We start from the raw sequence: 72,089 nt of genomic DNA on the forward strand, positions 1-72,089 counted from the left end.
TCAACTAGTTCAAATCTCATATATATACCTAATTAATATCTAGCTAATTCATCTAAAATTAACATTAATATTTAACATCTTTTCCATATAATTCATCTAACATTAACATTCTAACACATTCTTATCTACGTAATTCATCTAACATTAATCTAAACAACAGAAAACAGAAAATAAGTAAAAAAAATATATGTGTGTGTGTCTCTGTGTGTGTGTGTGTGTGTGTGTGTGTACGAGCGGGGGGCGGCGTACGGGGCGGCGCGAGACGGCGACGCGACGGGGGCGGCGCGACGACGGGCGGCGCGAGACGGCGACGACGGGCGGCGGGGGCGGCGAGGGCGGCGCGCGATGGGCGACGGCGCGGCGGCAGCGACGATGTCGCGCGAAGCAGTTGAAGAAGAAGTGGTGGTCGATGAAACTGAATTTTTTGTAAGTGCCATATATATAGGAGGGGCCTTTAGTGCCGGTTGGTGGCTCCAACCGGTACTAAAGGCCAATTTTCGCCAGGTCAAGCGGCGGGAAACGGCCCCCTTTAGTACCAGTTGGAGCCACCAACCGGTACTAAAGGCCCACGCATTAATACCGGTTGGAGCCACCAACCGGTACTGATGGTTGTGCGCTGCCACCGGCGGTGCACAATGTTTAGTCTCACCTCGCCGAGCGAAGGGCAGCCGCACTGGTTTATAGACCCAGTCGCGGCTGCTCATTCGAACTTCTCTATATAGCAGGCTTCAGGGCCTAACTATGGCGCGCTGCCCTGTGAGCCTGCTGGCCCTTCTGGGCCTGAATTTGCACACCCTAGGTCTGGCAGGCCCACTAGGCAGCACCCAACAATTTTTTATATAGTTTTTTATATAGTTTTTGTCTTTTCTGTTTTATTTATTTTCTTCTATTTATTTCGGAGTAGTTTTTTTTGCTGTATTTAGTTTCTTTGTGAATATTTTTGCTTTCTCGTCCGAAACCCTGATACTCCGAAAGAGATTATCCAGTTTGTACACGAAGTGCGTCCAGTTTTCGCCGTGACCCTCTCTACTCTTTTGCACATGCTATGCGGGTGAAATGATGATACCATGCCAAGTTCCAACATTTTCAGAGTTCATTTTGTAGTGATTTTCAATTTTACGGTCATTTAGCTCTCTAAATAAATCGGTAAATGACTGAAAAACAGCAAATGATGTCAGAACGTGCTGGAAATTGATGACGTCGCTTTGAATGCTGCATACTGAACGCAAAAATAGTTTGGAGTTCAAATAAGTTTTAAAAACATTGAAGTGCCCGTGTAACAGATGAGTTCTCGTCCGAAACCCTGATACTCCGAAAGAGATTGTCCAGTTTGTACACGAAGTGCGTCCAGATTTCGCCGTGACCCTCTCTACTCCTTTGCACATGCTATGCGGGTGAAATGATGATACCATGCCAAGTTCCAACATTTTCAGAGTTCATTTTGTAGTGATTTTCAATTTCACGGTCATTTAGCTCTCTAAACAAATCGGTAAATGACTGAAAAACAGCAAATGATGTCAAAACGTGCTGGAAATTGATGACGTCGCTTTGAATGCTGCATACTGAACGCAAAAATAGTCTGGAGTTCAAATAAGTTTAAAAAACATTGAAGTGCCCGTGTAACAGATGATTTCTCGTCCGAAACCCTGATACTCCGAAAGAGATTGTCCAGTTTGTACACGAAGTGCGTCCAGATTTCGCCGTGACCCTCTCTACTCTTTTGCACATGCTATGCGGGTGAAATGATGATACCATGCCAAGTTTCAACATTTTCAGAGTTCATTTTGTAGTGATTTTCAATTTCACGGTCATTTAGCTCTCTAAACAAATCGGTAAATGACTGAAAAACAGCAAATGATGTCAGAACGTGCTGGAAATTGATGACGTCGCTTTGAATGCTGCATACTGAACGCAAAAATAGTCTGGAGTTCAAATAAGTTTAAAAAACATTGAAGTGCCCGTGTAACAGATGAGTTCTCGTTCGAAACCCTGATACTCCGAAAGAGATTGTCCAGTTTGTACATGAAGTGCGTCCAGTTTTCGCCGTGACCCTCTCTACTCTTTTCCACATGCTATGCGGGTGAAATGTGTTGGAAATATGCCCTAGAGGCAATAATAAATGGTTATTATTATATTTCTTTGTTCATGATAATCGTCTATTATTCATGCTATAATTGTATTGTCCGGAAATCGTAATACATGTGTGAATGCATAGACCACAACGTGTCCCTAGTAAGCCTCTAGTTGACTAGCTCGTTGATCAACAGATAGTCATGGTTTCCTGACTATGGACATTGGATGTCATTGATAACGGGATCACATCATTAGGAGAATGATGTGATGGACAAGACCCAATCCTAAGCATAGCATAAAAGATCGTGTAGTTTCGTTTGCTAGAGCTTTTCCAATGTCAAGTATCTTTTCCTTAGACCATGAGATCGTGCAACTCCCGGATACGGTAGGAGTGCTTTGGGTGTGCCAAACGTCACAACGTAACTGGGTGACTATAAAGGTGCACTACGAGTATCTCCGAAAGTGTCTGTTCGGTTGGCACGGATCGAGACTGGGATTTGTCACTCCGTGTGACGGAGAGGTATCTCTGGGCCCACTCGGTAATGCATCATCATAATGAGCTCTATGTGACTAAGGCGTTAGTCACGGGATCATGCATTGCGGTACGAGTAAAGAGACTTGCCGGTAACGAGATTGAACAAGGTATTGGGATACCAACGATCGAATCTCGGGCAAGTAACATACCGATTGACAAAGGGAATTGCATACGGGATTGATTGAATCCTCGACACCGTGGTTCATCCGATGAGATCATCGTGGAACATGTGGGAGCCAACATGGGTATCCAGATCCCGCTGTTGGTTATTGACCGGAGAGGCGTCTCGGTCATGTCTGCATGTCTCCCGAACCCGTAGGGTCTACACACGTAAGGTTCGGTGACGCTAGGGTTGTAGAGATATGTGTATGCGGAAACCCGAAAGTTGTTCGGAGTCCCGGATGAGATACCGGATGTCACGAGAGGTTCCGGAATGGTCCGGAGGTGAAGAATTATATATAGGAAGTCAAGTTTCGGCCACCAGGAAAGTTTCGGGGGTTACCGGTATTGTACCGGGACCACCGGAAGGGTCCCGGGGGTCCACCGGGTGGGGCCACCTATCCCGGAGGGCCCCGTGGGCTGAAGTGGGAAGGGAACCAGCCCCTAGTGGGCTGGGCGCCCCCCATGGGCCTCCCCCCATGCGCCTAGGGTTGGGAACCCTAGGGTGGGGGGCTTCCCACTTGCCTTGGGGGGCAAGGCAACCCCTTCCCCCCTTTGGCCGCCGCCCCCCCTTGAGATCCCATCTCCAGGGCCGGCGCCCCCCCCAGGGGGCCTATATAAAGGGGGGGAGGGAGGGCAAGAACAGACAGCCTTGGGCGCCTTCCTCCTCCCCTGCTACACCTCTCCGTCTCGCAGAAGCTCGGCGAAGCCCTGCCGAGACCCGCTACATCCACCACCACGCCGTCGTGCTGCTGGATCTCCATCAACCTCTCCTTCCCCCTTGCTGGATCAAGAAGGAGGAGACGTCGCTGCACCGTACGTGTGTTGAACGCGGAGGTGCCGTCCGTTCGGCACTCGGTCATCGGTGATTTGGATCACGGCGAGTACGACTCCGTCATCCACGTTCATTGGAACGCTTCCGCTCGCGATCTACAAGGGTATGTAGATGCACTCCCTTCCCCTCGTAGCTAGTATACTCCATAGATGCATCTTGGTGAGCGTAGGAAAATTTTAAATTATGCTACGATTCCCAACAGTGGCATCATGAGCCAGGCCTATGCGTAGTTACTATGCACGAGTAGAACACAAAGCAGCTGTGGGCGTTGAGTTTGCTAATTCTTCTTGCCGCTACTAGTCTTGTCTTGTTTCGGCGGCATTGTAGGATGAAGCGGCCCGGACCGACCTTACACGTACGCTTACGTGAGACAGGTTCCACCGACTGACATGCACTAGTTGCATAAGGTGGCTAGCGGGTGTCTGTCTCTCCTACTTTAGTCGGAACGGACTCGATGAAAAGGGTCCTTATGAAGGGTAAATAGAAATTGGCAAATCACGTTGTGGTCATACGTAGGTAAGAAACGTTCTTGATAGAAACCTACAAACCACGTAAAAACTTGCAACAACAACTAGAGGACGTCTAACTTGTTTTTGCAGCAAGTGCTATGTGATGTGATATGGCCAGAAGATGTGATGAATGATATATGTGATGTATGAGATTGATCATATTCTTGTAATAGGAATCACGACTTGCATGTCGATGAGTATGACAACCGGCAGGAGCCATAGGAGTTGTCTTTATTATTTTGTATGACCTGCGTGTCATTGAATAACGCCATGTAAATTACTTTACTTTGTTGCTAAACGCGTTAGCCATAGAAGTAGAAGTAATCGTTGGCGTGACGACTTCATGAAGACACAATGATGGAGATCATGATGATGGAGATCATGGTGTCATGCCGGTGACGAAGATGATCATGGTGCCCCGAAGATGGAGATCAAAGGAGCATAATGATATTGGCCATATCATGTCACTATTTGATTGCATGTGATGTTTATCATGTTTTTGCATCTTATTTGCTTAGAACGACGGTAGTAAGTAAGATGATCCCTTTTAATAATTTCAAGAAAGTGTTCACCCTAACTGTGCACCGTTGCGAATGTTCGTTGTTTCGAAGCACCACGTGATGATCGGGTGTGATAGATTCTAACGTTCGCATACAACGGGTGTTGACGAGCCTAGCATGTACAGACATGGCCTCGGAACACGTGCAATACACTTAGGTTAACTTGACGAGCCTAGCATGTACAGACATGGCCTCGGAACACGGAGGACCGAAAGGTCGAGCATGAGTCGTATAGAAGATACGATCAACATGGAGATGTTCACCGATCTTGACTAGTCCGTCTCACGTGATGATCGGACACGGCCTAGTTAACTCGGATCATGTATCACTTAGATGACTAGAGGGATGTCTATCTGAGTGGGAGTTCATTAAATAATTTGATTAGATGAACTTAATTATCATGAACTTAGTCTAAAATCTTTACACTATGTATTGTAGATCAAATGGCCAACGTTGTCCTCAATTTCAACGCGTTCCTAGAGAAAACCAAGCTGAAAGATGATGGCAGCAACTATACGGACTGGGTCCGGAACCTGAGGATCATCCTCATAGTAGCCAAGAAAGATTATGTCTTAGAAGCACCGCTAGGTGAAGCACCAATCCCTGAGAACCAAGACGTTATGAACGCTTGGCAATCACGTGCTGATGATTACTCCCTCGTTCAGTGCGGCATGCTTTACAGCTTAGAACCGGGTCTCCAAAAGCGTTTTGAGAAACATGGAGCATATGAGATGTTCGAGGAGCTGAAATTGGTTTTCCAAGCTCATGCCCGGGTCGAGAGATATGATGTCTCCGACAATTTCTTCAGCTGTAAAATGGAGGAGAACAGTTCTGTTAGTGAGCACATACTCAGAATGTCTGGGTTGCATAACCGCTTGTCTCAGCTGGGAGTCAATCTCCCGGATGACGCGGTCATTGACAGAATCCTCCAGTCGCTTCCACCAAGCTACAAGAGCTTTGTGATGAACTTCAATATGCAGGGGATGGAAAAGACCATTCCTGAGGTATATTCAATGCTGAAATCAGCTGAGGTAGAGATCAGAAAAGAACATCAAGTGTTGATGGTGAATAAAACAACTAAGTTCAAGAAGGGCAAGGGTAAGAAGAACTTCAAGAAGGACGGCAAGGGAGTTGCCGGGCCCGGTAAACCAGTTACTGGGAAGAAGTCAAAGAATGGACCCCAAGCCCGAGACTGAGTGCTTTTATTGCAAGGGAAGTGGTCACTAGAAGCGGAACTGCCCCAAATACTTAGCGGACAAGAAGAAGGCCGGCAACACCAAAGGTATATGTGATATACATGTAATTGATGTGTACCTTACCAGTACTCGTAGTAGCTCCTGGGTATTTGATACCGGTGCGGTTGCTCATATTTGTAACTCAAAACAGGAACTACGGAATAAACGGAGACTGGCAAAGGACGAGGTGACGATGCGCGTCGGGAATGGTTCCAAGGTCGATGTGATCGCCGTCGGCACGCTACATCTGCATCTACCCACGGGATTAGTTTTAAACCTCAATAATTGTTATTTAGTGCCAGCTTTGAGCATGAACATTGTATCTGGATCTCGTTTAATTCGAGATGGCTACTCATTTAAATCCGAGAATAATGGTTGTTCTATTTATTTGAGAAATATGTTTTATGGTCATGCCCCGCTGGTCAATGGTTTATTTTTGATGAATCTCGAACGTGATGTTACACATGTTCATAGTGTGAATACCAAAAGATGTAAAGTTGATAACGATAGTCCCACATACTTGTGGCACTGCCGCCTTGGTCACATTGGTGTCAAGCGCATGAAGAAGCTCCATGCAGATGGACTTTTGGAGTCTCTTGATTATGAATCATTTGACACGTGCGAACCATGCCTCATGGGTAAGATGACCAAGACTCCGTTCTCCGGAACAATGGAGCGAGCAACCAACTTATTGGAAATCATACATACCGATGTGTGTGGTCCAATGAGTGTTGAGGCTCGTGGAGGATATCGTTATGTTCTCACTCTCACTGATGATTTAAGTAGATATGGGTATGTCTACCTAATGAAACACAAGTCTGAAACCTTTGAAAAGTTCAAGGAATTTCAGAGTGAAGTTGAGAATCAACGTGACAGGAAAATAAAATTCTTACGATCAGATCGTGGTGGAGAATATTTAAGTCACGAATTTGGTACACACTTAAGGAAATGTGGAATAGTTTCACAACTCACGCCGCCTGGAACACCTCAGAGAAATGGTGTGTCCGAACGTCGTAATCGCACTCTATTGGATATGGTGCGATCTATGATGTCTCTTACCGATTTACAGCTCTCATTTTGGGGCTATGCTTTAGAGACTGCCGCGTTCACTTTAAATAGGGCTCCGTCGAAATCCGTTGAGACGACACCGTATGAATTATGGTTTGGGAAGAAACCTAAGCTGTCGTTTCTAAAAGTTTGGGGATGCGATGCTTATGTCAAGAAACTTCAACCTGAAAAGCTCGAACCCAACTCAGAGAAATGCGTCTTCATAGGATACCCTAAGGAAACCATTGGGTATACCTTCTACCTCAGATCCGAAGGCAGGATCTTCGTTGCCAAGAACGTGTCCTTTCTGGAGAAGGAGTTTCTCTCGAAAGAATTGAGTGGGAGGAAAGTGGAACTTGATGAAGTGATAGTCACCCCTTCCGAACCGGAAAGTAGCGCAGCACGGGAAAATGTTCCTGTGGTGCCTACACCGACTGGGGAGGAAGTTAATGATGATGATCATGAAGCTTCGAATCAAGTTACTGAACTTCGTAGGTCCACAAGGACACGTTCCGCACCAGAGTGGTACGGCAACCCTGTCCTGGAAATCATGTTGTTAGACAACGGTGAACCTTCGAACTATGAAGAAGCGATGGCGGGCCCGAATTCCGACAAATGGCTAGAAGCCATGAAATCCGAGATAGAATCCATGTATGAAAACAAAGTATGGACTTTGACTGACTTGCCCGATGAGCGGCGAGCCATAGAAAACAAATGGATCTTTAAGAAGAAGACGGACGCAGATGGTAATGTGACCATCTATAAGGCTCGACTTGTCGCTAAGGGTTATCGACAAGTTCAAGGGGTTGACTACGATGAGACTTTCTCACCCGTAGCGAAGCTAAAGTCAGTCCGAATCATGTTAGCAATTGCCGCATACTATGATTATGAGATATGGCAGATGGACGTCAAAACGGCATTCCTTAACGGCTTCCTTAAGGAAGAGTTGTATATGATGCAGCCGGAAGGTTTTGTCGATCCTAAGAATGCTAACAAAGTATGCAAGCTCCAGCGCTCAATCTATGGGCTGGTGCAAGCATCTCGGAGTTGGAACATTCGCTTTGATGAGATGATCAAAGCGTTTGGGTTTACACAGACTTATGGAGAAGCCTGTGTTTACAAGAAAGTGAGTGGGAGCTCTGTAGCATTTCTCATATTATATGTGGATGACATACTATTGATGGGAAATTATGTAGAATTCTTGGAAAGTATAAAGTCCTATTTGAATAAGTGTTTTTCAATGAAGGACCTTGGAGAAGCTGCTTATATATTAGGCATCAAGATCTATAGAGATAGATCAAGACACCTCATTAGTCTTTCACAAAGTACATACCTTGACAAGATATTGAAGAAGTTCAATATGGATCAGTCCAAGAAGGGGTTCTTGCCTGTATTGCAAGGTGTGCAATTGAGCACGGCTCAATGCCCGACCACGGCAGAAGATATAGAAAAGATGAGTGTCATCCCCTATGCCTCGGCCATAGGGTCTATTATGTATGCCATGCTATGTACCAGACCTGATGTAAACCTTGCCGTAAGTTTGGTAGGAAAGTACCAAAGTAATCCCGGCATGGAACACTAGACAGCGGTCAAGAATATCCTGAAGTACCTGAAAAGGACTAAGGATATGTTTCTCGTTTATGGAGGTGACGAAGAGCTCGTCGTAAAGGGTTACGTCGACGCTAGCTTCGACACAGATCTGGATGACTCTAAGTCTCAAACCGGATACGTGTATATTTTGAATGGAGGAGCAGTAAGCTGGTGCAGTTGCAAGCAAAGCGTCGTGGCGGGATCTACATGTGAAGCGGAGTACATGGCAGCCTCGGAGGCAGCACAGGAAGCAGTCTGGATGAAGGAGTTCATTACCGACCTAGGGGTGATTCCCAATGCGTCGGGCCTGATGACTCTCTTCTGTGACAACACTGGAGCTATTGCCCTTGCGAAGGAGCCCAGGTTTCACAGGAAGACCAGGCATATCAAGTGTCGCTTCAACTCCATTCGTGAAAGTGTTCAAAATGGAGACATAGATATTTGTAAAGTACATACGGACCTGAATGTAGCAGATCCGTTGACTAAACCTCTCCCTAGGGCAAAACATGATCAACACGAGGACGCAATGGGTGTTCGATTCATCACAATGTAACTAGATTATTGACTCTAGTGCAAGTGGGAGACTGTTGGAAATATGCCCTAGAGGCAATAATAAATGGTTATTATTATATTTCTTTGTTCATGATAATCGTCTATTATTCATGCTATAATTGTATTGTCCGGAAATCGTAATACATGTGTGAATGCATAGACCACAACGTGTCCCTAGTAAGCCTCTAGTTGACTAGCTCGTTGATCAACAGATAGTCATGGTTTCCCGACTATGGACATTGGATGTCATTGATAACGGGATCACATCATTAGGAGAATGATGTGATGGACAAGACCCAATCCTAAGCATAGCATAAAAGATCGTGTAGTTTCGTTTGCTAGAGCTTTTCCAATGTCAAGTATCTTTTCCTTAGACCATGAGATCGTGCAACTCCCGGATACCGTAGGAGTGCTTTGGGTGTGCCAAACGTCACAACGTAACTGGGTGACTATAAAGGTGCACTACGGGTATCTCTGAAAGTGTCTGTTCGGTTGGCACGGATCGAGACTGGGCTTTGTCACTCCGTGTGACGGAGAGGTATCTCTGGGCCCACTCGGTAATGCATCATCATAATGAGCTCTATGTGACTAAGGCGTTAGTCACGGGATCATGCATTGCGGTACGAGTAAAGAGACTTGCCGGTAACGAGATTGAACAAGGTATTGGGATACCGACGATCGAATCTCGGGCAAGTAACATACCGATTGACAAAGGGAATTGCATACGGGATTGATTGAATCCTCGACACCGTGGTTCATCCGATGAGATCATCGTGGAACATGTGGGAGCCAACATGGGTATCCAGATCCCGCTGTTGGTTATTGACCGGAGAGGCGTCTCGGTCATGTCTGCATGTCTCCCGAACCCGTAGGGTCTACACACTTAAGGTTCAGTGACGCTAGGGTTGTAGAGATATGTGTATGCGGAAACCCGAAAGTTGTTCGGAGTCCCGGATGAGATCCCGGACGTCACGAGAGGTTCCGGAATGGTCTGGAGGTGAAGAATTATATATAGGAAGTCAAGTTTCGGCCACCGGGAAAGTTTCGGGGGTTACCGGTATTGTACCGGGACCACCGGAAGGGTCCCGGGGGTCCACCGGGTGGGGCCACCTATCCCGGAGGGCCCCGTGGGCTGAAGTGGGAAGGGAACCAGCCCCTAGTGGGCTGGGCGCCCCCCATGGGCCTCCCCCCATGCGCCTAGGGTTGGGAACCCTAGGGTGGGGGGCTTCCCACTTGCCTTGGGGGGCAAGGCAACCCCTTCCCCCCTTTGGCCGCCGCCCCCCCTTGAGATCCCATCTCCAGGGCCGGCGCCCCCCCCAGGGGGCCTATATAAAGGGGGGGAGGGAGGGCAAGAACAGACAGCCTTGGGCGCCTCCCTCCTCCCCTGCTACACCTCTCCGTCTCGCAGAAGCTCGGCGATGCCCTGCCGAGACCCGCTACATCCACCACCACACCGTCGTGCTGCTGGATCTCCATCAACCTCTCCTTCCCCCTTGCTGGATCAAGAAGGAGGAGACGTCGCTGCACCGTACGTGTGTTGAACGCGGAGGTGCCGTTCGTTCGGCACTCGGTCATCGGTGATTTGGATCACGGCGAGTACGACTCCGTCATCCACGTTCATTGGAACGCTTCCGCTCGCGATCTACAAGGGTATGTAGATGCACTCCCTTCCCCTCGTAGCTAGTATACTCCATAGATGCATCTTGGTGAGCGTAGGAAAATTTTAAATTATGCTACGATTCCCAACAAAATGATGATACCATGCCAAGTTCCAACATTTTCAGAGTTCATTTTGTAGTGATTTTCAATTTCACGGTCATTTAGCTCTCTAAACAAATCGGTAAATGACTGAAAAACAACAAATGATGTCAGAACATGCTGGAAATTGATGATGTCGCTTTGAATGCTGCATACTGAACGCAAAAATAGTCTGGAGTTCAAATAAGTTTAAAAACATTGAAGTGGCCGTGTAACAGATGAGTTCTCGTCCGAAACTCTAACACTCCGAAAGAGATTGTCCAGTTTGTACACAAAGTGCGTCCAGTTTTAAAGTGAGTGGAGAGAGTGAGGGGCGGCCGGCGGGGGAGGACCGGCACGGGGGATTGAGGGGGAGACCGAGTGAGTGGAGAGAGTGAGGGCGTAAACATTGTCAAAATATACATAAAAAATACATTAATTATCAATGATCTTTTTGTGTACAATCTGAATTGTCAATATGAGTCCTCAACGGTTTAGAAACCGGTGAAGACTCATATTGCGACCACAAATTCTACACATAGAGTTCAATGACGACCAAGTGCTTGTGATAGTTTGAGAAGTAACATATTTAAGGTGGTAAAAATCTTGCTAGGGGAGCGAGGTGAGACTAAAAACAGCCTCTGCCACAACATCTTTACTACCGGTTCATGCCACGAACCGGTACTAAAGGGGCTAGTCGGGCCCCAGTCCCTTTAGTACCAGTTTGTGGCATGAACCGGTACTAAAGGTTCGCACTGAACCGGTACTAAAGATCTCCTCCCGCCTAGCCGTTTGAACCGGCACTAATGGACACATTAGTGCCGGCTCAAATGCAAACCGGGACTAATATGTCTCACATTTGACCCTTTTTCTACTAGTGCATGGCGGCGGCAGGAGGAGGAAGCGGAAGGGTGGAGAAGAGAAGAGATCAGTCTTCTTTCACTCCTTGACTTGTATCTTTCTGCCTTTCTCCCCTCCTCTTTCCCTCTTGCAACAATAAAATGACCGATATGCCCCTGATTTACTGTAACATGTTGGTTCTCCCTTCTCTCCCGGCGAGCAATGCCATATAGGCAGCGTCCCCAATCCTCTCGGTGAGGCCGTTAGTCCCCTCTCCCTTTGCTTGCACTTCGGCGGCAAGAGGATACTCGCTCTCTGCTTCGGCATTGTAGGCTTGTAGTTAGGGTTTGAGACGACGTGTCAATAGGCATTGTTTTACGTGGGAGCAATGACGTCGTGAAGAAATAAGTATCCCCTTGGACGGTAAATGTAGGGATAAGCCCCCCCCCCCCCCGGCGCTGCGACGACGCCTTTCTCCGCCAAGGTTGAATCATTGTGCCAGAATTGAGAGGCACATGGCATTGTAGGCTTGTAGTTAGGGTTTGAGCGACCTATTATTAGGCAATGTTTTACATGGCAGCGACGGCACTGTGAAGAAATAAGTCTTCCCTTGGGCGGTAAATGTAGGGTTATCAAAAATCGTGGTGGAGTTTGTGAAGATTGCTTCAGAAGCATGATCAACGGTTTTGTCTTGTCGACGGACGGCGGTGTTGGCGGGCGGGAGACGTTAGTTGTGGTTGATCTGGGCAAGCGACTAGTGGAAAGGCGGATCCAACGCCTTTCTCCGGCAAGGTTGAACTGGTGTGTATAATCTATAGAATTGAAGGCACATGGACAAATATCCATTCGACGTGCCACAGAAACAAGGGATCCCATATTCACGGTGATCATCTTTGTAGACTCACAAAGTGTATGGGCAACGGTGCATCCTGACTCCATGGGATCTTCAATGAACGCTTTGCCATGCCGGGATTATGCGTGGTTTATCTCTCAAAGACGATTTCATTTTTTTTAGCAACTTCTTACATCATCCTAGCTAGTACTACTAACTGTGTATGCTTTCTCTTTCGCCTCTCAATGATTTTATTTTCCATTACACACATCCTTTTTTTTAATAACACTGAGCCAGTCCATTCATACCGAGCAAGAAGAGACCTTGCAACCACTCATGCTGAGTCAGTCAGAACCCCGCAAAAAAAAACGAGTCAATTGGCGAGTGAGACTGACTCGTGGGGCCCAATTTGGACACGAGCAGAAGATACCCTATCAGTAGCAGTGACAGGAGAACACTGACTAGACAACAGCATTCACAGGCCCAAGAAGTTTGCTAGCGAGGTTCAGGTTCAGAGCACAAGGGCTCAGGGATCTACATCAGCTGATTGCCCACGGGACGGGGTCGACGACGAAATGCAGCTCCATATATATACCTCTCCATGTCCGGATCAAACTTAGATGCCCATAACTGAACTGAACTTGCCCAAAAGTAAAGAAAGTTTTCCGAGCACTTATTAACTTTTGCTAATATTTATTATTGTCTTGTTCTCGATGAAAAAGAAAGTTCCCCTTCATTCAAAAAAGAATGTACCAAGTCCCAAATTTCTATGGATGCAAGTGCAGAAATCTTACATCCTTGTAAGCCGTGCTCTCCTTGAATAATTTGAAGTCGTCAGCTGTTAAAAACAAGAGAAAGGTAGCAGTAATCAGCCCTGGTGATTGGTGAAGATGTCCATCATTTTTCTTTCTTTCTTTTTTGCAGTCCATCATTTATCTTTGCTCTACAATCTAAATTGTTTAGGATTCTCAAATGGAACAGAAACAAAATGTACTGAAAACTTACTCGATGGAAAAACGGATAACGACAGCATGACTGTACATACTGTCCACACGATCCTGGCAACAACCTGATTTGAAACATATCATCAGGACAAACTATGCAGAGGAATGCTTGTGCAATTTATAAGTTGTCAAGCAGATCAAGATAGAAGGTGTGATCAAGTGCAATATGACGACAGAAGCACAAGAAACCCGTTTTGTCGTACCTCAGGTTGCGCGCACTGTAATGGATGATCAACTTCTGAAGATGAGATAATGCATCCTCCACTGCCTTGTGGGACCTTGCAACACCCACTCATCAATTAGTCAGTGAGTGATACACTGCCCTGTGGGTCCCAATTTGGACACGAGCAGAAGACAACCCCAGCAGTGTCAGGAGAAGAACACATGCTACTACAAGCAGCAGCATTCACAGGCTGAAGATGTATACTGAGGTGGCACACACAGCACATTAACACAATAACTCAACATCAGCTACGGCTCAGGATATATTTTTTAGATGTGGCAAAGTTCGATTTCAGCTTCAGGTTCAGAGCACGACCGCTCAGGATCTATCTGCATCAGCTGGTTGCCCACGGCCACCGGGTTGGCGACAAACGAAATTCACCTCCACACATCTCTCCACGACCGGATGCACATGTGCATCGATTTCACAAGGAAAAGTAAAGAGTTTGTAATGAGAGCTGCATCATGAACATGGTTAGGCACTCGCGACACAATCCAGTTTCAGAGTTTCAGTTAGAGCATCTCTTGCTGTCCGCTAGAGCAGTGTGTAGAGTTTCAGTTTCAGAGTTGGACTTGGCGCCTCATCTAAGCAGTAAGTAAAAGTAACAGACAGATACCAGGTTTCAGAGCAACTATTTACTGAGCTGAAGGTATGGATGGTCTAATTTCAGAGCAACTGTTTTTAGAGTCCCAGGAAAGTAACCACAACAGGTTGTAGGGTATGAATGATCCAGTAATTTATTCAACTTGAAGAAGCGAAGCCGTTTTAGTGAAGATGTCCATCATCTATCTTTGCTCTACAATCTACATGCTCTAGGGATTCTGAAATGGAACAGAAACAAAACGTAGTGTGCGATGGAAAACGGACTATGGCAGCGTGACTGTACATATTGTCCCTGCGATCCAAACAACAACCTGATTTGAAATATACAACATTAGGATTGCTTCTTTCAGTTCAGACCAAGATAGAGGGTGCAGTCAACTGCAGTGGAGATTCAGAGTTATATCAGCAATATGACCCGCAGAAGCAAAAGAAACCCGTTTTCGTCATACCTGAGATTGCCTGTACTGTAATGTAACTCCAGGCATCTCTCTGCGGCCAGACAAAACTTCGATGCTCAAATCTGCATCGATTTCACAAGTCAAACACAATGAAATTATATTCAGATGGAACTTGATTCGGCATTCGCGACACAATCGGGCATAGTGCTTGCTGTGCATTATTCTTGCTGTCAGCTAGAGCATATGGGCAGAGTATTTCAGATTTTAGCCTAGCTTGAGTTTCAGGTTTTGCAATGCAGTAGGTAAAGGTAACCAAGATGAGAGATCCCAGTTTCCAGAGCAATTATTTACTAAACTGACGGCATGACTGAATGATTCAGTTTCAGAGGACCGTCTGGCACGAGATCTTTGCTTGGCGACTCCCGCGACTCCCCCCGCGTCGCTCTCCCGAGGGCGACTCGGGGGCGACCTAGGGTTCCCTCGCGCCGCCACCTCCCCCTTCCCCTCCTCGCCGCTGCCGGAGGCGGTCGCCGGGGCCCCCGCGCGGCTGCCTGTGAGGGCGGCGGCGAGGCCTCTGGCCGCTCCCTTTCGGTGGTGAGGGCCCGGATCTGAGGCGGCGGCCTCGCTGGTGAGGACGGCGCTCCTCCGGCGGCGGGGAGTGCTCGTCGGTGAGGTTGGCCGGGTCCCCTCGGCTGCGCGGGCAGCGAGGTTCCGGTGGGCGCTGGTCGTGGCGCGGGGAGGCCCCGGGCTCCCCTCGTCAGATCTGAGGCGTTCTGGTCCGCTCGTGACGCATGACCTCCGGCCGGCCTGGATCTCCGGCGTGCACGCGCCTGCTGATGCTGTGGCTGGTTCGGAGGTGGCGGCAGGGTGCTTGGCCGGGGGAAACCCTTGGCCGCCGGTGGCGGTCACAGCGTCGATGGCGTCCCAGACGCCATTCCCTCCTTGGTGGCGGCGCCGAGGCTCAACTTCCCCCTGCCTCCCCCTTCCCCTGCGCCTGGGTGAAAACCCTAGCTCCGGTGGCTAAGCGGCGGCGGCGCCACAGCGTCGTCACCTTCTTGAAGGCGCCGAGCCGCCGACTTGGGCATGGGGATGCTGGGCGTGCATGGCGAGCTTGTCTGGTTCCTGGTGGCGGCCCATCTGATCTACGGCGTCGCAGCTCCGGGCAGGTGATTCTGTCTCGTGGCTGCGGTGCTCCTCTTCCGGCCGTGTCTCCGATGGGGACCTCGCCCTTCCTTACCTTGTACCTGCCGTGGTGGAGCGGTACTTCATCTCACACATTGATGGCGGCGAAGATCGGCGGCATGGCGCTGTGGAGGCTCCGCGTCCGATGCGCGGAGATGGACTCGCGCGGGAGGAGTTAGCTGTCTGGCGTCATGGTGACGTCGATGGCAGAGTGGCCAGACAAGGTAGAAGCCTCAATATAATCTGAAAACGGAACTATGGAAGATGGCTGCGACGACACACGAGTGCGTCTGACCGGATTGTGCCCCAGACCCGGTATGTGGTTCGGCTGGGGCTTCCGGCTTTTGATGTTAGGTTTAGGTGAGTGGTTTGGGTAGTGGCCCAGCTAGCATCCTTCATTATATGGATAGGAGTAGCGGCATATGTTGCCAAGATGCACTAGTAGAAAAAGGGCCTTTTGTCCCGGTTTATAAGGGCCTTTAGTCCTGGTTCTGGAACCGGGACTAAAGGGTTGTTACTAAAGCCTCCCCCTTTAGTCCCGGTTCCACGTGGCCGCAGCCTGGAGCTCCACCAACACCAACCGGGACTAAAGGAAATTTTATGATTTTTTTTTCAAATTTTTTTTCTGAATTTTTTTGATTTTCAAATTTCTGAATTATTTTAACCTCTAATCTCTAATCACCACCCCTCATCACTGCTCAATTTAACCTCTAATCCCTAACCCTCATCATTCCAAATCATCTAACTTCCCGGACGGTCACCCATCCTCTCACTACTCCAGCTTGAGCACGCTTAACTTCCGGGTTCTATTCTCCCTCGTTTCCAAGTCTGCACTTGTTGTTTTCCTCACAATAGTAAGATGTCAATTCTATTAACCCTCAGGAATTTAGCTTGAGCATGAAGTCACACATTTCACTGTTTGAGTTTGAAACTATTGTTTTAAAAAACAATAATTATTTAGTAACACTAATATTTCTTGAATAAGTAGTTTGACCATAGTTTGACTAGATTTGACCAGAATTCGAAAAAACTGAAATAATTATTTAGTAACACTAATATTTCTTGAATAATTAGTTTGACCATTGTTTGACCACAGTTTGACCAGATTTGACCAAAATTCAAAAAAACTGAAATAATTATTTAGTAACACTAATATTTCTTGAATAAGTAGTTTGACCATAGTTTGACCGCAGTTTGACCAGATTTGACCAAAATTCAAAAAAGCTGAAATAATTATTTAGTAACACTAATATTCTTGAATAATTAGTTTGACCATTGTTTGACCACAGTTTGACCAGATTTTACCAAAATTCAAAAAAACTAAAATAATTATTTAGTAACACTAATATTCTTGAATAATTATTTAGTAACACTAATACTTCTTGAATAAGTAGTTTGACCATAGTTTGACCAGATTTAACAAAAATTTAAAAAAAAACTGAAATTTGAGCATAACTTTTTTTCCTTTTAGAATTTGAGGATTCTAAAATTTTGCAAACAGGCCGTAGGCCGTCAACATTTTGATATATTATACGTTTTTTTCTGACATCGTATGCAAAAGTTATAGACGTTTTACATTTTCCCTACACTTTTTGCAAAACATGTCCAAATTTAAGTTTTTAAATTTTCCTAACTAGGGTAGAGTTTGAAAATGAGACCTTTAATACCGGTTCGTGCCATGAACCGGTACTAATGCCTCAAACTCCATTAGTACCGGTTGGTGGCTCGAACCGGGACTAAAGGTCTAACCTTTAGTACCGGTTGGTGCCACGAACCGGTACTAATGGGCATCGCACCCTTTAGTCCCGGTTTGTGGCACCAACCGGGACTAAAGGGCTCAGGTGAACCGGGACTAATGCCTTAGCCGCACGAACCGGGACCAATGCTGAACCGGGACTAATGTGAATATTGCCCTGTGACCAAAGCCCTGTTTTCTACTAGTGATGGTGGATTCAGGTATATTGTTTGTAATACTTTGTAAGGTCCTCGAGAATAATCAATAAAGTGGCCGTATGCATCTCCCAGATGCAGAGGCCGGGGGTCATCCTCCTTTTCTAAAAAAAAAGAAAGTAACCACAGCAAGTTCTAGTGTATCGAACTAAGGATGATCTAGTAATTTACTGTACTCTTGTTGGTCTCTTAGTATTATCTGATCCTTGATAAAAACAAAAATTCTCCATCAAAATCCATCCAAAACAGAATTTACCAACACCGAAATTTCTATGGATACAAGTGCAGAAACCTTACATCCTTGTACGCTGCACACTCCTTGAATCATTTGAATTCGTCAACTGTAGAAAACAAGAAAAGGTAGTAATCAGCCTTGGTGATTGCTGAAGATCTTTCTCCATACTTCTAGCTTTGCTCTACATCTGGATGGTATAGGGATTCTGAAAAGCAACAGAAACAAATGTAGTGAAAACTTACTCAATGGAAAACGGATAAACAGCATCGTGACTGTGCATATTGTCCATATGATCCAGACAACAACCTGATTCGAAATATAACATCACGATTTGCTTTTCAGATTATAAGTTGTCAAGCAGATCAAGGTAGAAAGTGCAGTCATGTGCACTGCAAATTCATTGTCATATTGGCAATGTGACAGCAGAAGCAAAAGAAATCCGTTTTCGTCATACCTAAGGTTGCCTGCACTGTAATGGATGGTCAGCTTCTGAAGATGAGATAATGCATCCTGCACTGCAAGTTAAAATCCGGATGCAGTCTACAAGAAGGATATCAACAACATAAACTCGACTCGTTAAAATCCTGTTGGGGAAACTTATTTATTTATCTGACATTTTTAGGCCGAGTTGCACAAAAAGGAAGATGTTTCCAGTAGTAATAAAGTACTGCTTTCTACACCAAACTCCAGAGACGAACAAGCAAGTACATTCAGAAACAAAGCAGTGTCTCACTGCAAGTTGGCACAAGCAGATCAGCTTAAACCAAGCAACACTACACTACAAGCTCCATGCATTTTATCAAAGTTCCAAACAGGGTAACAACAAGATTATATACCAAACAACAGATTTCGCTGCTAAACTCTTGGAATAATTAAAAAAACAGTAGCATTAATCACAACTCGCAAGTGTTGTAGATTTGCAAGGCCAAATTAGACTGAAGAACAACGCTGTCGGCTGTCATGCTGGATTCAGATATAACGATGAGAGTTCAAGAGAAATAGTGATAAAACAAACTAGACAGCGACAGTAAAACAGAAGGACCCACCATTTGCCATAAATTCGAGACAAACCTGCAAGTTGATACCTGTTACAAATTTAGTGGCGATGACCATTCATTCAACAAAGAACGTGATTAAATATACCTTTCTAAGAACATGTTCCCCACCACATCAGGTGTACAAATTACTCCCTGCCTGTACAAAAGTAGGCTCTGGAAGATTTGAAGGGGGCTGCAATAGTGCTTTTCCAAATAAAGATGAACAGGCCATAAATTAGTTAGCAACAATAGATCATGCAGCTAAATGTTAATGTGATCTTTCTCCCCAATAAACATCCTCCACATCAACTCAATGTTTAAACACAAATCGGTTACAGTTCCTAGATATAAGCATTAAACGATAGCATAGGTACTACAGCGATTAGGCTACATGTTCGCCATAGCCGACTTGACGGAATTCAAGATCCTAAAGTAGTCATAGAACAAAGATGAGTGCTCGCCCTCCAAGCCATCACGATGGTGTCGGTTGCTTCCGGCAAGATTGTTACATGGGCTGCCCCCAATCACCAAGTCGAAGCCGCCAAATCTATGAACATATGATGCAATTTCATCATCCTTGAGGGATTTCACATCATCAATCTCAATCAATGTTCCTGTCTGGGTCTGATCCCACCAACTCCTCAAAATCTTCCTATTAGCTTTGCATATCTCAATAGAAACTACTGCCCTCATGTGGATCCCAAGCTTGTGCAAGGCAACCTCTCCTCCTCCGATACCGGTGAACAAGGACAGCACAGTAATACCATTGGGAAACATGTCCCTCAGCACTGACAAGTGGTAAGCGACCGTGTCGACTTGGAATGAGTTGCCGAGAGACTTGTATCTCTGTGTCTTGCCGAAGCCTCTTGTGTGGTCCTTTGGGAAACCAAGAAGATACTCCATCTCATGAGGTTCCAATGGAGCAGCTTTGTCTTTGCCAACCCAAACAAGGTTCCATTTTGAGCACTGATGCCTGACATATTTCTGTACACTTTGAGGTGGTGGATTGCCTGAGCTTGAAAGTTTCTGCTGGATCCGTTCTGTCACCGGTGCACTTGCCGTACATGTTTGCAAGCAATTGAAGTGCGTTCTCTGGTCCCAGGATGGCCACCACTTCTTGTCATGAGGGAATGCCTCAAAAATTGTCTTTGGAGGCAGAGGGAGAAGCGGTGATCTGTTCTCGGTTGGCAAATTGTGGATATATCCCCTTTTCCTGGCAGCTGCACACAGATGAAGAGAATCCACAAACTCAGGCTGGATGTCAAACAGAAATCTTGTAATTTTTGCCCATACACCTTTCGGAGCTCTGGCCACATTTTCATAGTAGAAATAAGGTGGTCCGGTAGCCAGTTCAGGAAGCACTCGGGTCATTGATGGTCCCCTATAACCAGGAAGGTTAAACCCAACCATCGGATTTGGGAGAGGCATTGATTCCTCATCGCTGCCATCCGAGGAAGGTCGTTTGCCTTGTGCTCCACCTCCATATCGCTTCCTCTTTTTCTTGCTCTCTTCAATCAATCTTGCCCTCTTTTTCCCTCCAAAGGAATCGAAGCATCTAGCTGTAACCTGCCAATGTACACAGATTCCAGTGTCCTTCATCAAATTAAAAGAGCGAAAGCATTTTCCTGTTCGAATGTGCATCAAACCACAAGATACCTGATGGTCAGATAAGTTTCTAGAGTGACAAACTTCTGTAACCTGTGATGCACTAATCGAGTCGACCAATACAGAGAGATCAGCATCCACACCTAGGAAAAATTCAAACAGAAGTACATAGCATAAGGTGGTGCCTTTTCCATGAAGAAAGAATGACGGTCAAACAGAGGCATACCGCATATCGTAATGGCCATGTTTGCTTCATCTTCAGAAAAGCCCATGTCTCGCAATGAGTTGATCTTCTCGTCCTTGTCTGACATCTCTCGTAGAAACTCCTGCACAAAGGTACGACAAAAGCCGAGATTAGATGTCAGCTCTAACAGGTAGATGTTGCTTTCCTGAGGTTGGTCTTGGACGGCAGTTTGATGCAACTAATTAATGTGGTAAGTGATGTTCTTTTCCAGCATTATAATCATTTTCAAATAATTTGCTTGTAGAAAAATAAATCCACAAATCGTAAGACTTGTTACTGACTTTCAAATGCATACGAACTGAAGAGAAAACAAGTGGTGTCTAACAGAAATTAATTTTCTGATTCATGAAATTCACAAAGAAGCAGGACAATAATACACTCAGTTTCTACTGTTTTCCAGTTTGTTTGATTACTCTGCGGGAGGTATTGTCTAACGTTATTAAACTCACTCCTTATATTACTCTCTTATAGGAAAAAAAAAACTTTAACATGGTGAAAATTCTATGTAGAAAAATCAAGTGCTCAAACTTCACAATGCAATACTACACTGATGAAAGCTCAAAACAGTAGGAATTCTTTGCTGCTGAACTGGAGATAAGAAATCATTTACCTCATAACCAGAATCATCAGAGCTTGACTCTCTACCACCAGTATCATCATCGCCATCCCAGTTCTCAAAATCAAGATCATCATCATCTTCAACAATAGGGAGGTTGCAGCCAGAAGTAGAGTGATTGCCCAGTGCATCATCATCATCACCTAGTGCCTGCATTTCACATCTCAATCGGAATAAATGATCCTTGCCATGAATCAACAGCACTACAGAATAAATTCAGTAATAAAGCACATGGATAAATAGTCAAATACCTTATACGTGAGGAGTAGCTCGAGCAGCGCATCTGCATCACCATGTCCTGAAATCAGAAGGTGTTAAAAAAAGGTAGAAACACAAACAGGATAAATAAAATGGAACTGATTACTTCTATATTACCAATCTCCTTGCTACTCCTCACGACCATCTCCTTTGGGAAGCCCATTGCCACATATCCCTCGATCAAAGAAGTAGGCGGCGGTTCCCCGTTGATCCACCCATTGGAACTCTTTAGGCAGTTACATGAACAAATATCACACCATTACCATAATTATAACAAATCATGGATAGCTCTTGCGCTGAAATACGAAATTTATGTCTGACTTACGAGTGTGGATGGGCCAGGAGCATCGAAGTTCCTCATAGCCGGAGCAGATGAGGCCTCAGCCTCACCATCACTGTCCCACTCAAACTTATCACTGCCATCACTATCACTGGTCCAGTCCTGTGACATGAGTTAGCACAACTGGATTAATATTGAAAGCAAACCACCAGAAAAGCAATTATAGAGAATAAATTGATGTGAGAGAATCATAATTTTGTTATGCCACAAGTCCACAACAACCACAAGATATCACAATTGAAATCTCCGCCATGAAATCAGTACAACTACATTTGACTCTAGAGTTTAGAATGCATCAAAAGGGAAGAAAAGAAAAGGTTTTTTTTATTGAACAAACTCCCTCGACCACTGTCACAAGAAGAAATTAATGCCTGGAGAATATACATCAGTGCAGTTAGAAACAGTTTGATTTGTAGTTTCAGATAGTGGGATTGTGGGAAGGATAGTTCGCTGGGCAGTATGACACGACATGCATAGTATTTACAAATCATGATGGAGTAAACTAAAGTGATCAAGTAGCTAATTCTAAAAAGGTGAGCAGATTGACCAGGGTTGACCATTATCATGCCTAGAGTAAGATTAACTAAACAAGCACTACTGCAGTGCCATTTGATGATGCTTTCACCAAATGGATAAACAACGGTGTTTGCAGTCCAAATGAACCATGCAGATGCATGAGCTGAAGCTCCGGACAAGTAAGAGTTTTCTTCATTTTACCATATATATAGGTGGATCACGGTAACATAAACTAAAACAACACAATCCCGGCATTAAAGAGTGTCAACCTGGTAATGCTATGGTTGACTACAAGAGTGTCAATGCGTCAACATGAACATCATATGAAACAAGAGATCATGCGACAGTAGTAATTCAGAACGCGAAATCAGCAGTCTCATTCAACTCTAGGGTCCAGAATGCATAAAAGAAATCAAAAGAACATATATTAGAGCAAATGGGCTGTAAAAAAGATTCAGATGAGAGCTCCCAACAAAGAAGGTGTTTAGCTTGTGGTGCTATCTCTGCTATAAAGACCTGTATTTTGGACAAACTACTAGAAGCAATGGCGGATCAGATACAGGAACAATGTGAGAAAATGAAGACAAATACTAACAGATGGAGGTGTTTAGCTTGTGGTGCTCTCTCTGCTATACGGACCTGTAATCTTGACAAACTAGTACAAGCAACGGTGGATCGGATACATGAACAATGTGGGAAAATGCAGATAAGGACTAACAACAGATGGAGGAGTTCACCAAGCGATGCAAGATGGAGTCTGGTCTCCTATATGGTGGATCCTATCCTAGTGTCTGGAACGCATCAAGGAACTTGTTTTCTTTGGACCGAACAAACAACAAAACAGCCCATATGCAAAACAGAGTCGCGGACAGAGATACAAGTCATCAAGAATAGCAAACGCAAGGGCTCTCATAAACTAAAACAGCAGGACCCCGGCCGGTATTAGACAGTATCCACCTGTTGATGCTGCTGCCTGATCAAAAAGAGTGTCAATGTGTCAACATGAACAGCATGTGTGAAACAGGAGACCATGTGACAGTCTTCCGCGAAATCAGCAGAGTCTCGTTCAACTCTTATATAGGGACCAGAATGCATCCAGTAAAATCAAAAGAGCATTCGATATATGTTAGATTAAATAGACCTTGGGAAGGAAAAGGAACAGATTTGAGCTCTCTAGAGATAAATAAGGTGTTTATCCTGTGGTGCTACCTCTGCTGCAATTGGTTGTATCTTGACAGACAAGTGCAGTATCTCATTTGGTGTGATCCTGATGCATAGCAACTTAGCAAGTGTGCGAGACAAAATGCAGACAATTTGAGGTAAACTGACCCCACGCTGTGAGGAACAGATTGAGGAGCCAATGCAGCAGCAAATCCAGTTACTGCTAACTGTAACGCATCGAGGAATCGGAAAAACCCTCAAAACCCAATCCATATGCAGAACCAAATCGCACACGCACGTCGACAACAACAAACACGAGAGATTTCCCCCCTGCATCGGAACGGAGGGTCTCTAGGATTGAGCGGCAGGAAAAAAGGGGAACCTTTGACGAATTTTTCGTACGGACGCTGCGCAGAGGAATCGCTCGCTCAAGATTCTGCGGCATACAATCCCCGCTCCGCTCAGGAGGCACTACTAGGAACGCTTTAACCGTCCATGATTTCACCCAAGAAGTTGAAATCGAAAAGAAGGGGCCCCCTCATTGTTGGTGCCGGAAGCAGAGGCCCCCTCCGTCTATCTCCCCGCCGCGAGAAAAAAAGGAGGAGGAGGAGGACAGCTCGAGGAGTAGCGGGGGCAGAGGCGGCCGAGGAGGAGCGGGAGCAGATCGCGAGGTGACGACGGCGGCGGCGGCGGGCTGGTCCGGCCCTCGCTGGCCCGGACGAGGAGGAGGAGGGGAAGAGGGAGACGCGGCTGCGGCGAGTGTGCTGCTACCGCGGCGTGTATGCGGGCGCGTGGTTTGTAGCTGAAACAAAGAAGGAACCGGCCACACGCGGGCGGGAATGTGCCTCCGACATGTGGGCCCTGATGGGGGTGCTTCCTCCGTTTTCATGGGATGTGCGGCCGCACACGAGACTGGCCGCACAGTTTTGTGCGCAGCGCACATCTCAATAACGAAAGAGGAGAAAAAAATGTGTTAATGGGAGAAGGTGTGTGTGAATGTATTAATTGTGTCCAACAAAGGAGGAGAAAAGGAGAGGCGTGAATTGGAGAAGGTGTGTGTGAATATATTGATGGTGATAATAACGTTGCTAGGTTAAGGTTCGTGCAAAGGTTGGGCATAGTTGTTAAGCACTGAGCTTAAATAATGATCCGTGTTTGTGACTTTTTGGGCCATATTAATGTGATTGTGTACAAATAATAAATATTTTTGCACGGTAATACGTGTCTTATTTTTATCGTAAGGATCATAGTACAAGTCACGTACATATCGACCTGGCAAAACTGAACAAATAACAGAATGCTAGCCTTTGGTTGGACAACTGGCTCTTGATACAAGGTGTGTTCCGGTCAAGACGTAATTTGAATACATCCTCCACTTCAAGTCGTTACAAACACATCTTAACGGGTGTCTTTCAGAGCACAAATTAAGATCACGGTGATCATGATCACAAACATACAGTTGTAAGAACCAAGTCCTTATACCCATGCATGTGTGTTTATTATAAATGTTTGCAGTAGCAACTTTGATTACCATATAGTCTGGAAAAAATGAAATTAAACTCCGTTGGAAACCTTGTCACAAATGCACGTCCTTTCGTGGGTTTGATAACTCGGGATCACGGCTTGGGGAAAGAGGTTGGGAACCTTCGTGCTATCCGTTATCGAATCACCAAGGGACCCACAAGGAGAACGCCGCCGCCGCCGCCGCCCAGAGTAAAGGGTTCTCGGCGGCCGCGTCAGCATTGAAGTGGCGCCGCCCGCTCGTTCGCTCAGGCCGACACCAATGCCATTAATTGAGACACTTGCGCTCTGGAGCAGTCTGCCCGCCCGATATGAGTGTGCAGCAAGCGGAGAGGGTTTTACCGCGGAGATGTGTTTTGGGTGAGATAGAAGAGTTTAGCAGACACACGGACGCACGCACAAGAATCCTGGCCTTGTCCTCACCGGCACAGGCATGCAGACGTACGTCAGGCGTCCGGTTGGAGCAATAATAGGTTGCCGGCCAGGGTCATAATCAAAGTTGTCATTGTCATTGTCGTGTGTGTCGTCGATCATCGTGGCGGACGGAGAGAGGGATGTAACGACGACGACGACGGTGCCGCATGCTACTGCTACGAGAGACCTATGGTGCCGCATGCAGCCAGTGAAGATGTTCCTCAAACGCTCCCTTATCTTCTCAATCACGTCCTGCTGATGATCTACAACCTGGGTTAAAAAAACTCAAGCTGTTCAGTATTTTGATTAATGACGTCAGCCATGAGACCAATCTTATGGAAGAGACCATCGAACTTTGCCTCAATATCTTTGCTCGTCAACCAATAAGAGTCAATACCCTCTCCAATAGTGTTCACACAAAGCTTTCGAAACTTGCTCCAAATCCTTGATATCTCCTCCGGGGTAGGTGGTTCCTTTCCCCACTCCTTTTGGGGAGGCCCAAGAGAAAATAGCGGAATAGATCCTCAGATGTTGAGCCGATAATTAAAGGTTTGGACGATACTCATCTGGAGTGGATTCATCATGCATCTCCTTCTTGTGCCAGTTCTCCCTCCTTGATCTCCAACACCTTCACCTTGTTGTCGGTCTCCTTCTCCAGGCGCGGTTCATCCTTAAGGCTCGGCTTCCTCAACTCCTCACATCCAGCAGGTACCACTTCATCAAGGCTTAGGAAAGGGATGATGCGGTTGGTGGTTGATGAATACTTGTTTGTCATGGCGGTGCCCGTGCTCGTCATCTGCAACTAAAGCTTTTTGGAGGAGGTGGCAATCAAAAGAGACTTGAGATTAGATCGGTTTGAGGCTGAGGGATGTGCCTCTCTGCCCTTTATAAAGGTTTAGCACCTTGGTAATCTCGAGATTAGGCATAAAGAGTTAGTTAGAAAGAGATTAAAACAAAATCAGGAAAGAATCGCGGTAATAGACCAATCGACGGCCTTCCATACAAGCAGGAGCGCTTGCATGGCCGCTGAGCTGAGCCCTTTCTCTTTTTTCTTCAAAAAAAAAACTAACATGTTACCGCGATGGGTCCATGCGACCACTCATACAATCTCCATTGGGCGTATGATACGCCGTCGTTTGTTCTGTCGCCAAACCCTTTGTTGAAGAAGAGCCATGCGACCGCGGGCACTCGCATGAAACGCCGTCAATCTCTCTGAAATCATCATCATTTCTGTTTCTTTCTCATACGACTGCCCATACGACCAACTCCGGTCATATGATTCGCCGTCTTTGCCTACGTTGGTCTCTTCGTCAACTTCTTCCTTAGAGGTTTTTCGTCCATGAATAATTACTAACGAAAAGCTCCAACTATATATGGACGAAACTTCAATGGTTAAGACACGCGATTAAAGAGGTCTAACTCAATAAAAATAAATTCTAAGCTAGTATTTACATCTATGTTATAATATCTTTTTCATACCTTCTCCTTAATTCGGCTTCCATCTCCTGTATTCCGAGGAGAACCCCCGGTCATTTGGAGCGGTCTGCGTCTGCGCTGACAAGCAAAGACCGTCTTCTCGTCGGAGACGAGGGATTGGGTCATCCACCCGTGGGTGCACATTGGTGGCCACAACAGCCTCAAGTTGAGCGATGGCTCGCTGGTGGGTGGTTTCGTTTACTGGCCTTTCCACGGCCAAGGGCGCATGATAAGGATCAACACAGCCACCATGGACATCACCATTTTGGATCTACCCTCGCAGGTGATTGTGAAGGGTTGCAATTTCATGGCCAACCTGCATTGTCTATGCATCTGATGATTTCCAACTCCATGCTTGGATCCGTAGTCTGGAGGACTGTGATGGAATTGATCTCTTTGAGTGAAGAAATTGATGAGGTCACTGGGGAGTGTGCTCTGGCCTCTGGGCTTGCGGGTCAACCTCAAAGTTGTGCAAGTTAGGTCTGGATACGTCTACTTGTCCGCGACATGCATAACCCGTGCTCGCACGCTCCGCTGCTGGTTCTTCTCCCTTTCACTGGAGACCATCAAGTTTGAGTTACTGGTTGATGGGAGTTTTGGTGGCTCTGTCTGTCCATATAGTATGGCCTGTCCTCCCTATTTGGTTGCTGATGAGTCCCATTGGTGATCCGAAAAATTATGTGTTCTTTGGTAAGCCAATAAATTCTTATCAAATAAAATTATTAGTTTACACAATCGCATTAATATGGGCCAAAAAAATTACGGCACGGACAATTATTTAATACTCCTAAACTAAAACCACGTCAAGTATTTTCGAATGGAGGTAACCATTACCTGTAAATGATGGAAATGTCAAAATCAATAACAATAAAAACAGTAGATTAACTAGGATCTTAACTAGTGTACCAGGATTGGTCAAACATGTTCTACAGGGATAAGAATAAAATCGCATAAAATTGATTTCAAAGTTTTTTTTTTCAAAACCCTCCATCTTAGTTGTTTCACCCATGCAATGGAGCCGTCAAACTCGGTGCTTGATAGTTATGCCCAACCTTTGCACCATCTCGCAAAAGAAAGAAAAAAGCTTTTGCACCAACCCTAAACTAGGTGGGTTATTATGGCCATCAATATATTCACACACACCTTCTTCAATTCACACCTCCCTTTTCTCCTCCTTCTTTCAATACATTGACACACACCTTCTCTCATTCACACAACTCTTATTGGTTGATGAGTAAAGACCCTGAGGCCAAGTTCGATGGTCTCTTCCATAAGATGGGTCTCATGGTTGACACCATTAATCAAAAAATACTGCACAAGTTGAGTTTTTAACCCGGGTTGTAGATCTATATATCATCAGCAGGACGGGATCGAGGAGATGAGGGAGCGTTTCAGAAACATTGTCACCGCCTGCAAGGATTCCCTTCCAGATTGAGGTGATGGATGACCCTGGCCGGCCCGCGCGTGTACTGGGCAGGCCAGACGAGGAAAACTCTTGTACCCATCGTGTTTAAACTCTCCAATGTAGCCGTCTATTTGTCAGCCGCGAATCCCTTTTTCCGTAACCGGACGCAGACCAGGGGAAGGATTGCAGACCACCGCCATCCATGTACGTGCCAGACTGCCCGACGCCTCGCTCTCACCCAAAGCACATCTCGGCGTGCAAAACACTCTCTGCGCCGCGAAACGGTTGCTGCATGCTTACCGGTCAAACTGCTCCAGAGCCCAAGTGCCTCAATGGCACTGATGCCGGCCATAGCGATGTGACCGGATGAGCGGGCGGCGCCACTTCAATGCTGATGTTGTGCTTGTGACCGAGAACCCTACTCCGAGCGGTACGCCACATTGAAGCCGGCTAGCTGCACGTCCATCAGCCTGGCCACTTGAAGCACCACTTTGGCGTCGTCCACACCACACCTCACATTTTGTCTCTCTCCATTCATCGCCAATCCGTTCCTCCCCGTCACCGGTCACCACCATCGACGCTGCAAGAATCTTGGGTTCTCAGTGCCGACGAGTGGCTCCTTATCCGGATCGTGATGCCGCCGCCGTCGCTCTCTGGGGTCATCGTTCTCGTGACGAGTCCCTTTGGTGATCCGATAACGGATAGCATAAAGGTTCCCATCCTCTTTCCCCCAAGGTGTGACCCTGAGTTGAGTTGTCGAACCCACGAGAAGACGTCGTAGCATGCGGCACCGTCGTCGTTACATCCCTCCCACCGTCCGCTAGCTAGCTACGATGATCGACACACATGACAATGATCGACGAGCTATGGGGGCCTGTGGCACGCGGCCGGCAATGGCTGTTCCTGTTCGATGGCGCGCGCGTGCATGCGGTGATCGATGACCCTGGCCGGCCCGCGCGTGTACTGGGCTCGGCCGGCGCTGCACTGCATGCGCCCCGGCAACCCTTGTGTTTTTCATCCTTGTTTACTCCGTCTCATCTCCAACACGCATTCGGACGCACCAACACGGTAGTTTCTCATCCAACGTAGCCGCCTATTTGTCCGTGGACACGCGTCCTCGCATCCGTTTTCTCGTAACCGGACGCAGATAAGGGGATGGTAGGTTTGCAGACATCTAGACCGCCACCACGATAACACCTCGCTCTCATCCAAAAACATCTCGACGTAGAAACCTTCTATGCGCAAAATGGTTGCCGCACATTCATACGGTCAAACTGCTCAGAGCATAAGTGACTCACTCAATGGCATTAACACCGGCCAGAGCGATGTGACTGGACGAGCCACTTCAATGCTGACGCGACGACCGAGAACCCTACTCTGGACGGTGCGCCACGTTGAAGCCGGCTGCCCGTCCGTTCGCCTGGCCACTTGAAGCACCACTCTGCCGTCACTGGCGGAGCTACATCAAGGCTGATTGGGCCGTGGCCCGCCCAGTGCTGGAGCAGAAAAATATTTTTTACTAGCCCAGCCCACAACGCCTCTGACACAGAGCAATACAACAAGCAGCTGCTCACTGAAATTGGCTCACATCACACACACATTGCTACTTCCTAAATACAGACGCACACTACTCAGCAGCGGAGCAGCCGCCCACGACTGCCCCACACAGGTCACAGACTCGTAGCACGCCGGCCGCCGGCCACTGGCACAACACACATACCAGTCACTTCCCACGTCGCACTCTTAGTCGGCCGACTGATGAGGCCACGACCCGCAGCTAGCAACGGCCAGCCGGCGAGGCGGCTAACTAGTTTGCTGGGCCCTTCCTTCATTTTTTTACTTTTTAAAAAAACTTTCAATCTATTCATCTTCAATCATGATAGTACAACGAACACCAGAAATAATAATAATTACATCCAGATTCATAGACCACACAGCGACGACTACAAGGACTGAAGCGAGCCGAAGGCGCGCCGCCGTCATCGCGCCCCATCGCCGGAGTCAGGCACAATTGGTTGTAGTAGACAGTCGGGAAGTCGTCGTGCTAAGGCCCCATAGGACCAACGCACCAGAACAACAACCGTCGCCGATGAAGAATAACGTAGATCGAAAGGATCCAATCCAAAGACACACAAATGTAGATGAACAACGACTAGGTCCGAGCAAATCCACCAAAGATAGATCCGGCGGAGACATACCTCCACACGCGCACCAGCGATACTAGACGCACCACCGGAACGGGGGTTAGGCGGGGAGACCTTTATTCCATCTTCAGGGAGCCGCCGCCGTCTCATCTTCCTGAGTAGGACACAAACCCTAACAAAACGGAAAGGAACGACAAAAGTCGAAGCCCTCCCGCCGGCCCTTGCCAGGATCCACCATGGCCCCATGGCCCTAGGGCCACCGGAGACGAGGCGGACCTGCGACGGCGCCGGCGAAAGGTAGGAACCCTAGCTTATTTTGAGAAAGAGGAGGAGGAGGAGGAGGAAAAGACGGCGGCTGGTGGCTCCTGACTCACGTTTTGTGAAAAGTCAATGAATGCTCATCTCAGAATTTATTTAGTACCTGAATCAGCCTGAATCTCTACATGCATGTTGCACAGTCAAATTTCTTTGAATTATTCCCCCAAAAATACCTAAATTTCCTTAGTCAATCCCTTGATTTCCCCAAAATTTATTCTCCCTAGCGTAAATTAATACTCCCTCTGTAAATTAATATAAGATTAGTGATCTAAACGCTCTTATATTAGTTTACGGAGGGAGTACATTAAAATCATGTTGTTTACACAATGAAAAAAATGTGTTGCCATGTAGCTTGGCCCGCCCAGCCTTTTATTCGTAGTTCCGCCACTGTATGCCGTCATCCAGACCACACCTCACATCATCCATTCACCGCCGATCCACTCCTCTCCGTCTCCGCTCACCACCATCGACGCTGCCCAAGTCTTGGTTCTGAGTGGCTCTGGATCTGGATCGTGATGCCGCTGCCATCGTCGTCGCTCACCGGGGTCGTCGTTCCCCTGATGAGTCACTTTGGTGATTCGAAAAATTAAGTTTTTCTTGGTAAACCAATAAATATGCGTATCAAACAATATTATTATGTTTACACAATCATATTAACATGGACCAAAAAGTCACAGCACGGACAATTATTTAAGCTCGGTGCTTAACAACTATGCCCAAACTTTGCACCAACCCTAATGTACGTAGCAACGTTATTATCACCATCATTATATTTACACACACCTTCTCCGGTTTACACCTCTCATTTTCTTCTCCTTCATTATTGGGATGTGTGCTGCGCACAAAACTATGCGGCCAGTTTTGTGTGCGGCCGCACATCCCATGGAAACAGAGGAAGCACCCCACCAGGGCCCACACGTCGGAGGCACATTCCCGCCCGCGTGTGCCCCTTCTCTTTTCCAAAACCACGCGCCCCCATACACGCCGCGGCCGGCAGGGGCAGCAGCAAACTCGCCGCAGCCGCGTCTCCTCTTCCCCTCCTCCTCCTCCTCGTCCGCCGCCGCCGTCGCGATCTGCTCCTCCTCGGCCGCCGCCTCTGCCCCCGCTACTCCTCGAGCTCTCGTCCTCTTCTTCCTCCTCCTCCCCGCGGCAGGGGGATCGACGGAGGGGGGCGCCTCTTCTTCCGGCACCAACAATGGCGGTGGGATACCCCTCCTTCCCCCCCTTCTCTTCGATTTCACAGCCACTCCGATTCAAAGTTTTTGGGAGAAATCGTTGCTAGTAGTGCCTCCTGAGCGGAGCGGGGATTGTTATCTTCAGCGAGCGATTCCTCTGCCGTAAGAAAATTCGTGAAAGGTTCCCCTTTTTTCCTGCCGCTCGACCGTACAGACCCTCCGTTCCGATGCAGGGGAAAAATCTCTAGTGTTTGTCTGCTGTTGTCGACGTAGCTCTCTCTCTCTCTCTCCGTGCGTGCGCGATTTGGTTCTGCATATGGATGGGGTTTTTCTTCCCCCCTTCCTCGATGCGTTACAGTTACAGGTACGTAGTAGTAGAATCGGGCCGGCCTTGCCACTTAGCAGCAACTAGATTTGATGCTGCATTGGCTCCTCGATCTGTTCCTCACAGCGTGTGGTCAGCAGTTCACCACAACTTGTCTGCATTTTGCCTCACACACTTGCTAAGTTGTTATGCATCAGGATGGGATGCTGCACTTGTCTGTCCAAATGATACAGGCAATTGTATGTGTTTGTAGAGAGCTCTCATCTGGCTTTTTTCTTTTCTTCCTAAGGGTCCATTCTGTCTAATATGCATTGAATGTTCTTTTGATTTTATTGGATGCATTCTGGTCCCTATATAAGCGTTGAACGAGGTTCTGCTGTTCATGTTGACACATTGGCACTCTTTTGATCAGACAATAGCATTAACAGGTGGAGACTGTTTAATATCGGCCGGGGTCCTGTTGTTTTAGTTCATGAGAGCTCTTGCGTTTGGTATTGTTGACTTATATCTCTGCCCGCGACTCTGTTTTGCATATGGGCTGTTTTGTTGTTTGTTCGATCAAAGGAGAAAAAAAAAACGTTCCTTGATGCGTTCCAGACACTAGAATAGGATCCACCATACCATATAACAGACCAGACGCCATCTTGCATTGGCTGGTGAACTCCTCGATCTGTTGTTAGTCCTTGTCTTCATTTTCTCACATTGTTCCTGTATCTGATCCGCCATTGCTTCTAGTAGTTTGTCCAAAATACAGGTCTTTATAGCAGAGATAGCACCACAAGCTAAACACCTTCTTTGTTGGGAGCTCTCATCTGAATCTTTTTTACAGCCCATTTGCTCTAATATATGTTCTTTTGATTTCTTTTATGCATTCTGGACCCTAGAGTTGAATGAGACTGCTGATTTCGCGTTCTGAATTACTACTGTCGCATGATCTCTTGTTTCATATGATGTTCATGTTGACGCATTGACACTCTTGTAGTCAACCATAGCATTACCAGGTTGACACTCTTTAATGCCGGGATTGTGTTGTTTTAGTTTATGTTACCGTGATCCACCTATATATATGGTAAAATGAAGAAAACTCTTACTTGTCCGGAGCTTCAGCTCATGCATCTGCATGGTTCATTTGGACTGCAAACACCGTTGTTTATCCATTTGGTGAAAGCATCATCAAATGGCACTGCAGTAGTGCTTGTTTAGTTAATCTTACTCTAGGCATGATAATGGTCAATCCTGGTCAATCTGCTCACCTTTTTAGAATTAGCTACTTGATCACTTTAGTTTACTCCATCATGATTTGTAAATACTATGCATGTCGTGTCATACTGCCCAGCGAACTATCCTTCCCACAATCCCACTATCTGAAACTACAAATCAAACTGTTTCTAACTGCACTGATGTATATTCTCCAGGCATTAATTTCTTCTTGTGACAGTGGTCGAGGGAGTTTGTTCAATAAAAAAAACCTTTTCTTTTCTTCCCTTTTGATGCATTCTAAACTCTAGAGTCAAATGTAGTTGTACTGATTTCATGGCGGAGATTTCAATTGTGATATCTTGTGGTTGTTGTGGACTTGTGGCATAACAAAATTATGATTCTCTCACATCAATTTATTCTCTATAATTGCTTTTCTGGTGGTTTGCTTTCAATATTAATCCAGTTGTGCTAACTCATGTCACAGGACTGGACCAGTGATAGTGATGGCAGTGATAAGTTTGAGTGGGACAGTGATGGTGAGGCTGAGGCCTCATCTGCTCCGGCTATGAGGAACTTCGATGCTCCTGGCCCATCCACACTCGTAAGTCAGACATAAATTTCGTATTTCAGCGCAAGAGCTATCCATGATTTGTTATAATTATGGTAATGGTGTGATATTTGTTCATGTAACTGCCTAAAGAGTTCCAATGGGTGGATCAACGGGGAACCGCCGCCTACTTCTTTGATCGAGGGATATGTGGCAATGGGCTTCCCAAAGGAGATGGTCGTGAGGAGTAGCAAGGAGATTGGTAATATAGAAGTAATCAGTTCCATTTTATTTATCCTGTTTGTGTTTCTACCTTTTTTTAACACCTTCTGATTTCAGGACATGGTGATGCAGATGCGCTGCTCGAGCTACTCCTCACGTATAAGGTATTTGACTATTTATCCATGTGCTTTATTACTGAATTTATTCTGTAGTGCTGTTGATTCATGGCAAGGATCATTTATTCCGATTGAGATGTGAAATGCAGGCACTAGGTGATGATGATGATGCACTGGGCAATCACTCTACTTCTGGCTGCAACCTCCCTATTGTTGAAGATGATGATGATCTTGATTTTGAGAACTGGGATGGCGATGATGATACTGGTGGTAGAGAGTCAAGCTCTGATGATTCTGGTTATGAGGTAAATGATTTCTTATCTCCAGTTCAGCAGCAAAGAATTCCTACTGTTTTGAGCTTTCATCAGTGTAGTATTGCATTGTGAAGTTTGAGCACTTGATTTTTCTACATAGAATTTTCACCATGTTAAAGTTTTTTTTTTCCTATAAGAGAGTAATATAAGGAGTGAGTTTAATAACGTTAGACAATACCTCCCGCAGAGTAATCAAACAAACTGGAAAACAGTAGAAACTGAGTGTATTATTGTCCTGCTTCTTTGTGAATTTCATGAATCAGAAAATTAATTTCTGTTAGACACCACTTGTTTTCTCTTCAGTTCGTATGCATTTGAAAGTCAGTAACAAGTCTTACGATTTGTGGATTTATTTTTCTACAAGCAAATTATTTGAAAATGATTATAATGCTGGAAAAGAACATCACTTACCACATTAATTAGTTGCATCAAACTGCCGTCCAAGACCAACCTCAGGAAAGCAACATCTACCTGTTAGAGCTGACATCTAATCTCGGCTTTTGTCGTACCTTTGTGCAGGAGTTTCTACGAGAGATGTCAGACAAGGACGAGAAGATCAACTCATTGCGAGACATGGGCTTTTCTGAAGATGAAGCAAACATGGCCATTACGATATGCGGTATGCCTCTGTTTGACCGTCATTCTTTCTTCATGGAAAAGGCACCACCTTATGCTATGTACTTCTGTTTGAATTTTTCCTAGGTGTGGATGCTGATCTCTCTGTATTGGTCGACTCGATTAGTGCATCACAGGTTACAGAAGTTTGTCACTCTAGAAACTTATCTGACCATCAGGTATCTTGTGGTTTGATGCACATTCGAACAGGAAAATGCTTTCGCTCTTTTAATTTGATGAAGGACACTGGAATCTGTGTACATTGGCAGGTTACAGCTAGATGCTTCGATTCCTTTGGAGGGAAAAAGAGGGCAAGATTGATTGAAGAGAGCAAGAAAAAGAGGAAGCGATATGGAGGTGGAGCACAAGGCAAACGACCTTCCTCGGATGGCAGCGATGAGGAATCAATGCCTCTCCCAAATCCGATGGTTGGGTTTAACCTTCCTGGTTATAGGGGACCATCAATGACCCGAGTGCTTCCTGAACTGGCTACCGGACCACCTTATTTCTACTATGAAAATGTGGCCAGAGCTCCGAAAGGTGTATGGGCAAAAATTACAAGATTTCTGTTTGACATCCAGCCTGAGTTTGTGGATTCTCTTCATCTGTGTGCAGCTGCCAGGAAAAGGGGATATATCCACAATTTGCCAACCGAGAACAGATCACCGCTTCTCCCTCTGCCTCCAAAGACAATTTTTGAGGCATTCCCTCATGACAAGAAGTGGTGGCCATCCTGGGACCAGAGAACGCACTTCAATTGCTTGCAAACATGTACGGCAAGTGCACCGGTGACAGAACGGATCCAGCAGAAACTTTCAAGCTCAGGCAATCCACCACCTCAAAGTGTACAGAAATATGTCAGGCATCAGTGCTCAAAATGGAACCTTGTTTGGGTTGGCAAAGACAAAGCTGCTCCATTGGAACCTCATGAGATGGAGTATCTTCTTGGTTTCCCAAAGGACCACACAAGAGGCTTCGGCAAGACACAGAGATACAAGTCTCTCGGCAACTCATTCCAAGTCGACACGGTCGCTTACCACTTGTCAGTGCTGAGGGACATGTTTCCCAATGGTATTACTGTGCTGTCCTTGTTCACCGGTATCGGAGGAGGAGAGGTTGCCTTGCACAAGCTTGGGATCCACATGAGGGCAGTAGTTTCTATTGAGATATGCAAAGCTAATAGGAAGATTTTGAGGAGTTGGTGGGATCAGACCCAGACAGGAACATTGATTGAGATTGATGATGTGAAATCCCTCAAGGATGATGAAATTGCATCATATGTTCATAGATTTGGCGGCTTCGACTTGGTGATTGGGGGCAGCCCATGTAACAATCTTGCCGGAAGCAACCGACACCATCGTGATGGCTTGGAGGGCGAGCACTCATCTTTGTTCTATGACTACTTTAGGATCTTGAATTCCGTCAAGTCGGCTATGGCGAACATGTAGCCTAATCGCTGTAGTACCTATGCTATCGTTTAATGCTTATATCTAGGAACTGTAACCGATCTGTGTTTAAACATTGAGTTGATGTGGAGGATGTTTATTGGGGAGAAAGATCACATTAACATTTAGCTGCATGATCTATTGTTGCTAACTAATTTATGGCCTGTTCATCTTTATTTGGAAAAGCACTATTGCAGCCCCCTTCAAATCTTCCAGAGCCTACTTTTGTACAGGCAGGGAGTAATTGCACATGACTGCACTTTCTACCTTGATCTGCTTGACAACTTATAATTTGCACAAACATTCCCCTGCATAGTTTGTCCTTGGTCTGAAAAAGCAAATCCTATGTTATATTTCGAATCAGGTTGTTGTCTGGATCATATGGACAATATGCAGAGTCACGATGCTGTTATCCGTTTTCCATCAAGTAAGTTTTCACTACATTTGTTTCTGTTGCTTTTCAGAATCCCTATACCATCCGGATGTAGAGCAAAGCTAGAAGTATGGAGAAAGATCTTCAGCAATCACCAAGGCTGATTACTACCTTTTCTTGTTTTCTACAGTTGACGACTTCAAATTATTCAAGGAGTGTGCAGCGTACAAGGATGTAAGGTTTCTGCACTTGTATCCATAGAAATTTCGGTGTTGGTAACTTCTGTTTTGGATGGATTTTGATGGGGAATTTTTGTTTTTATCAAGGATCAGATAATACTAAGAGACTAACAAGAGTACAGTAAATTACTAGATCATCCTTAGCTCGATACACTAGAACTTGCTGTGGTTACTTTCTTGGGGCTCTGAAAATAATTCCTCTGAAACTGAATCATTCAGTCATACCGTCAGTTTAGTAAATAATTGCTCTGGAAACTGGGATCTCTCTCATCTTGGTTACCTTTACCTACTGCATTGCAAAACCTGAAGCTCAAGCTAGGCTAGGCTCACAGAATAATGATGATGATTAGTTAGCTGAAATCTGAAACACTCTGCCCATTTGCTCTAGCTGACATCAAGAATAATGCACAATGTTATAAGAAAAATGGCGAGCGCGGCCAAACAGCGGGGCGTTGGTAAATTCTGTGTAAGGATGTAAGGCTTCTGCACTTGCATAGATAAAAAATTGGGAGTTGGTAAATTCTGTTTTGAATGGATTTTGAAGGGGAGCTTTGTTTAATTGAGCATCAACCAGTGCTAAGAGACTAGCAAGACTACAAGAGTAGAGTAAATTACTAGATCATCCGTACTTCGATGCATTAGAACCTGCTGTGGTTATTTTCTAGGGGCTCTGAAAATAACTTCTCTGAAATTGAACCATTCAGTTCAGTTCAGTAAATAGTGGCTCTGAACACTGGGATCTCTCATCTTGGTTACCTTCACCTACTGCATTGCAAAACCATTCCAGGTTAGGCTCACAGAGTAACGATGATGATTAGTCAGCTAAAACCTGAAACTCTCTGCCCATATGCTCTAGCTGACAGCAAGCACTATGCTCGAGTGTGTTGCGAATGCCTAATCTATTCCCATCTGAATATAATTTCATCGTGTTTGTCTCGTGTGATGCAGACGCTGGCATCGAAGTTTGATCCGGTTGCGGGTAGATGTGTCTTGAGCTGCATTTTGTCGTCAACCCCGTCCCGTGGGCAACCAGTTGATGAAGCTGAAATGGAACAGCCACGCTGCCGTTGTCCGTTTTGCATTAAGTTTTCATCACATTTTGTTCTGTTCATTTAAGTTATGAACTGCACTCTGATTCACACATGTGTCTCTTGGCTTGGATGCAGGCCGCATGGAGGACCCTAATAGCGAGAACTTCATGCATGCTATCTTTGTGTTTCCAACAGAAAGAAGACATTGCAAAATTCCAGAGTAGCTCATACTATTCCAAACTTCTTGATGAACTCGTAAAAACCATTTCCTATGTACGTCTCACCGTGCAATCTTCTTTCCAGTTCTTAAATCATACAGATCCGTTTGTGCGTTAGGCGAAAGCGTCTTACCTCAACGAGAGGGGACGTGCTGCGTGTTTATAGACAGGGGCGCACCTCCCTGGATAGCGCATACAGTTGGAGATTACAACTTGAGGGAGAAGAAAAGATAGAGATCAGAATATATGGTTACATAGTTGAGTTATCTCATCTAACTACCTAACTATGCCGCACAAGTCTATATCCTCTCCAAGGCTGTCACGCTACACAACATATTGTGTTTAACACCGTTATGCTCATAGCATTGTGAGGGTCGTCACTGCTTGGATAGTTTACATTGCTTGGTCTCTGCAGATTTTGAATCCATCGTCAGTTCAGTAAATAATTGCTCAGAAAACTGGGATATCTTTTTGAGAGAGAAAAAAACCGGGATATCTTAGTTGATCTTACCTATCGCATTGGAAACCAGATACGCTCAAGCTAGGCGTGCAGAACGCTGGCGATTAGTGACCTAAGACCGAAACTGAAACTTTTTACACCTTGCTCTAGCTGACAGCTAGTGCTATGCTCCACTGTGTCGATGCTCGATTTAATTTCTTTGTGTTTTCGCTGTGAGATGCAGCAGTTGCGGGCATCGAAGTTTGATCCGGACACGGAGCTGCATTTCGTCGTCGACCCTGTCCCGTGGGCAATCGGCTGATGTAGATCCCTGAGCCCTTGTGCTCTGAACCTGAACCTCGTCAGCACACTTCTTCGGCCTGTGAATGTTGTTGTCTAGGCAGTGTTCTTCGGCCTGTCACTGCTACTGATAGGGTTATCTTCTGCTTGTGTCCAAATTGGGCCCCATGAGTCAGTCTCACTCGCCGATTGGCTCGGTAATTTTATTTTTTTTGCAGGGTTCTCACCGTCTCGGCATGAGTGGTTGCAAGGTCTCTCTTCTTGCTCAGTATGAATAGACTGGCTCAATGTTATAAGAAAAATGGATGTGTATAATGGAAAATAAAATCATTGAGAGGCGAAAGCGAAAGCAGATGGTTAGTAGTACTAGTTAGGATGATGTAATGAGTTGCTACAAGTCGAAATTATAAGTTGCTACAAAATGATACTCCCTCCGTCCCATAATGTAGGATGTTTTTGGACACTAGTCTAGTGTCAAACAAACGTCTTATATTATGGGATAGATGGAGTAACTGTTTTTTTTGGGAAATGTGATTTAAATGCACTATTAATTTCTGGAAAATAATGCTTTGAAAAAAATAAGCAGTGACATAGAACCGGTAATGGTGCATCATGTGAAGTGAATTAAGTAAGATGACCATTATTCTCACACATCAAAATGCAAACCTTATTATGCCTTCATCTACGGGTGCAAAAAAAAAAGGAAAATGAAATTGTCCTTGAGAGATAAACCACGCACAATCCCGGCATGTCCGAGCGTTCGTTGGAGATCCCACGGAGTCGGGATGCATCATTGCCCATACATTTTGTGAGTCGACAAAGATGTCGGCGTGAATATAGGAGCCTTGGTTTCCGTTGCACGTCGAATGGCTATTTGTCCATGTGCCTCTCAATTCTATAGATCTGACACACCGGTTCAACCTTGTCGGAGAAAAGGCGTTGGATCTGCCTTTCCACTAGCCGCTTGCCCACATCAACCACCACCAACATCTCCAGCCTGCCAACGCTGCCGTCGACAAGGCAACAACCGTTGAGCATGCTTCTGAAGCAATCTTCACAAACTCCATCACGACATCAATAACCCCTACATTTACCGCCCAAAGGGAGACTTATTTCTTCACAGCGCCATCATTGTCATGTAAAACACTGCTTAATGACACGTCGGCTCAAACCCTAACTAACTACATGCCTACAATGCCAAAGCAGAGGGCCAGTATCCTCTCGCCGTCGAAGTGCAAGTGAAGGGAGATGGGACCAATGACCTCACCGGGAGGATTGGAGTCGCCGCCCATATGACATTGCTCGCGCCCGCCAGGGGAGAGAGGGGGAGAGCCAACATGTTATAGTAAATCAAGGGCAAATCAGTCATTTTAAGATTGCAACAGAAAGACACGGTCAAGGAGTGAAAGAGGACTGATCTCTTCTCTTCTCCACCCTCCCCCTTCCCCTTCCTCCTGCCGCCGCCATGGATGGATGAGGAGCTTCCTTGCAATTGCTTTCTTTCCGAGAAGCCCAGATCCCCTCCCCACCCGTGCGACGCCATCGGATTCCCCGTCCCGCGAGCTCTCCGTCGATCCCAGCCTCGCTCACCTGCATTGATCTGATCTGCTCTGCGCTCCGGGGCAACCGCTAGGTGCTAGCACACGAAAGTGAGGAAGGGAAAAGAAAATCATCTGTCGGTCGTCTCCATGACCGACGGCGGTCCGGAGGCGGCGCCGCTGGAGTTCCCCTCCGCGGAGTGGCGGCGCGTGTACGACCGGCTCCAAGGGCTGCTGCCGCGGGTGGAGGCGCTCGCCGCCGACCGCGCGCGCCTGGAGGAAGCCATCAAGCTGTCGGACGCCCGCGAGAAGAGCCTCCATGCCCGCCTCCTCCAGGTGGTTTCCTTTCCTCTCCTCCCTCTAGGGTTTCTATTTATTTATTTATTTATTCATTTGGGGTTTTCATAAATCTGACTCAATCGTGCCTGATGCGATTGAAGGCGGAGGCGAGCAGGGAGAGGTGGAAGGCGGCCTACACCGAGCTTCCTCCCGGTGCCAATCCCAAGCTCGCCGGTAAGAGAGAGCAATCTCTCCTCTTCTTCTCTATGTTGGATGAATGATTTGGGTGGAAAAAGAAAATGGCATCATTTCCCATTTTGCTAGGGAGTTGTCAATGTAGGTTTATGACCTGCTCAATAAAAAATTGGTTGTCATTTTAACTTGTACGACGAAGCACCCAATTTCGGTGAAATCATGCTGCTGCCACTGACGGCTTTGTGTGCAATGCAGAACTTCAAGAGCGCGACTTGGTGGATTCGGAAGCTCGTGAAGCTCTTCCTGATGTTGATAACTCTCAACTGAAGGTACTTACCAAAACATCAGTTCCATAAATCAAAAAAACATTCTGTCCATGGTTGTTTTGTATTCATGTTTGTTTCCTTAGTGGTGCAAGATACAACCGAAGGAAGGTTACGGGAAATCTAATTAGGAATTATCAAGTTTGATTTCCATGATATCTGATGTCCATATAGGATAATCAGTTTCTGGGGGAGTGCTAACAGACTGGAGTCTGTTTCTAACAGGTGACTAGTCAAAAGCGCAGGAAGCTTACCAATGGGGAGACTAGTCAAAAAAAGCGCATGAAGCTTACCAATGGGGACACTAGTAAAGAAAAGTGCACGAAGCTTACCAATGAGATGCATCTTCAACGGTGCACGGTGAGTCTCCCTTTCACTCGTCTTTTCTCATGCCCTCGCCCTGCTCCACCTTTGCCTGATGCATCGCAGATTCAGCATTTGTGTTGCTTATATCCTCGAGATCTAGACAATTTTGTTGGTTCATTTGCTGTAAACAATTTTGCAGTGTTGTCTTTTCTAAGTGTTCATATTCCTTATAAGATAGCTGTTTCTTTCACCTTTAGTCAACTGAGTGGATCCGACATTGCTGACAGACTCCCTAATGAATTAACCTTGCAAGTTGCACATGAGAACTGTGGTCGTGATCAGCCTTATACGATTATAGCAACTTGAAGGTCTTCCTGCTTCTGTTCAATTCATCACTTGACATTGCCCCACACTTGTTTCTGGCCAGTGAATCATCTAATTTGCAAATTGTAGGATTCTTGAGTATTATGTATTTATATCACAATATCTGTCAACTTTGTGTAAGATACTTGATTTTCCTAAAACATGGTTGTACGTGAAGGACTGACAACATAGCCCAAACAGTCCTGATGATTATATTTATCACTAAATTTGCAACACCGACAGTTATCACCGTGGAACCTGATGGTTTGTTGTGGTTAATGTGCAGATTTCTGTTTTTAGTTCTATTATCTGTTAGAACTGCTACTGTTCTTTTTATTTACCGTTTGGTGTCTTCAAAGAAAGCCTTTGTCTAATAAGATGCTAATGTTTTGTGTGCTCGTTCAACAGATGCAGATCTTTGTCAAGATCAACTGTTCAATTTTTCTCAAAAAAAGAAAGACCCACTGTTTAAAGACAATCACTCTTGAGGTCATGAGATCAAATACGATCTACGATGTCAAGGAAAAGATACAAGACAAGGAGGGCATCCCTGCAGTCCAGCAGAGACTCATGTTTGGCAGTGAGCTGCTGGTGGACAGCTGCTGCCTGGAGGACTACAACATCGTGGAGGAGTCCACCCTCACCCTTGACCTTGTTCCCCAAGGGATGCATATCTTTATCAGGGCACGGAGTGGCAAGATCATGACTATTGGTGTTGACGGAGAAGATAGCCTATACAGTGTCAAGGCAAAGTTTTTCGATGAAACCGGCATCCCCCCAGGCAGACAGCGTCTCTTCTTTGCCGGGAAGCAGCTGGAGGATGGCCGCACCTTGGCTGACTACGACGTGCAAAATGAATCTACTCTTCATGTTGCGTTTCGCGGCATCACGCGTCGGAGCGGTCAGATGCGCATCTCTGTCAGGACGGTGACGGGGAAGAAAGTCATTGAACGTGCGATGAAGCGCAGACAGGCCGTTGACAACATCAAAGCGTGGATCTACTCTGAGTTGTGCATTCTCCCGGAGGAGCAGCAGCTCTCTGGCGAGGACGGCGCCCCCCTGGCGGAAGTGATCCGTCGTTCGTGCATCGTTGTTCTGCAGATCCGTCCTCCTGGTGGTTGGTGAGATGGAAGTAAATTGGTCCTTTGCTTTTGGTGGTACCATTAGTGAGAGCTCAGTCAGGCTCGGTAGCGATTGCACCTGAAGGGCATATATTTTAGTACAACAATATGCAGGGTGTAAAATGAGTGAAGTGCTGTAGTTTCTGGGCTCGTAATAACAGACCTGTGTACGTAGGTATGCACGTGGGGTTTCTCTGAAGGAAATAATATATATGCTTGTGTGTAAGTACTTGATAATTTCAGTGTGGCGCTTATGGTGTCGGTAGCCTAACAAGTAATCTTGAGATTGGTATTAAGGAGAGAAGGATATATATGTATTCCCTTGGTGTCCAGACATTAACTGTTGATGAGCATTGTGCTGCCCTGTTTGGCTTGCATTTTGTTTCTGTTTCTTTTCAAAATCCCTAAACCATATAGATGCAGAGCAAAATTGGAAGATGGAGATCTTCACCAATCACCAGGGCTGATCACCACAACTTTTATTTGTCTCCTGCATCAAAGTATTCAAGGAGAGCACGTCATACAAGGATGTAAGTAAGGCTTCTGCGCTTGCATCCATGCATATATATTCTGGAGTTGCTACATTCTGCCTTGAATGGATTTGGTAGGGGATAAGAGATATTGACAAAAGTAATCAATTGCTCTGAAAACTGTCTTCCTTTCTGTTCAACTTCAGTTCAGTAAATTCATCCTAGAGCCTGTCGTGGTTACTTTCCTGGGACTCTAAAAATAATTGCCCTGAAATTTGATCATTCAGTCATAACTTAAGTTCAGTACATAATAGCTCTGAAAACTGGGATCTCGCATCTTATTTACCTACTGACCTTTACCTAGTGCATTACAAATCAGAAGCTCAAGGTAGGCTCATCGAATGACGATGATTAATTAATTACCTGAAATCAGGAGACACCAAAGTGCAACTCTGAAACTGAAACTCTACCCATTGCTGTAGCTGACAGCAAGAACACAATGTACGGAAGCACTATGCTTGATTTTGTTTCAAATGCTTCCATCTCAGTATGATTTATCTGTATGTTCGCCTTGTGAGATGGAAGGCAGCCTACACGGAGATGCGTCCTGGTGCTAATCCCAAGCTCGCTTTGATGCCTTCCTCTTGACTTAATTAGTTATTTTCAATGACGCGTGTTGCTTGTGGTGGAAAAACCGGTCACTATTTTTGCCTTGTTCTGGCTCGATCTCTGAGGGAGGAGTTTGTGTAGGCTTATGCCTTGCTAATTGAGGGTTTTATTGTGCACCTCTGTGAGATTTTAACTTGTAGAAGGAAACACTGAATTTCTATCAAGTTATGTTGCTGCTGATATCATTACCTTATGTGTTCAGTGTAGAACAACAGAGCGACCTGGAGGATTCCATTACATGTGTAGCTCTTTTCTTTGCAGGACCAGAGGTATTTACAGAAACATTATTTCTGTAGATCAAAAGTATTCAATCTAGCTTGTGCATGTAATCATGTTTTGCGTGCATGGCTGTTCTCAACACTGTAGATGTAACTGAAGGAAGCTGCAAGTCATGTAGAGCATACAAAACAATTCTGCTCACGAGGACATCGCAAGAGACTTACGAGCAGAGATAAACAAGTTAAAAGAAGTGGAGGCAGCAAAAGCTACTGAAGCAGCACAAAAGCTTCAGCAGAACATACAGGAGCTGCAAGTGGCAGCCAGAGAGAAGGATGATGAGATTGGCAGATTGAGAGCAGAAGCAGTTGATGCAGAAAACAAGGTACAGATTTGCTATTGAGGGTACATTACTAGAAATGCACTCTTAACTAAGAAAAAAAAGGAATCCAGAAAGACAAAAATGGGCAACCTGAGATTCTGAAATGACCTTGTTTTCCTTCCCTGTCATTTGCCCAGTGACGGAATGATCTGTTTATGGTGCGGCATATCCACAGCAGACCTCTCTACAGATACATATGTAGTCCATGGACGATATCGTGTTTATAGGTAAATCTGACCGGTCGATGGTAACACTAATAAAATGTGATGTTTAACCAAATTCACTAATCACTGCTTGCAGCTTAGTTGATTGCCTCTTGACATGTGATCATTGGCTGTTTTCTGATATGCATACACAGTAGTCTAGTCCTTTATAGACCAAGAATCATGTTTCATTGTGTGCCGCTTTATTTTTCCTTTTTGCTGCTAAAAGGCATAAACATCTAGATTCTTGATATGCTACCTGCATGAAACATGTGCCATTGGAGACACAAACTGATTGTAAAGTAAGGAATTATGTTTCCTTTCTATGATATGTAATATCTATGTAGGAACCTCTACTTCTGGGAGTGCTAATTGTGTAGAGTTTGTTTTGTAACAGGTGACTAGTCCAAAGAGTCGTCAAAAGTGCAGGAGCAATACCAGTGAGTTGCAGCTTGAACAGTGCATGGTGAGTCTCCCTTTTACAGTTTTACTCCTTTGCTCACATACTACTACTTATTTGCTCGATGCATCACAGATCCAGCATTTGGTGGTACTGATCTTCTCAAGATCTAGTCAATTATCTTGGCTATTTTTCTGCTTAATATTTTTGTAGTGCCATCTTTTCTGGAAATCGAGGTGATCTAAGTGTACATGTTCCTTATAAGATATTATACGGTTTCTTGCTCTGTTTTCCATCCAAGTGGATCCAACGATGCTGACACACACTGATCAATTAACCTTGTACATGGAAATTTTGGTCCCATTCTCTTGTAGAGTCCACCAGTTGCATTGCGGGTGATCTAGATTGTATTTGTTAGCTAGTATTTCTGTTTGTATATTTGCCATCCATTGATTAATTTGGAGGGGTGATGCATCATGTACATGGTTGATCTCATAGGTTTTACCAGATCTTAGTACTGGTTAGATGGGGAGTATCGATTTCAAACTTGTCCATGTTCGATTCGTATCTGAAAGAAGAAAAATAACTAATCTGTAGGATTCTCGAGTAATAGTCCCACCATCCCCATTTACACGGCGTCCTCACGTTTCGTGATTTAACTGTGACCATTAATTTCATCAATAATACTACCTCTGTACCAAAATATAAGACTTTATAGGTTAAACTAGCCTACAAAAACGTCTTATATTTTGATATGGAGGGAGTATGTGTCATAATAATCATACCATTGAAAACTTTTTCTGGATACAGTTTTGGTGATTCACATTTTGTGACAGATAACTAATGTTTAGTTGGTTAAATTGATGGTCAAACTTGTAATTTGAAACGCGTGTGCCACGTAAATTGGGATGAAGAGTATGACTTTATCACGATACCTTTAAACTTCGTGCTACATATTTGATTTTCTCAAGAAATTGTTTTACATCTATGAAAGACTGACTGTTATCACCATGGAACCTTTTGATTTATTGCAGCTAACACGTAGGTTTTTGTATTTGGTTCTATCTGTTGGAACTGTTAATGCTCTTTTCATTTGATCGCAGCATTATCGCGTAGGTCTTCGGCTCATTTTCATAAGCAATTGCAGATGTTGAAGAAGCTCGACACCTTAAGAATGAACACCCTGCCGTTATGTTCAAGGTTTTTGAGTCGCGACTTGGCGAGTCGCCGCGAGCCCTGCGGCTCAGCGTATAGTCGACGAAAGTCGCTGTATAGTCGCCATAAGTCGCTGTATAGTCGCGAGTCGCCCTGATTTTTGGAAAACGACTTGGCGATTAGTCGGCGACTATACAGCGACTAATCAGCGACTCAAAAACCATGGTTATGTTCCTTACAGACAAGATGAGCCATTACAAGCAAAGCGACGAGAAAGCATTCCTGCGTTGGTTCTCCATCACAGACAGTATGAAGTGATACTCTATTCGAGGACTGTTTTATGCCTGCAGACGCAGCAAGAAATGGCGTGCATGGAATTGGCAGTTTCTGAGAAATTGCACATCCATTAGACCATGGTATTCACTACATATTTAATTCATGGCCACAATTTGTTAATATTATGCAGTAATTGTTTTATATAGGCCTCCCACTCCCATAGGGGGAGCTGAATTCAACAAACCACAAGCTAGCCTGTCCTTAATTATCAGGTTCAACAAACCACTTGACTTTTGTCTGGTAAAACAACTTGCGATTCGTAAACAGGAACGACTGCGATGTTCTTTAAAACTTAATGATTGGGATGTAATTGCTAAAATAACTGGCAAGTGGTAATCCTAGACAATTTTACTGTGTTGTCGAACGAGTCAAGTCGTTGTGTACATGTGCAAATGATAAACTAACTTGGTTTCCGTCCATGAATAGTTGAAGTGTACATTGACTTCCAGCTGCCTTAAGTACTTGCCATCTCGACACAGCATTACTATGAAGCTATCTTCATCTTTCGACTACCCGGTGCTATTGTACAAGGTGTGTCACTTTCTTCAAAGTTTATGCTTAATGACGAGGTCTCTTTTTCCTTCAGTTGATTGATTTTTTACTGTCTTTTCTGTTTTTAATTTTTTTACAGAATTTTCTTCCATTGATCTTAAATATGGTGTGCTTTGGTTTAATGATTTCCCCTTAATAATAAGTGCCTATTCATTTAATTGTCATCGTTATTGTTCACACGACATCATTGTATTCTTCTCTTCCCGTAGTAATAAATAATACCAAAAGATAGATGTCATTCAGTACATCAAACAACTAGTTCATCACAGGCACAGATGGACAAACGCCTCCTGAAAGCAGCGACTGATGGTGATTCCACGTCCATGAAGCACTATGCTTGTCATAATCCAGGCATTCTTCTCGGAAGGACTTTGCGGATGAACACCTGCCTTCACATATCCTCCATCCATGGTCACCAGAGATTCTCCGAGGATGTGGTGGCACTGGAGGAGTCTCTCCTCACCACTGTAAACTTAGATTGGGAGACGCCACTTCTCGCGGCGGTGAGAAATGGTCACGTCTCTTTGGCTTCTTTTTTACTTGGAAGCTGCCATCACCTAGGAATGGGGCAAGCAATCTTAAAGCAAGACAAATATGGATTTAACGCACTGCACCATGCCATTCGCAACGGTCACGAGGAGCTTGCGCTGGAGTTGATTACAGCAGAGCCTTCTCTGTCGCGAGCTGTGAGCGAATGCAACGAGTCACCCATGTTCTTCGCCTTGACAAGGAATTTTACGCGTGTGTATGAGCAACTAGTTCAAGATCCTCTTTCTTCTTATACGGGAGGACTACACGGTCGCAATTGCCTACATGCTGCAGTCAGAAATGGGAATCCAGGTAAGTCTTAAACAATACATGGAGTGCAAATTACAGTCACTAAACATCAACTTAATTGTTACAATATCATTTCATGATGTTAACAGTCATTTCTTGATAATTTGTCTTCAGAAATGGCTAAACAGATTCTGGAAAAGTATCATGGACTAATGATCACTGAAGACATTAATAAAGTTACTCCAACAAGACATGCTGTACTTTTTGACAAGATTGACATGTTACGAGTAATACTGTTACATGATCCAACCAAAGGATACGAAATAAACAGCATGGGTGATCCTCTCCTTGCTGCTGCCGCATATCGAGGTCGAATTAATGCTGCTCGAGAGCTTCTGAAACACTGTCCTGATGCTCCTTATCGCCAAGAAAATGGTGGGACATTGCTTCATAGAGCTGTATGGGATAACCAAATAAAGTTCGTTAAATTTGTCCTGACGACACCGCTACTTCGCAAACTCATCAACATGCAGGGCAAGACTGGAAAAACCGCTCTACATTATGCAGTCCGGAAGTGTGATCCGGAACTAGTTAGTATTTTACTATCTCACGAGGATATAGATGCGACAGTGCTTGACAACATTGGTGTTTCAGCGGCTTGGGAACTGAAGTACGTCATGGAGAATGCCAAGACTTAAACTGGGTACGCACATATATTAGACCTATGTTTTCAAGTCTAGTTAACCATTCATTGTTCAAATAAAACTGTTCGCTTAAATACACATATACATATCGATACTTGACATTTCATGGCTCTTAAATTTATTTATGTATATGTTCTTTAATAGTATGCCTTGATTGTTAATCCTGGAGATCTAATCCTAGCTAGTGGTCGGATGAAGGAACATTCTTGCTCCTTGTTTCCTGTGTTTGTTACTTACAATGACTACTCACCCCAGGCTTTTAGCAAAGGTTAATCGATCATATAGGTACTGGAGTCATATTTGGCCATATAATCATCTTAAGAGATTGTTATGTTTAGAAAAATGACCCACCCGCTAGCTGGCTGCGCTTTATTTGTGCGTAAATCAGTCTACCACCCGCTAGCGCCCAAGAATATAAATCACTTTGCTATACTACCAAGCTATTGCTTGTCAATGACCTCTTTGGTCATTTTTATTCATATCCTTGCCAATTATTTGTTAAATGCGTGAGAGTTTTGCTAGATACTCCCTCTATTAATATAAGACTTTTTTTAGATCACTGCTTTAGTGATCTAAAAAGTCTTATATTAGTTTGCAGAGGGAGTATATTGTAATTATCTGGACACAGTTTTAGTACACATTTAATGTCGAAGTCCAAGCCTATTACCCAACTGTTGCTCCGGGCCGTAGAGCATGCCTGCTTCCTCCCCCTTTTTCTGGGCAAATCTTTCCATGCTAAAAGAAAATTCATGACAATGTAAACATTAATCTAGATAAATTAGTGTCCACAATACTAGTGCACATGCCTGTCACTGACGGACCAAATATGCCATATGCGACCAGTTACTCGGCTAATGTCTAATCGCCGATGTCCCTAACAACCAACAACGGTAAAGGAGAAGCAATTAAAAACAGGCTACCCACAGGCCCCAATGGCTCGGACTCCAGGCTGAGCCGGCTCAAGAAAGACAACCGATGTCGTTTCTGGCAACCTGGCAACCCAACGGTGCTGCTGCTCTACGGTGCAGAAATGTATGATTTATTGCTGTTCTGCACTTAATATAATAACAAGTGTGATTATTTCATTTATCAGCTCAAGTAGACACAGCTTAGTTTGGCATCAAAAACTTGTAGACATATAGAATAGCTAAGTTTTATTATCTTATGAGCTGCATTAATACCTTCATTTGAATTCATGCAGAATGAAGTCTTGATGCTTATGCTAAAAGCAGATGCCCAAAATGCCACATCTCTCTATAATCTTCACGGGAAAGCCAAGCAACAAGCAATCGATGCTGGAAGGAAGGATGCGAAGTCACTAACAAAGACATACACAACCAACATTTCATTAGTGGCCATTCTCATTACGACAATCACCTTTGCTGCTGCTTTCACCCTGCCTGGAGGATACAGCAGTGTTGATGGAAGCGAGGGACTTCCGATCATGTCTCAGAAGATTGCATTTCAAGCATTCTTGATCTCTGACACCTTAGCAATGTGCTCCTCATTTGCCGTTGCCTTCATATGTGTCATAGCAAGGTGGGAGGATTACGAGTTCTTGATTTATTACACATCTTTCACTAAGAAGCTCATGTGGTTTGCATATGTGGCAACTACGACGGCTTTTTCAACTGGTTTATACACGGTTTTAGCCTTGCGTCTCCATTGGTTGGCCACTGCAATTTCTGTTCTGGTAGCTTTACTGCCCATTCTAACTAAACTTCTTGGCGAATGGCCTGTTTTGAAGCTCAGATTCCGATTGGGAAAAACTTTCAACTCCGATCTCTTAGACATGGTGTGATCTCAACAATTTGTCTGATTGTTCCGATTTCAGACAATAATTTGTAATTTATATGTAATCAACATTTTTTGGCTACTCATTTTGTGTTGTCGACTCGTGGCGAGAAAATAGTTAAGTATTATTCTTGTATACCTTTGAAATTTCGGACAAAATATTAATTGTGATGTTATTCTTATATTCCACTCAAGTTTGATGCAGTCATTCAATCTTTCTAGAGATGGTTCGTGACATCTGCAATGACAATTGCCATGTACCATTAGAATATGAAAGATGAGAGTTGCCACAGGAACCATAACAAAGATGCTAAAAAAAGCTGCCCAAAATGTGTTGTCCTCTGAATAACTTGATACTGTTTATCGCTACCAACTGTAATCTCCGGTGGTACAAGTAGGGTGTTGATACAGTTGGTCCATCTTACAACACTGGGTCAGCATATAATCAAGCCAAGGATGCACACAACGTACACACAATTTGTTTTGATATAGGTCTTGCAACCGAATGACAGATCTTGGAGTTCACCAACTACGAGTTCCTACTGAGTGCCCATGCTATCAGAACAACTTCTTTTTTATAAACATCATCATCCTTTATTCAATCATCACGAGGGTTGTGTTGTTTACAATTAAAGGTATCACCTCAACAGGTGATTCCAACCAAACACTAGGAGGGGAGAATCTAGCTATTCTAGCCAATTCATGAGCCACCATATTGTTCTCTCTATTACAATGCTCATAGATGACATGATTAAAATCTAAAGACATAAAATAGCTGTCGTTGAAAATAGCACTTGCCACGCCGAGACCTATAATGCAGTTTCAGTTTTTCTTTAACATGCAAGCTCATCCACCTTTTTTTGACACAAGTGTCATGGCATGGGTTTTACAACCAGAACAACATATTTGGAGAAGTTAAGGTCATTAAAAGTATGAAACCCTAAAAATCCTGAAGCAGAAAACTCCATTTATTTTTCTTTTTAATTGGATCTTATTGGATGGATACCTTGGGCTACAAAAAAGAAAAGAGAGATGTGCACCGACCGTTGCTGCAGCATAGGCGTCTCGCCGTCATGCAACCGGCGGAACGCCCCTCTGATCACTCGCCTCGTACAGGGTCGGGGCACCTGGGCAGGGTGGTCGGCGATCGGGGTAACCACTAACCAGACGTTTCTAATTTGGAAACCGCTAGGGATCAAACCGTTGGATGAAATGGCATATACGACCACTGATGAGCAGGTGGCCGCCCTCCACGCTATAATTAAGCCACCATTGGGCATTTTTTGAAGGAATTTTTCTCATTTTTCACTGATTTTTCAGTTTTAACTATTTATTTATTTTTGTTTTTTCTACTTTTTAGTTTCTAATTCATGAACATTTTTTCTAAATTTGAGAATACTTTTTGAATTCAAGAACATTTGTTGAAGTATAATATTTTAAAATTTTGTGAACATTTTTTCAAATTCCACGAGCATGGTTTTGAGTACACAATTTGTTTTTTAAATCACTATCCTTTAAGCTTTCTGATTTTTTTCAAATTCATGAATATTTTCTGAATTTGTGAACATTTTCTTAATTCATGAATGTTTTGAATTTGCAAATATTTTTCATATTCATGATTTTTAATGATTCATGAACATATATTCAATTTTATTAAACGTTTTTCCCATTTCATAAACATTTTTAAAATCGCAAAACATATTTTGATTTTGAGGACATATTTTAATTCACATACTTCTTCAAGTCATGAATATTATTTAAATAAAAATAAATAAATTAATATATGAACAAATAATACAAATAACTCACACTCTTCCGGTGGGAGTTTCCCCTTGCGCCGGGTACAGCTCATAGGGACTCGTGCTTGAGGAACACGGGCATCTTGCTTGCAACAGGTTGACATATATCAGAGCCGACCTTTTGGTGAAAGAAAAGGAGGAGGCATGGAGTGATGGGCCAGTCTATGTCTCGCTTCAAGAGAGACAAAAGCACGCGTCGCCTCACGGAAGTTTCAAATTGGACAACCCAGTTAATATAAATCTGATATTTCTTAGGTTTGATCGTTTATATACAGGTTTCTATTGTTATTTTTATTGTTGGTTTCTATATTTTCTAAAACATTATCAATTCATATATTACAAAAAACTTGATATACTTAATTATTTAAAATATTTACAGTGAATTTTAAGAAATGTTAGCACAGGGGAAAAATTGTTAGTATAATAAAAAAATGTTGATAGTGTAAATTTGTCAAACTGAAACAAATTTCACGTGTATCCAAAAAATATGTGCATCACATTTCACAAATATTTTTATGCAATGCAAAAAAACATTTCATGAAATTTATTTTTTTATACCATTTAAAATAGTAAATTATATTTATAAAAATATTAATCATGTATTTTTGAAATGTTAAAGGTGTATACAAATTTATTTATGAGCACCAGAAATGTATAGTGTGTATGAAAAAATAGACATCAAACATATATTTGAAAAAGTTTAAACATGTATAAATTTTTATACAATATGTATGAAAATAGAGATCAAAACATGTATTTAGAAAATGTTTAACAAGTATAAAAAAATGTTATATACTCCCTCCGTTCCTATATATAAGCCTTTTTAGAGATTCCAATGCGGACTACATACGAAGCAAAATTACTGAATCTAAACACTAAATATGGCTATATACATCCGTATGTAGTCTGTATTGAAATCTCTAAAAGGTCTTATATTTAGAAACGGAGGGAGTATATTAAAAAAAAGTACAGTAATACGAAAAAATACACATCAAAACATAGTTTAAAATGTTAATCATATATTAAAAAATATTAAATGTTAATCATATATAAAACATGTTGCTGATGTATACGAAAAAATTGTACAATGTGTACGGAAAATGTGGACATGTGTTGAAAACCCCCCAAAGAAAACCGGTGAAAACCAAGAAAGGAACAAAGAAAACCATACAAAACCAACAAAAAACAGTGGAAAATCATTAAAAAAACCAGAGAAAAAACTCGCGTGCAGATAAATATCGGGCCAGACTGGTAGCGCCGTGTTGTAGGCGAGTCCTAGTACAATTTGTAATTTACGAGAAATAGCATTTGCAGAGCGATCAGGAGCTTTAGTGCCATGGGGCTTTGTTATTTTACTGTTTGTGCTCGAGGGAATCCTAGTAATTTGGCGCCGTGTTCTGTTGGAAATTTGGGTTTGCAAGGACGCGCCAGCACCTCCCTGAAGAACTTGGATACGGGCACGTCCATGCCTCGCTTCACGCGAGACAGAGCGCAGCCTCGCCTCAAGGCCAGCACCAGACTGGGCTGGCCCAGTCACCTGGGAAGCCACAACCTTGTTTAAAATAAACAAATAACTTTTTTGTTGCCGTTCTTTGCTTTCTATTTTTTTTTACTTTTGTTTGTACCTCTAAATGCTTAGACTAAGAAAATAACTTCTAAAATACGTCTGAAAATACTTGTCGTATAAATGGATAAAAATAAATGTATCTAAAACTAAAATATGTCTCGATACATCCATTTCACTGACAAGTATTTCCGGACGGAGGGAGTATAGAAAAATATATAATGTGTATGAAAATATTGATCATGCATTTAAAAAATATTAATTAAGCATTTGCGAAATGTTAGTCAAGAACTAGAAAAATGTTAATCAAGTATTTAAAAAAATATTAAATATGTATAGAAAAAAGGTTTCCCATGTATAAAAAAAGTACAATTTGTATTTAAAGAGTGTTGATAATGTATTTAAATTTTTTAAATATGTCTAAACAAATGTTGATCATATTTTTTGAAATGTTAAACATGTATAAATATATTTTCATGATTTAAAAATGTATTTAATGCAATTAAACATTTTCTTTCACACAGTTTACATTTGTGTGTACATCAGGAACATTTGTATATAAATTTTTAACATTTTTAAATTATTAAATTAACATTAATAAAATTATGTTATACTGTGTTACTTTTATTTAATCTATGCTGTACGTTATTTGTATACATGATGAACGTTTGTATATACATGTTTAACATTTTTCAAAACATGATCAACATTTTTATATACATGCTTAATATTTTTAAAAATCGTGATTAACATTTATTCATATGGACAAAAGATAGACAAAGAAAAGCAACGAAAACAGAAAAAAGAAATCAAAAGAAGAAAGAAAAAGGATCGAAAAAAATCAAAGATGCAGTCAGGGGGTCAAAAGGGGATTGCAAATTATGGGAAGTGAATAAATTAATGGCAAATTCGTCATTTCTTATAGTACCAAGAGAAAAAGAAAAGGAAAGGAATAGAGAGAGAGAGAGAGAGAGAGAGAGAGAGAGAGAGAGAGAGAGAGAGAGACGGTCAAGGAGGAGTCAAAGGAGGGTCCAGTATTTATTTGGCCACGCTTCCACTTGCACTGCCGGCCCCAAACCCTCTCGATCGTCTCCCCAGCCGCCATGGATGGATGCTCGCTCGTCCCAGAGAAACCCGAATCCCCTCCTCACCCGCACCACACCGTCGGATTCCTCGTTCCGTTAGCTTTCCACATCGATCCAAGCCTCGTTGACATGCATTCATCTTATCTCTTCCCCGCTCCAGGGTCACTGCTGGGTTGCTAGTAGCACACGAAAGCGAGGGTCAAGTCGATGCTGCCGCACGTGGAGGAGATCAACAGGCCGCCAGATTAATTGGGGACAAAAGAAACAGGCGATCAGTTTCATTCATAGGCGCCAACTCCGAGCAATGGTACAAGAAGGAAAAAAAGAGTAAGAGTAATGTGTTCTGTAGTTAATTAGACAACTTAGTTAGATCTCAACTTACCTTATCAAATATTAAGGGCAACTCCATACTCTGCTCTATCTGCAGAGACAGGAACAACGAAGGTCGCTGACTTTGACGCCTTCACTGACAATGGCATTCCATATAAGGGAAAGGTGTGATAGCTCCCGGGTGCAGGGACACCCTCATGAACAGTAGCTTCAAAACAATATGAAAAAAAATTCAAAAAATTCTGAAATTTTGGGGGATCAAATATGATCAAACATTTGATCTTCTTGCGAATTTTCGGCCAGAAATAACACTCGAGGAGCCCTCACCGGAAAAAAACAAAATTACTGCTCAAAAGTACACATAACTTTGAACACTGATTTTTTTTGTGAGGGCTCCACAAATGTTTTTTGATGCTAAAACTTTGCATGAACGTTAAATGTTTGATCAGACTTCATCCCTCAAAGTTTCAGATTTTTTCGACTATTTTTTCATATCGTTTTGAATTTACTGTTCAAGAGGGTGCGCCTGCACCCGGGAGCTGAAAGTCCAGTCTCTTCCATATAAAGAGCTTGTCGTCGTTGTATGTTGTATCTTCTGTTTCCTTTTCATTTATTAGCCTTGCTACGACGAGTCTTTGATCAGACCGTGGCGCCAAAATTCGTACTTCAGTAAACATATGGTAGGTCATGGCCGCATTTTTTCCAGGCTTAATAAATAGACGAAAACCAACATAGTAATTGGTGACGTTGACAATGTTAATCGAGGACAAGCCTGTGTGGTTTCGCGGAAAGACGAGCCGTGCAGGATGGTCCAATCCGATCAGCAGCTCATCCCCTGAGGCTGAGGTACATGATGGGCTGCTTATCTGCAAAAACAAAGTGGACACAAGTGTGTATCAGGCCGGCTCACCTTTCTTTGCCATGCATGCCGCCTCCGCCTAAGGATGCCTCTGGCGCAGTCGGATGCAAAGCTCAACCAACTAACTTACTTACCAGCTAATCTAATCCCAAACTAGGAACTAGCTAGGCTTATCGGGGGTGTTAGAAGTATAATTATATTTAGTTAGAGATTAGGAATTAGAGAGAGGGATACGTTAAACCATGTAGAACTTGCCCTCTACTCTAAGTCTCTCTCCTCATATTATACTCTATATATACCTCTATGAGGGTCAGATCAATACAACAACACAAATATTCATCCATCCAATAATTTTCTACATGGTATTAGAGCGGTTTGTCCAATGGCGCCGATCCTAGGACCTTCCCCTTCTTCCGCAGCGCGCCGTCCCCAGGGAGAATCAATCTCCTCTCCCCGGGAACGCGGCACCCAATCGATCAAAGATTAGATCAGTTCTTTAGATTAGCTTAGCTACAAATTTCAAATTCCAATCTAGGTTTGATTTTCTCGGCCATCAATAAACTTGATCGGACCCTCAAGTCCTACTACAGATCCATTGTTGCGCGCGGAGGCGATTCGAGTGAAAAGTTCTCCGAGCTCTAAAGCCGCGCGCATGCATGCAAGCAGCCGCTCCTCTTCCTCCGGCCGTGCGCGTAAGCCCATGGCTGACACCTTCCCGATCCAATCTACATCAACACCACGGGCGGTCGGCAGCCAGCCGCGCGTACGAGTGCGTCGACGGCCGGGACTCTCGCCTCCACGTCTCTCCTCCATCGAGCGACCTCATCGACCCGCACAATCAGCCCAAGGCCCCAGCCTCCAAGCTACTTCGATTCGCGGTGCATGCATGCACCAACGGAGGAAAGCAAAGCCACAAGCGTCTACAAGAATCCAGCCGGGTCCCTCCGTGCGCATCTAGCGCGTGTGCACAACAGGAGGGACATGCACCAGGCCGGCGAGGTCCCATGCGCGACAACGCGTACACCAGGAGGGTGTCACGAGCTTGACCCGATCTGCATCGACGACCGCCGTCAACTACAGCCGCGCGACTCCAGCACGTTTATATACCCCTACGAGGGTCAGATCAATACAACAACACAAATATTTATCCATCCTATAATTTTCTACAGAGGATGGCATATGGGAGTGGGACTGACCAATTACGATGCCATGTCAAACCAGATGCCAGTTACTAAGCTCCTTTCTTTTTATTAGTCAGGATCGGAGAGGCAAAAGTTTTACACGAGTAAAGAAAAGAGAGTAAAAATAAAGCATTGCTTGATTAGGGAAATCACCTTGTTAAAAATGAAGGGCAACTCCTTACTGTCTTCTTCACTGAAGTGACCCCGTACGCTGCTGCATTCGACACCTTGAGCCACAATCATGTTCCACACATATATGATTTTTTTTGCACTGCATGTCCTCTTCTGCTGGTTCTCATTTGTCTTGGGTGCCCATTTTACGTACAAGCATTCTTTGAGTGGATCGTGGTGGCAGAATTCCTCGACGGGGCTCTGTGTCTTGGCACGGTAACATTTCGATGAAGCTCCAAATCTGTAATGTTGACTATATTAACCAAGGAGAGTGAAATCTTGTTCAGGCAACCGTACGTGGATCAGAAAACATGGGCAGTCCCAATGAGATGTCACGTGGGATTATCAAGGAGGGAAGACATGCAGTGCCATTATGGGGTTTGGCACTTCGGAAGCTATAGCCGGGGTCAGAGTCGCCAGTTTCCAGGCGCGATGGGGGGAATCCTATTTTGGTTTTTGTATGGCCCGGCCCATTTCCGTGTTACATCCCAACCGCTTTTTTTGGTTTCTTTCTTTTTTTTCATTTTCCTTTAGGTTCCCTTTTCTGTTTCATTTTACATTTTTTTATTTTTTATTTTTTTCCTTTTTATTCTATTTTTTTCATTTTACGAAAATCTATCAAATTCATGAACGTTTTCTGAAATTATAAACATTTTTAAATTCACCAACATATTTTGAAAATGATAAAGAAATCACAAATTTGCGAACATTCTTTTAAATCCTAAACATGTTTTGAAATCATGAACATTTTTAAAATTCACTAACAATTTTTCGAAATCATGAACATTTGTACAAATTCCTGAACATTCTGTTAAATCGTGAACATTTGTACAAATTCCTGAACAATTTTTAAAAATCATGAACATCTTTTAATTTATGAACATTCTCTTAAACCGTGAATATTCTTTGACTTTGCAACTATTTTTTGAAATCATAAACATTTTTTGAAATCATGAAGAATTTTTTAATTCATGAACAATTTTTGAATTCAGGAGCATATTTTTTTGAAATCGTGAACATTTTTTAATAAAATTCTCATTTTTAATTTTTTTGTACTTTTTGAGGCACCGAATTATTGAAAAAGCCAAGAAAAAACAAAAGGAAAAGAAAAATAGGGGGTGTCCTGCCGACACATGGGCCGGCCCAGAACGGCGCGAAGGGGAGAGGGGTGCGTGCGCGACTGGTTTCCAGCGCGTGGGTCGCCGAATAAAAGGTCCTGCGCAGTGAGTGATGATGATGACATGGTGTTGGACATCTTGCAGCCTTCTTTAGTGTATTTTGAGTAGATGTTATGTTTCTTGCCTCAACTTGGTAACATGCGGTGCTCGAGGCCCGGTAACTAAGCCTCCCTGTTGTTCTTGTTTGGGTTTTCCCATGGTTTTCCAAAATGAATTGGACAACTCTTCTCATAATGTAATGCGGGAACTCCCTGCTCCTGATTGGCAGAAAAGATTCTAGAAAGAAAAAAAAACACATATGGAAGGGGTAACTAACCTAGCTACCATGACCAAGCGACTCGCGTCCAAGCATTGCCGCCAACCAACAACGCCGTTGGATCCTTCCTCCACCGCCACCCCCTCCCCCGTTGTACCTTCCTCCATCGCCGCACCTTTCTCCCTTCGCCGCCGCTGAGGGGCCCTCCGGCAAAGTCCGGATGGCTCCGGGGAAGGCAGTGGAGGGGCCCTTCTCCGACTGGTTGCGGGGCGTGCGCCTTGGTGCGTGGCACGCAGATCGGCCCCAGATCTGGCAGGATGGGTAGCATGGCGAGGTAGGGCGTGCGGCGGCGGCCGTGGAGCTGCCGCTCGTGGCGCCGGTGTTTCCTGGCTTCGGCTTGGAGGGAGGGGATCGGTCGGCGCCTGTTGACCCGGATGTTGATTTGGTCATCTTATATTATGTTACATCATGTCCATATGAAATTTTATTAAAATATATCACATTTTCTTATACTAGAATGCATTTCACATAATTTGAAACAGAATTTCCATTTACTAGAAGAGGCAAATTCATCTTTCTATGGATTTCTTTGTTGTGAAGGGAGAAATGCATTTCTGAAGCACGTCATGAGTGCTCACATTCTCCGTCTTAAGCAAAGAACATGTGCTCTATCGCATCAACTTTGTAGGTGGAGCGGGCACTAACCTGGCCCATTAACATATACAATGTACTACATTTTTTAGAATTTAAAAAATAATATGTATTTGTATTTAAAAGATTGCTATGCACAAGTTTAACAAGAAAAGTGTTTGCATATTGTAGAAAAATGTGTTCATCTATTTGAAAATAGAAGTTTATGACTTTAAATAAAATGTTGAGTTACCTCAAATTATATTCATGCATCCAAAAAATAGGCAAGTCATATGTATTTACAAAAAATAAATAAGAATAAAAAATAAAGATGAAATAAAATAAAAGTACAAAAGTTTCAAAAGATAAAAACAAAAGAAAAACCTAATTATGGCCAGCTTCAATTCAAGCATGTGTGATCAAATATTTGATTTGTTGTTGAGAAATAATTATATTAGAATTCTTGATCACCATGTTGAGCCATCTATCCTGGGACAAATGTATTGTAAGTCGCATGATTCGTCCAAGCATAATTTTGAGGATTGCAACATGTTTCTTCAAATAGTTAAATCGACCATTGATAAAGGACGATTAAAATTTGTTGAGACACGAAGAGATGACCAATCTATTCCGATTGGTCCCGATGGCAGAAAGTTTTTGCATCGGCTGCTTCAAGCCGATCCATTTAAAGAGAAGGTAAAAACTGCAGGTGATAGGATCAAGCTTTCAAGTAAAGAAGTTGTTGAAGAGCATAATGAACATAATCTTGAGGGCGAGAATTCCATCGAAGCTACAATGGAGACGCCAAGGACTAGGGGGCAGCAAGAAAATCCAATGATCGATGAAAGCAAACCAAAAGAAAACAAAGGCCGAAATAAGCGCAAGTGTAAGAGATCAAAAATCACCTTCGCTGAACTATTGGATAAATATCATAAGAAGAGTGAAGAGACGAATGCTTATCGGCCAAATCATGCAAAGAAACCAAGATCAACCCCAAGGCGCAGATATGAGGATTGGTATTGGCAAAGTGAGAATTTTAATGCAACATATTCATATCCTTATTTTGGGCCGCCAATGCCAATGCCGTGGATGCCTCCCTATACTCATATAGATCCATATCCATCATGGGACAGGTATGATACAAGGGCACATTCTTCATCTTATTTTAGACCATCTCACAAATAATCACATGTCAAAGACCGTTTCAATCATAAGGAATCGGTCCGGACCCCATGGACAAAGAAAGAGGTGGTCAAGCAAGTATACCGGGTCAGGAAAGATGGTCGTAAGTGTGCTACTTCAGATTTGGTATCAAATAACAAAGAGCCAATTAAAGTGTTGACATTGGCTACAAAAGGCAAAGAAGTGGAGCAATCAATTGTTAAAAATAAAATTGCCAAATCTGAAGAAAAGAAGTTGAGGGTGCACAAAGCCAAAAAAGAATTGCCATTGGTCAAAACAGAATCACAGTTGAAATGCCCACTCGGCTTATCATATTGGCAAAAGAAGAAATTACAAAAACTTAGTGCACAAGAACTTGAAGGAAGGAACATGGCATGGGTTCCCAAAGGAAGTACTCAAAATAAGAATTATGTGCAAGCTTCCATTACAAGAAGTGCAGCAAAGGTGAAGAGGGAAAAGAGTGAAAACTATGAAGGACCAAGCCGAAGGTTTCAACATCTTCGGCCCACACATTATCCATATTCTTCAACTATGCCATTAATGTCTATTCCATGAAATTCGTCATCAGGTATGATTGGTTACCCTCAATGGGCTTATAATGATGCATGGTTGCAATATAATTTCTTACATCATGAAAGGGTATTGCCAAATCACTATATATTTGATTAGCTACAAGTTTGTTGCTGATCCAAAGAGTAGAAATACTTGATTTGTCATTTCATTTGTTTATTTCGACTATATGTGCTTTGAATGAAGTTTACATGGTAATGGCCGATATTTATCTATCGTCCTAAGATTATGTCAATGCATGGCCGGTGTAGTACTCTAACATCGTCCTTAGTTCGATTGGAGAGTGAGACAAGCACTACTAGGAAAAGGCCTACTAGTGGCGCACCAGTTTTGCCTACTAATGGCGCACTACTGGTGCGCCACTAGTAGCACGCCACTAGTATTTTTTTACTAATATAGTTGAACTAGTAATGGCGCACTGTCCTCTGGTGCGCCATTAGTAATTTTGAAAAAAAAAAATTACTAGTGGCGCACCGTGGATGTGGTGCACCATTAGTATTTGGACACTAATGGCGCACCAACACATGGTGCGCCATTAGTATATAGTAGTGGCGCACCACATGTGTGGTGCGCCATTAGTGTCCATATTATCTTTAGCCCTTTTCCTAGTAGTGAAGGTACGTGCTCATGGAAACTTATATTGATGCCTATATTATGATTAAATGGAGTTGAGACATCATGACCGATGTCATTGAATATATGCTGCATAGGCCAATTCATAGTTGCAGAATTGGCTAGTGGGCTTATACTTTGTTTGGATATGATTTGGCTTATGCATCTTTGAGATCTATAAGAGGCCAAACCATAGCTGATTTTATTACTGAACATCGTATTAATGACATGCATAATGTTGATATTAGCCTTGTCTTTCTAGTACTATGGAGATTATGTTTTGATGGTTCAATTCGTAGCAATGGCCAAAGTGTTGGTGTTGTTTATATATTTCTTTATGGTACCATTTTTAAGCCTCATGCCGCTTAGAATATTTTTATGCATGATTAATCAAAGCCGAATATGCATTGTTATTCGGATTGAATATTTTATTTGCTATAGGTGCTATACATATTGAGGCTTTTGGTGATTCGTTATGAGTAGTGCAACAAATATCCAGGGATTATCAATGTTTTGACGAATCACTTTTAGTTTATCTTGAGATATGTCTAGACGTAAAGAAAACCTAATTATGGCCAGCTCCAGTAGTAGGCCCACCTACTGGCCCTTAAGCGAAATCACACACAAAGCGGGGAGCTCACATTCAGCGTTTAGTGCATGAAATAGGTCCTATAACACTCAAGACTAGCTATACGGGCCAGCCCAATGACTACAGAAATTTTATTTATTACTTCTGAATTTTGTTGTTAATATTTTTTAGTAAATACTATTAATGTATATAAAAATATATGCCGCAAAAATAACAATAATCATATATTGGAAAAAAATATTCGTCTCAAGTTATAAAAATACTCACAGATTTAGGGGGAAATGTTCATATATTAAAGAGGACTTCAAATAGTTAGGAAAAGTTTTCATGTTTAAAAAACATTCAGGGGTTCAAAAAGGATTAAATATTAATGTATTATGGAAAAACATTCAGGGGTTCAAAAAGGAGTATAACTTACTTGCATGGATATACAAAAAAGGAGTATAATGTATAACTTACATTGATGGCTTGCTGATGTGGCATCATTGTATGCCTGGGAAAAATAAGTAGTGAATTGTGGCAACAATAGAGAAAAAGAGTATTGTTTCTAAAAAGAATTAAAGGATAAGTTATATAGGTATGCTCCAAATGCCCAACACATATACCGTGTCTATGAGAGCACAAAATGTAATGCAAAAAAATAATCGATGACTTACATGAATGAACTGATGATGTGGTAGTGCTGCATGGATAAGCTAATGTAAAAAATATAACTTGTAACATACATGCATTGCATGTTGATGTGGCATGGTTGCATGGCTATGAAAAATAGATAGTGAGTTGTGTCACAATTAAATCTAATGTGATTTAAAATCCAATTAGAATCCACTAATGCATGTGGCATGGTAGATAATTCTTATGTGTAGATCCTACGGATCCTAGCGGATCTAGCTAGTAAATCTAACGGCTACAACAGTTTTGATGGTGTGAAAGCATGCATGTTGAGATAATTAGAAGTAACGGGGATCAAACTCTTAGGTATACAGGATGACATCATTTTTTTAATACATGACCACCTCGTTTAATTGTAAGAATATATTTTTGCAAATAAGCTTTACAATTTTTGAAACATTTTCTTGATATTTCAATAAACATTAGCAATATTTTTTGATACTATATAGTTCTTATATAAAAACAAAAGAACATAAATAAATTTAAAAATAAGTTATTTTAGGCCTAACATGTTTGGCTAGCCTAACAATGTGCTTGCCAGGTACCAACCTATTTCAACCAATGAGCTAGAGGGACTCGTGCGATAGGAATTTTGTAATCCTCGCCCATTGCGTGGAATAATGCATGTCCGGTTCAAAGCTTGCGGAGGGTAGAGGGCCTCGTAGGCCTGCCTAACTAGAAGGATCAGCTGGAGCAAATTGGTTTCTATTTTTACAAGGTTCCGTCCATTATTTTTTGTTCCATTTTCTTTCTTTATTTTTGTGTTTTTCCTGCCGCTTTTACTGGTTTCTTTCGGCTGTTTTGTTTTCTGTTTTTTTTCTTCTGTTGTTCGTTTTTTCTGTTTTACTTTTTTGTTTTTACCTCTCCTTTTTATTTTCTACAATTTTTTATATTTTCAAATCATGCCATTTTTTAAATGCGCGAACGCATTTTAAAATTCATCAATGCTTTTAAAATCCATGAACATTTCTCTTGAGAATTTTTTATTTTTTTAAATAGTCTTCAAATTTGCGGGCATTAATTTTGATAAAACTTTAAAAATTTATTATTTTTGTTTCATATGCATTTATATTTATTACATTCATGGACACCTTTGAAATTATCAACATTTTCTAGAATTTAGAAACATTAATTTCATTAAAAACTAACAAGTGAACACCTTTTATAAAATTTGGGACTATTTTGAAATTAATGAACAGTTTTTCCAATTCAACAACATTTCTTAAATCATTCCATTTGTATATCTTCCAACAAAATTGATAGCCAATTTTTCCTAGCGTGGCTAGCATTTGTTTTCTACTGGTCTGAGATCTACGTTTTTTTCCGTCCAAGTGGAAGAAAAACAAAACTATGCGAGAGTGCGAGCCAAGTCCAGCGATCGAGCGCTAGAGCCTATGCGGGCGTTTTGCCATCTATTCGGCGCATACAATAGTTACTCATTGGCAAGGTATTTCCTAACTGACGCTTGATCCGTCAAGTTGTTGGACAAACAAACGACTCACACCTAGCAATGTATTTTGGGCCGTCCCATTCAGGTTGCACGGATCCCGGTTTTGGTTACCTTCTAGAAGGTTCATGACCGGTACAAAGGTTTGTCCTAGATTTTTTGTTTATGTTTGTTTTTCATATATGGGTTTTTTATTTTCGTTTTTTCTTTTATTGCATATTTATTTATTTATTTTGAAATTTTCCAAATTTTAAAGATATTTCCGTTAATTTTTTTCTAGAAATTCGAAAAATGTTAGGAAATAAAAAGTAATCATGTTTTTCATGATACATCTATGTTTTTAAATGTTTGGAAATTTCATAAATTACTTTAGACGCTTTAAGAAAATTCATTGTTTAAAAAAATACTTTTTAAAAAGAATAGTTTTTTAAATCCTGAAAAAAACTGTCTAAAAGTAAAAACAAAATGCTAGAAAAACAAAATTAATTGCTAGAGTGCGATGGCAATGGGCCGGCGCAATAGGTGGGTGGTTGTGGTTTTTTTTGGGAGGGGGGGGGGGGGGGGGGGGGCGGTGAAGCATGTGCGTCAGCTCGGCCGGACCGGCTTAGCCATTGGCACGGGCCCTCCTATTTGATGTGCGGGTCTATGACTCGCGCCTATTGAGAGTAATCGGTCAGTCTCGCCTACAACTACATCGATCACTGGCCAAGCCCAGTTCTACAGTGTATGCTCATGGTAGTGCAGCGATAGTTGGTGCAGCCTTTACACACTTTCCACTTATTCATATATGCTCTGAAATGCTTCAAAAAATCTATATTTGCAGGACTATTTTTTGTACAATGTTTAAAACATATTTCTGACATACAGAAAATGTTCATAAGAAATAAAAAATGTTCACAGCATTTATGAAAATTTTCACATACTTAAAAAATGCTCATGATAATATAAATTATTATTTTTGTAATTTCTAGAAAATGATCATTTCGTTCATAAAATTATTCACACATTTAAAAACATGTTCTTGACATTTTAGAAAAATGTTACTTAAATGAAAAAAATCTCACAGATTTTTAAAAATGTTCGTAACATATAAAAATGTGTGTGACATTTGAAAAAATGTTCATAAACTCTTAAGAAATTGTCGTATGTCTAATTTTTTTAATGACATTCGTGAAAAAATTTCAACTTGTGTTTACAAATGTTCACTGTGTATTAATAAATGTGCAACGTGCATCTAAACTTGTTCAGCATGTAGACAAAAATGTTCAAATTATATTAAAAAAATAGAAAACAAACAAGAAAAAATAGTCATGAAAGAAATCAAAGGAAAACCAACAGATGAAAACCTATAAAGGAAAGGACAGAAAAAAGAACAACCTCGCTAAATCTTCCCAAAACCGGGCGGATAGGTTGCTAAAACCAATAAAACTAATCCCAACTATAGGTAGGACTTTCCTAAAACCGCACGCTAAAACCGCTCGCTCACATGTTTTTAGTCCGGCCCACCCGAGCATGAGTGCAAAGAAGATACTTTGAGAAGATATTATGACGAGTGCCAAAGGTTGCTCAAGGAATTTCCTCATGTCTCATTTCAACATATTCCAAGAGCACAGAATCAAGAAGCTAACCGTTATTATTATTATTTTTTAGAACGAAGGCTCGCGAAGAGCCCGACTTTGAATTAACAAAGCCATCAACCGGACAGGAATTACAAACATACAGCAAACCACACCGGCCCAACGATACAAGGGAGCACTATAGGAAGCTTACAACTCAACGCAGCGCACAAGCACGAAAGGAAAATACAACCGAGCCCATTGCTTGTACTAGCCGAAGACAGCAGCAAAACTGATAACAAAGGTAGCGACAGGCACAGCAGGATGAAGACCTGCTAGAACAGAGTGTGGGCATGAGCTGGGCTGACTCGCAGGATGAAGAAAACCAGGCGTCTTCCTCCTCTCGCGCCGCAGAGGGACCCTTCCCTCTCGCCTTGGATCGAAAGGCATCGAACCAGCAGACCTGAGAAGCGCTCACCCTAGAGTAGAAGCGATGGCAACCTCGGGGCCAGGAGCAACCGCAGAGCACAACACCATGAACAATGAGCACACAACATCCACTGTACCGCCGCAACCAAGGACACCAGTAGACTGCCGGAAAGCCACCAGGAGCAGCTGCCGAAGAAAGGCAGCAAGGACATCAAGGAAGACCGCAGAACGTCGAGGAGCAAGATCCGTCGGCCGTTGAAGAAGAGAACCGGGAGCCCACAACCGGGGCCGAGTTGCTAATGCTGGGAAGGGGAACCCCATCCCCTATCGCCGGATCGAAGGCGCCGTACCGCCAGCCTTGAGCCAAACACGCCACAACCAGTGGCCACCACCCTTGAGGGGAACGGGGACAATGCCGGCCATGCGAATCCCGACGAAACCGCCGCCGCCAGACAACCAGAGCCGCCCAAAGCTCGGACCTTTGACACACCTCACCTGAACACGAGCCCTCCCCAGGCGGCACCTCCAAGGAGGAGCACGACACGAAACATGCCGTTGCCGCCAATCCTAGCCGGATTTTGGGCTTTCACCCGGGAGGGGGAACGAGGGTGGAGAGGGGAGGACCTCGGCGGCACCTCCAGGGAGGAAGAACGGCGCCAAAGGCGTCGCTGCCGCCGGGCTGGACAAGCCAACCAAACGGTTTCCCGTAGTCCCAAGCCTCACCAGCGAGCACACATCAGCTCCAGATCCGGCGCACGAGACGCAAGCAGCAGGGGACGGCGGTGCAGAGGGAGTCAAGGACGAGGGAGCCAGACCTCAGATCCGGCGAGGAGGGGAAAACTCCGCGCCGCAGCCAGCCCCCGCCGGCGGCTCACCACCCGCGTGGTCGAGCAATCCGGCAAGAAGCACCCGCAGCCGGCGCCAGCCGAGAGGACGCCGCTGCCTTGCCAAACAGGGCCACGGCCCCAGATCCGAAGACCTCCGCCACGGACGAAGCGTCAGAGGCCTCGCCGCCACCTTCCCCGGCGTCCGCGGGCAAATTCCGGGCGAGACCCTCAGGTGGCAACGAGGGAGAGCGGGGAAAAGGGGGTGGCGGCGCGGGTGGAACCCTAGTCGCCACCCGAGTCGCCCAGGAGGACGACGCGGGGGCAGGTCTCAGGAAGCTAACCGTTTGGCTCAAAGTGCTTCAGGTTATCGAGTGATTCAAGAAATCTTGAGTAATGAAACCTCGAATAGTGACTGGAGAGTTGAAAAAGCCGACTACCTTAGGAATCCGTCACAGAAAGTTACCAGAAAACTAAGGTATAAATCGACTAAGTATGTTTTACTGGATGATCAGCTGTACTACAAAACAATCGATGGGGCATTGTCAAATGCCTGAATCAAGAAGAAGCTAAGGTGTTGATGGGCGAAGTGCATGAAGGGATATGTGGAGCTCATCAATCGGCTTGTAAGATAAAATGGATCATTTGCAGAATTGGATATTTTTGGCCAATAATATTGGAGGACTGTTTTGAATATTACAAGGGGTGCCAAGACTGTCAACGTTTTGGTAATATTCAGAAATCCATGAACCCAATAATCAAGCCATGGCCGTTTTGGGGCTGGGGAATTGATTTGATTGGCCAGATTTTTCCACCCTCAAGCAAAGGATTAAATTACACTTAATCCTTTCCAGCAGTAGATTCGGCTTGATTGGACCAAACCAAGGCAACAAGATTCTTCAATTCCAAAGTATTGACTAGGTAGGACAATGTACCGATTTAGATCCCTCAAAGACCCAATTATCATCCTTCATTAATGGCTGATTGGACTTACTGCCAAAAGTCATGGCAATTATTAGTAGTATAAGAAGCAAAATTATACCATTCACAATATGCATGGTGCTTCAATTCATTGAGGAGCGGTAAAGGATGCGACAATATTTTTATGTGTCTGTTTTTTCAATCTCTCATAAAATTGATCGCACTTGGATACATGAAATGTAAATTCTATTTCCTCTTGCCAATTCTTGTGAATCGGCTTGAGGGAAGAGTAAGCAACTGATTTGGCTTGTGTTGACCATAAAAATTCAGCAATAAAACAATCTTTAGTTTCATGGTCCGGGCTATCAGATTAGTCACTAGCATACATGTTAGCATAATGTGACTTATGAGCACTGTTAGCCTAAATAGTTGTTTAGTCCATTTACATACTATTTAAATTACACGATAGTACGTTGTTTCCATTTAATTAGTTGTTTATCCCATTTAAATTGGCCATTATTTTGCCTGTTTAAGTGGCTGTTTAGCTCCAACAATGGCTAAATAGCAACTGACCGATTGTTTACTGTTTACAGTTTAGGATAATATTTCTTATGAGATTCTCCAATATTACTTCGGCTTTCATTGACCAAAGCTTTTTGCAACAATTTAGTAATACTGAGAAACTCAAAGTGCTCTAGCCTTTCTTTTTACAACAAAAGCCAAATCAACAAGATCTTTTCTAAAAATTGTCAAATTAAAATATATGGGTTTAATATCTCTCTTTTGATGTAATCAAGGATGAACTCACCATGCTCTTGCTACCGAGCAGTTGACTGGATGAGTGGTAAACCGAGGAGAGGTTTACAACATGTAGACATGTGCAAGTATGTAGAGGAGAAACTTAGCTGCTCCAAAACCTCACCAAGAAATTAATAATTTGAAGCGAGACAAATGGATCAATCAGACTAATACTTTTTTCCCCTTCGACTTCTCTGTTCTTGCCTGCAAGTTCAGAGATCGCCGTGGCAGTAGGTCGATCCTACGCTGCTGCACCCAGAAAACGGGACCTAGACGTCGCTTAGGTTCCGTTTGCCGTTGATCGGTTGAAGAATCGTCCAGAAGAATCAAGTTTTCTTTGAGATCGGTAAGAACAAGGCCGTTCTGTTCCTCATACAGCAAAAGACAGCAAAAGAAAAGACCAGCCAGATTGTTGATCTGTTGTGTTGCCGTGCAAACGATTTTGCCGTCAACACAATTTGGCGACTCCGCTGGGGAATCGAGTCAATCGGCTATCATGTCTGACGACAAGGCCGAACTCAACTCCGGCAACATCATCAAACCCACATTAGATGAGTTGTCAGAAGAATATCGTCAGAAGTATGAGCAACGTTTGCAAGAATTTGAAGACGCTCAGCGCCGGCGCAAGCAAGAGTTTGAAGATACAATGCTTTCCTGCTTCCAGAAGACTCGCGAAGGTGTCACAAGAATGTTTGGTAATTAATTCATAGCATGCCTAAAAATTACAGTACAGGAGATTATATATACTACACGATATATATATTCACCTACAATCCTCCGTCAGCCCGGGGACAGGCATCTATCACTATTTCCATTTGGGAATTAATTAAAAGCACGGATTATTATTCTCCTAGTGTTTGCCGCCGCAGAAGCATAACTGGCTGAAGCACGCCCTCGAGAAAAGCTCCGCAGAGTTGGACTATACTATTAGTCTGAACTAGCTGCCTAAAATGCGAGGATCATCATGAAGATCGAGCAAATGGCAGGTGAACTAGCTGAAGCACGCCCAAATAGTACGTCGCCTGTGACCTGCTGCCCATAAGTTTTAGAGTTGCTTTCTCCGAACAGCAAATCCGATGGATCTGCCCGTTGGGTAGTGATAGTTTTTTTTGTTAAGACTATATATATGCTCACTCTTAGTCAAGTGATTGGCAGACTTCTCCAAACTCGGTTGCAACAAATTTGCTCGCTCAGTCTTCTTCAACGTACTAACTTCCACCGTATAAGAAGCAATGGTGCCTTCACAAATGAATCTCTCTGCCGTCCTCCTAGTCGTCCTCCTCCTACCCATCGTCATGGAAGCTGGTGGTATGTATGTGTGCACATGCATGAACTACATGTTGCAAGCAGCGATGTCATTTGATTAATCTTTTGCTAAAAGTTGTTTGATGCGCCTTCGACATTTGTTGCATAAAAATGTCCATGCCTGGATCTGAACCATGCAGAGTCGGCGTTCGCTGGGAAATATCACTGCGGTGACGAACATCAGAGCGGCAATTATAAAGGGATATGCATTGGATTGATACATGACCACGCTTGCAATCGTGTATGCGTACACGAAAGCAGCGACAACTCTGGTGGCGAATGTGACTTTTTACAATGCTGGTGCATAACCAGATGCACCTCTGAGTCTGAGGCTGTTGCCAGTGCTCCGATCCGGCAATGATACAATGATCCCCGCCTGAACAATGATCCGATCCTTCCCAGCCATCGTCTAATAATAATATAAAACATTGTATACTCGGTGTACCTACCGGCTGTTTACTTATGTTGTGCGGTGGACTTGTGGGTCAAAATAAATTTGTATTTTCTTGGGCAAATATTGTTGATGATCAAAATTGGCATGTCACACCAGTGCAGAAATAATTTAACCCAATTTTTTTAATATTTATGATACATAATTAATATCATTGGGTAGATTGTTGAATCTATTTTAATGA

The 72,089-nt window shown here is 43.6% G+C and overlaps 2 protein-coding genes and 1 pseudogene across 3 annotated transcripts; 2 read left to right on the plus strand and 1 right to left on the minus strand.

The window, feature by feature from the left end:
- Window positions 1-19,353: 19,353 nt before the first annotated feature.
- LOC123099229 (DNA (cytosine-5)-methyltransferase DRM2) lies at window positions 19,354-24,674 on the minus strand. The gene is made up of 8 exons (XM_044521401.1): window positions 24,259-24,674; window positions 22,185-22,301; window positions 21,977-22,085; window positions 21,853-21,899; window positions 21,596-21,751; window positions 20,968-21,067; window positions 20,793-20,884; window positions 19,354-20,702 (listed from the first exon to the last, which is right to left on the minus strand). Exons 1-8 carry the CDS (start codon window positions 24,319-24,321, stop codon window positions 19,524-19,526), a joined length of 1,863 nt encoding a protein of 620 aa, XP_044377336.1. The 5' UTR covers window positions 24,322-24,674; the 3' UTR covers window positions 19,354-19,523.
- Window positions 24,675-32,110: 7,436 nt separating this feature from the next.
- Window positions 32,111-37,239, plus strand: LOC123099230 (DNA (cytosine-5)-methyltransferase DRM2). 2 transcript variants are annotated; one of them, XM_044521403.1, is made up of 8 exons: window positions 32,111-32,355; window positions 34,339-34,455; window positions 34,555-34,663; window positions 34,741-34,787; window positions 34,889-35,044; window positions 35,573-35,672; window positions 35,756-35,847; window positions 35,938-37,239. In XM_044521403.1, the coding sequence occupies exons 1-8, from the start codon at window positions 32,350-32,352 to the stop codon at window positions 37,114-37,116; spliced, it is 1,806 nt and encodes a 601-aa protein (XP_044377338.1). In that variant the 5' UTR covers window positions 32,111-32,349; the 3' UTR covers window positions 37,117-37,239. The 2 variants fall into 2 exon arrangements, with proteins under 2 accessions (XP_044377338.1, XP_044377337.1); XM_044521402.1 differs by lacking the exon at window positions 32,111-32,355 and having other exon boundaries at window positions 32,376-34,455.
- A 3,837-nt stretch (window positions 37,240-41,076) lies between these two features.
- LOC123099232 (polyubiquitin-like) lies at window positions 41,077-51,208 on the plus strand (annotated as a pseudogene).
- Window positions 51,209-72,089: the final 20,881 nt, after the last annotated feature.

The sequence above is a fragment of the Triticum aestivum genome, chromosome 4D (assembly GCF_018294505.1).
Source record: "Triticum aestivum cultivar Chinese Spring chromosome 4D, IWGSC CS RefSeq v2.1, whole genome shotgun sequence".
Classification (NCBI taxonomy): domain Eukaryota; kingdom Viridiplantae; phylum Streptophyta; class Magnoliopsida; order Poales; family Poaceae; genus Triticum; species Triticum aestivum.

Coding starts and splice junctions, on each gene's coding strand:
- LOC123099229 (XM_044521401.1), bottom strand. CDS start 24,321: ATGCCGCAGAATCTTGAGCGAGCGATTCCTCTGCGCAGCGTCCGTACG. Junction 22,086..22,184: donor CTCCTGGCCCATCCACACTC/GTAAGTCAGACA, acceptor AACTGCCTAAAG/AGTTCCAATGGGTGGATCAA. Junction 21,068..21,595: donor CTGATGATTCTGGTTATGAG/GTAAATGATTTC, acceptor ACCTTTGTGCAG/GAGTTTCTACGAGAGATGTC.
- LOC123099230 (XM_044521402.1), top strand. CDS start 34,330: ATGTCACAGGACTGGACCAGTGATAGTGATGGCAGTGATAAGTTTGAG. Junction 34,456..34,554: donor CTCCTGGCCCATCCACACTC/GTAAGTCAGACA, acceptor AACTGCCTAAAG/AGTTCCAATGGGTGGATCAA. Junction 34,664..34,740: donor GAGGAGTAGCAAGGAGATTG/GTAATATAGAAG, acceptor TTCTGATTTCAG/GACATGGTGATGCAGATGCG.